The sequence below is a fragment of the Argopecten irradians genome, chromosome 13 (assembly GCF_041381155.1).
Source record: "Argopecten irradians isolate NY chromosome 13, Ai_NY, whole genome shotgun sequence".
Taxonomy (NCBI): domain Eukaryota; kingdom Metazoa; phylum Mollusca; class Bivalvia; order Pectinida; family Pectinidae; genus Argopecten; species Argopecten irradians.
In genome coordinates, this window is record NC_091146.1 from 28367167 (window position 1) to 28439255 (window position 72089).

Here is a 72089-nt window from a genome sequence, read left to right on the forward strand (position 1 = left end):
ACTACTAGTCATAGAGTTCTGAATGGAATGTAACCAAATTTGGCCACAAACATCCCTTGGGGAAGGGGAACAGAACTTGTATAAATTTTGGCTATGGTCCCCCGGGGCAGGAGGGGCGGGGCCCAATAGGGGAAATAGAGGTAAATCCTTTAAATCGCTACTTGTCATAGAGTTCTACATGAAATGTAACCAAATTTGGCCACAAACATCCTTGGGGGAAGGGGAACAGAACTTGTATAAATTTTGGCTCTGGTCCCCCGGGGGCAGGAGGGGCGGGGCCCAATAGGGGAAATAGAGGTAAATCCTTTAAATCGCTACTAGTCATAGAGTTCTGCATGGATTGTAACCAAATTTGGCCACAAACATCCTTGGGGGAGGGGGAACAGAACTTGTATAAATTTTGGCACTGACCCCCCGTATATAAATTTTGGGGCAGGAGGGGGCGGGGCCCAATAGGGGAAATTAGAGGTAAATCCTTTAAATCGCTACTTGTCCTAGAGTTCTGCATGGATTGTAACCAAATTTGGCCACAAACATCCTTGGGGGAAGGGGAACAGAACTTGTATAAATTTTGGCTCTGACCCCCCGGGGGCAGGAGGGGCGGGGCCCAATAGGGGAAATAGAGGTAAATCCTATAAATCGCTACTTGTCCTAGAGTTCTGCATGGATTGTAACCAAATTTGGCCACAAACATCCATGGGGGAAGGGGAACAGAACTTGTATAAATTTTGGCTCTGATCCCCCGGGGGCAGGAGGGGCGGGGCCCAATAGGGGAAATAGAGGTAAATCCTTTAAATCGCTACTAGTCATAGAGTTCTGAATGGAATGTAACCAAATTTGGCCACAAACATCCTTGGGGGAAGGGGAACAGAACTTGTATAAATTTTGGCTCTGTCCCTCCGGGGGCAGGAGGGGCGGGGCCCAATAGGGGAAATAGAGGTAAATCCTTTAAATCGCTACTAGTCATAGAGTTCTGAATGGAATGTAACCAAATTTGCCCACAAACATCCTTGGGGGAAGGGGAACAGAACTTGTATAAATTTTGGCTCTGGTCCCCCGGGGCAGGAGGGGCGGGGCCCAATAGGGGAAATAGAGGTAAATCCTTTAAATCGCTACTAGTCATAGAGTTCTGAATGGAATGTAACCAAATTTGGCCACAAACATCCCTTGGGGAAGGGGAACAGAACTTGTATAAATTTTGGCTCTGGTCCCCCCGGGGCAGGAGGGGCGGGGCCCAATAGGGGAAATAGAGGTAAATCCTTTAAATCGCTACTTGTCATAGAGTTCTACATGAAATGTAACCAAATTTGGCCACAAACATCCTTGGGGGAAGGGGAACAGAACTTGTATAAATTTTGGCTCTGGTCCCCCGGGGGCAGGAGGGGCGGGGCCCAATAGGGGAAATAGAGGTAAATCCTTTAAATCGCTACTAGTCATAGAGTTCTACATGGATTGTAACCAAATTTGGCCACAAACATCCTTGGGGGAAGGGGAACAGAACTTGTATAAATTTTGGCTCTGACCCCCCGGGGGCTGGAGGGGCGGGGCCCAATAGGGGAAATAGAGGTAAATCCTTTAAATCGCTACTAGTCATAGAGTTCTGCATGGAATGTAACCAAATTTGGCCACAAACATCCTTGGGGGAAGGGGAACAGAACTTGTATAAATTTTGGCTCTGGTCCCCCAGGGGCAGGAGGGGCGGGGCCCAATAGGGGAAATAGAGGTAAATCCTTTAAATCGCTACTAGTCATAGAGTTCTGAATGGAATGTAACCAAATTTGGCCACAAACATCCCTGGGGGAAGGGGAACAGAACTTGTATAAATTTTGGCTCTGACCCCCCGGGGGCAGGAGGGGCGGGGCCCAATAGGGGAAATAGAGGTAAATCCTTTAAATCGCTACTTGTCATAGAGTTCTGAATGGAATGTAACCAAATTTGGCCACAAACATCCTTGGGGGAAGGGGAACAGAACTTGTATAAATTTTGGCTCTGGTCCCCCGGGGGCAGGAGGGGCGGGGCCCAATAGGGGAAATAGAGGTAAATCCTTTAAATCGCTACTAGTCATAGAGTTCTGAATGGAATGTAACCAAATTTGGCCACAAACATCCTTTGGGGAAGGGGAACAGAACTTGTATAAATTTTGGCTCTGGTCCCCCGGGGGGCAGGAGGGGCGGGGCCCAATAGGGGAAATAGAGGTAAATCCTTTAAATCGCATAGAGTTCTGAACGGAATGTCAAAGTCAAACATCTGAATGGAATGGCTACTGTAACAATAGGGCACAAATTTGGCCACAAACATCTCTTGGGGGAAGGGAACAGAACTTGTATAAATTTTGGCTCTGGTCCCCCGGGGCAGGAGGGGCGGGGCCCAATAGGGGAAATAGAGGTAAATCCTTTAAATCGCTACTAGTCATAGAGTTCTACATGAAATGTAACCAAATTTGGCCACAAACATCCTTGGGGGAAGGGGAACAGAACTTGTATAAATTTTGGCTCTGACCCCCCGGGGGCAGGAGGGGCGGGGCCCAATAGGGGAAATAGAGGTAAATCCTTTAAATCGCTACTAGTCATAGAGTTCTATATGAAATGTAACCAAATTTGGCCACAAACATCCTTGGGGGAAGGGGAACAGAACTTGTATAAATTTTGGCTCTGGTCCCCCGGGGGCTGGAGGGGTGGGGCCCAATAGGGGAAATAGAGGTAAATCCTTTTAATCGCTACTAGTCATAGAGTTTTGCATGGAATGTAACCAAATTTGGCCAGTATCCTTGGGAGAATAAGAACTGAGTTTGTATAAATTTTGGCTCTGGTCCTAGGGGGCAGGAGGGGCGGGGCCCAATAGGGGAAATAGAGGTAAATCCTTTAAATCGCTACTAGTCATAGAGTTCTGCATGGATTGTAACCAAATTTGGCCACAAACATCCTTGGGGGAGGGGGAACAGAAATTGTATAAATTTTGGCTCTGGTCCCCCGGGGGCAGGAGGGGCGGGGCCCAATAGGGGAAATAGAGGTAAATCCTTTAAATCGCTACTAGTCATAGAGTTCTACATGAAATGTAACCAAATTTGGCCACAAACATCCTTGGAGGAAGGGGAACAGAACTTGTATAAATTTTGGCTCTGGTCCCCCGGGGGCAGGACGGTTGGGGCCCAATAGGGGAAATAGAGGTAAATCCTATAAATCGCTACTTGTCCTAGAGTTCTGCTTGGATTGTGACCAAAGTTTTTGCCATAAACATCCTTGGGGGAAGGGGAACAGAACTTGTATAAATTTTTGGCTCTGACCCCCTGGGGGCAGGAGGGGTGGGGCCCAATAGGGGATTTGATAGGTTAATATAAAAATTCCTTCAGAAAAGAAACAATGAACCTGTATTCAAACATTACTTGGCATTTCAAACCAGGTGAGCGATACAGGCCCTCTGGGCCTTTTATTAGGAACCTGTACATCAACGTTTATGTGGATTTTTGTATACACTTACCCCTGCAGGGCATTCTACGATGCAGCATAGGCAATGTCGCTGTCATTCTACTAACACTGTAATGACACGGTATGTCTCGTGCTTCATAGATGCTATCACTTTAGCTATAACCCATGTGTTTTTCAATTTTTTTGCAATTTCATATTGACGAATATGTCCCTCTTGAAAAAACTGATAGGGTCGCATCTTCTTGTAACACACGTCCTTCATTTCGCCTTCTCCAAGTTTTCTCGTCCTGGTCACTAGATATTCAAACAACTGATGAACATTACACGGAGGTAACTGCCGTAAATCGGTTTTGCCACTGTCTGTCATTTGCGGTTGCATTTAAGTCCGTATATTGTTAAATCCTTTGACATGTCCAGTAAGGAAAATGGGTTGACGATCGTTGCGTTAGTAGTATGAAGATATATTATTCAATATACATACTATATCTATTCTAATTGCAGTGCAGGTGGCAGTGGTGATTTCTGACCAAATTGAAGTAACTTTTGCTGCTTTTGACAAGGAGTATGATTTAATACACTGGGTTTCTATTTTCTTATAGTATAAGCACATATTTTTGACGCCTTCAATAGTAGGTACAGAATACTTTGCTCTACACGAGTAGATGTATTTTTTGGTAATTAAGATACAAATATTTATACAATCACTCAGGGTTGTCTCATCTACACCAAAAAGTATAGCTACAGCTGTTACTGGAAAGTTTAGATTGCAATTTGAAGTAAACTTATTACTAATAAAATTCCACAGGGAGCGTACATGTGGACAATCCCAAAGGAGATGCAAAATGGTTTCTTTGTGTACACCGCAAAAATTACATGATTCTGTTTCAACGATTCTCATTTTTAGTAATCTCGAGTTAGTGTATAGAATTCTATGTAAGATTTTAAACTGTAGAATCTGCAGACTAATATCATCGGTGATGGAGAAGACTAATATCATCGGTGATGGAGAAGGCTAGATTAAAAATGATTTTCCAATTTTCTTCAGATATATTTTGACCAATCTGTTCTTGCCACTTAACAATATTATTAAGTGGTAATGTTTGCTGTTTTTTAATTAACATTTGATAGAAATCTTTTGTTACCTTCTCTTTTGTTTTCAAGATTTTTATATATCTATTTTCTACCTCAGTCAATTTACATCCTTTTTGTATAATACTAGTTTTCCAATGTTTGGGGATAGCAGTTTTTAATCCATAGTAGTCTAAAAATGGTATTTCAATATTGTATTTACCTTGAATATCCTGAAGGTCTAATAATTCACCTCTTTCATTAAATAAGTCATTTATAAAGAAAATATTATTATTGATCCAATTATAGTATATAACATCTTTACCTGCTATTTTAATGTTGTCATTTAACCATATTGGTTCAGAAAGGAATTGATCTGGGGTTGTGGGGGAAACGTCTACCATGTCTGCCCAAATACAGATAACATTGCACCAAAATGTATTGAATTTTTTAGCCACCTTCTTTAATCCGTTTTTATTCAAGTGCCATAATTTATCTCCACCGTATTTTTGTATTTTATCACTACATAACAATTTCCAAGGCGAATGATTACTGGGATTTAGTAATTTTTGTATCCAAGTGAATTTTAAAGCTTGGCAGTACGTTTTAACGTGTGGCATCTTGAGACCTCCGTCTTCGTATGAGTTATACATGATGCTTCTTTTTATCTTATCATTCTTTCCATCCCATACAAAATTGAAAAATAGTTTTTGTAACTTTTGAAAGAATTCATCTGGTGGGTCAGGTAAAACAGAAAACAGATGAGTGAAAATTGGTAACACTAAAGATTTTATGACCGTTATTTTACCTATATAACTAAGATTTCTAAAAGACCAATCCAGTAGTAGCCTTTTGGCTGAATTATATTTTTCTTCGTAATTATTGCGAGTTATATCAGTTTCGGACAAATCATATGAAATGCCTAATAGTTTAAATTTTCCCCTGTGATTCCAGAACAAGTTACGTTCCTGAAGATATTCCTCCCCACAACCCCGTTTTACCCCAATCCATATAACATGAGTTTTTTCTAAGTTGGCCTTCAGACCTGAGCATTCACAGAAAAGATCAAGAATTTGAAAAGTTTTATTTAAAGACTGCTCATCATCAGCAAGACACAAAGAGGAATCATCGGCATATTGGCTAATTAGATATTGTGAGTTATCAATGGTTATTCCTTTAATATTTGGATTAAATTTTAGAGAGGAACTCAACAATTCGACACACAAAATAAAGATGTACGGCGAAAGAGGGTCACCTTGTCTAACTCCTCTTTTAATGTCAAAGAAAGATGATCCGTGACCATTATTGTATATACAACTAGATATATTGGTATAAAAAGTTTGTATCCATTTTAGCAGATCAGTACCAAAACCTTGAAACAATAGACACTTTTGAATAAACTGCCATTCTAGAGAATCAAAGGCCTTTTCAAAATCAAGAAGAACTAACAAACCTGGAATTTCACATTCATCCATTTTTTCTATGAGGTCAAGTATGAGTCTAGTACACTCCCCTATGTATCGTCCTTTCATAAACCCTTTTTGAGTATCGCTTATAAGGTCATTTAAACAGGGTTTTATACGGTTTGCTATACTTGCTGAGGCAAGTTTATAGTCGACGTTTAATAATGAGATGGGTCGCCAATTTTTTAAAAATAATTTTGATTTACCTTCTTTTGGAATACAGTTTATAACCCCTTGTCTTTGTGAAATAGATAATTGTCCCGAGTCAAATGCGAAATTTAAAGAATTCAGTAAATATATATTAATATCGCTCCAGAAAAATTTATAGAACTCTGAGGTGAAACCGTCTAAACCAGGAGATTTTGAGTTTTTCATATTTTTTAAGGCATTAAGACATTCAGCTTTAGTTAGTTTACCCTCCATTTTAGATATCTGGTCATTGTTTAGTTTATTATTAAACGGGTTTTCTTCATCAAAGAAATTATCAACATGAATATTTTCGATTTTTGAATTTCTGGAAGAATACAGATTCTCATAGTATTTAACTTGTTCTTTTAATATATTCTCAATTTCGGTAATTTCTTCATTTTCATCTGTTAAAAGTTTCGGTATAAGTTTTTCTGTAAAATGCCTTTTTTCTAAGTTACAAAAATATTTCGTGCTTCTTTCGCCTTCAACTTTCCATTTGGCTTTTGATCGTATAATCAAACCTTTTATTTTTTCATCCCTCAGTTTTTTCAGTTCATTTTCTAATCTTTCAACTTCTTGTGTATTTGGATCTTCTTCATGATATAATTTTGTTAGTTTGTCCTCGACGTCTTTTTCTTTATTAATATTTAGTGTTTTCTTATAAGAACTGTATTTTATAGTTTGGCCTCTTATCATAAGTTTTAGAACTTCCCATAATAATTGATCGTCTATAGAAAATTTCGGAGTGTCGGAATCGTCTGGAAGTTTATATAAATTTAAAGTATCAGCTATACATTCTTTTATTTGATAGACGTAAGTTGGGTCATAAAGAAGGGAATTATTAAATTTCCACGTTCCCGCACCGCGTTTTTGATTAATAAATTGTAATGGATAAAGTTACCGGAGAATGGTCAGATTTATAAGCAATTCCTAAATCAAATTTCGTCCGTCCGTCCGTCCGTCAACATTTCCTTTAAATCGCTACTAGTCATAGAGTTCTGCATGGATTGTAACCAAATTTGGCCACAAACATCCTTGGGGGAGGGGGAACAGAACTTGTATAAATTTTGGCTCTGTCCCCCCCCCCCGGGGCAGGAGGGGCGGGGCCCAATAGGGGAAATAGAGGTAAATCCTATAAATCGCTACTTGTCCTAGAGTTCTGCATGGATTGTAACCAAATTTGACCACAAACATCCTTGGGGGAGGGGAAACAGAACTTGTATAAATTTTGGCTCTGGTCCCCCAGGGGCAGGAGGGGCGGGGCCCAATAGGGGTAATAGAGGTAAATCCTTTAAATCGCTACTTGTCCTAGAGTTCTGCATGGATTGTAACCAAAATTAGCCACAAACATCCTTGGGGGAAGGGGAACAGAACTTGTATAAATTTTGGCTCTGACCCCCCGGGGGCAGGAGGGGCGGGGCCCAATAGGGGAAATAGAGGTAAATCCTTTAAATCGCTACTTGTCATAGAGTTGCTGAATGAATGTAATTAAATTTGGCCACAAACATGCCTTGCGGGGGAAGGGGATCAGAACTTGTATAAATTTTGGCTCTGACCCCTTTTAAGTGGGGCAGGAGGGGCGGGCCCCCAATAGGGGAAATAGAGGTAAATCCTTTAAATCGCTACTTGTCATAGAGCTCTGAATGGAATGTAACTAAATTAGGCCACAAACATCCTTTGGGGAAGGGGAACAGAACTTGTATAAATTTTGGCTCTGGTCCCCCGGGGGCAAGAGGGGCGGGGCCCAATAGGGGAAATAGAGGTAAATCCTTTAAATCGCTACTAGTCATAGAGTTCTGAATGGAATGTAACCAAATTTGGCCACAAACATCCTTGGGGGAAGGGGAACAGAACTTGTATAAATTTTGGCTCTGGTCCCCCGGGGGCAGGAGGGGCGGGGCCCAATAGGGGAAATAGAGGTAAATCCTTTAAATCGCTACTTGTCATAGAGTTTTACATGGATTGTAACCAAATTTGGCCACAAACATCCTTGGGGGAAGGGGAACAGAACTTGTATAAATTTTTGCTCTGACCCCCCTGGGGCAGGAGGGGCGGGGCCCAATAGGGGAAATAGAGGTAAATCCTTTAAATCGCTACTTGTCATAGAGTTCTGAATGGAATGTAACTAAATTTGGCCACAAACATCCTTGGGGGAAGGGGAACAGAACTTGTATAAATTTTGGCTCTGATCCCCCGGGGGCAGGAGGGGCGGGGCCCAATAGGGGAAATAGAGGTAAATCCTTTAAATCGCTACTTGTCGTAGAGTTCTGAATGGAATGTAACCAAATTTGGCCACAAACATCCTTGGGGGAAGGGGAACAGAACTTGTATAAATTTTGGCTCTGACCCCCCCGGGGGCAGGAGGGGCGGGGCCCAATAGGGGTAATAAAGGTAAATCCTTTAAATCGCTACTTGTCATAGAGTTCTGAATGGAATGTAACCAAATTTGGCCACAAACATCCTTTGGGGAAGGGGAACAGAACTTGTATAAATTTTGGCTCTGGTCCCCCGGGGGCAGGAGGGGCGGGGCCCAATAGGGGAAATAGGTAAATCCTTTAAATCTCTACTTGTCCTAGAGCTCTACATGAATTGTAACCAAATTTGGCCACAAACATCCTTGGGGGAAGGGGAACAGAACTTGTATAAATTTTGGCTCTGATCCCCCCGGGGCAGGAGGGGCGGGGCCCAATAGGGGAAATAGAGGTAAATCCTTTAAATCGCTACTTGTCATAGAGTTCTGAATGGAATGTAACCAAATTTGGCCACAAACATCCTTTGGGGAAGGGGAACAGAACTTGTATAAATTTTGGCTCTGACCCCCCCGGGGGCAGGAGGGGCGGGGCCCAATAGGGGAAATAGAGGTAAATCCTTTAAATCGCTACTTCTTGTCATAGAGTTCTACATGGATTGTAACCAAATTTGGCCACAAAACATCCTTGGGGGAAGGGGAACAGAACTTGTATAAATTTTGGCTCTGACCCCCTGACAATAGGGGATTTAGAGGTTAAATCCTTTAAATTCCTTCAGAAAAGAAACCCCGACAGGGCAGGATCTGATCCCCCTGGGGTCAGGAATTGGGGCCCAATAGGGGGATCCTTTAAAATAGAGGTAACCCCTCCTGCCCCCCGGGGGGGTCCTAAATTTTGGCCTAAAGGGGGGCGGGTCACAATAGGGGAAAAACTTCTAAAGATAAATTAGCGATTTATAGGATTTACCTCTATTTTCACCATATTGGGCCCCAACCGTCCTGCCCCCAGGGGGCCAACAAAATTTATACAAGTTCTGTTCCCCTGGACCCCCCAAGAATGTTTGTGGCCAAATTTGGTTAAATACATTCCTTCAGAGAAACTATATGAACTAGTAGCGATTTAAAGGATTTACCTTTATTTACTGGGCAGGATTGGGCCCCGCTCTCCTGCCCCCGGAAGATCAAGCCCAAAATTTATACAAGTTCTGTTCCCCTTCCCCCAAGGATGTTTGTGCCAAATTCAAATTTATAATCCATTCAGAACTCTAGGATGTAGCGATTTAATAGAAATTTACCTAAATTTCCCCTATTGGGCCCCGCCCCCTCCTGCCCAATCCGGGGTCTGAGCCAAAAATTCTACAACACAATCTGTTCCGCTATCAACAATGCGCTGTTTGGGCCCCAGTAGACCTCGTATGACTATACCCTATTTCCTGCCCCTGGGGGGCCAAAATTATACAAGATTACTATCAGAGCAAACAATTTATACAGTAGATTTAAAAGGATTCTGTTCCCCTTCCGCCCCCAAGGAGTTCTGTTTGTGGCCAAATTTTGGTTACAATCCCCATGCAGAACTCTAGGACAAGTAGCGATTTATAGAATTTACCTCTATTTCCCCTATTGGGCCCCCGCCATCCTGCCCCCTGAGGACCAGAGCCAAAATTTATACAAGTTCTGTTCCTCTTCCCCCAAGGATGTTTGTGGCCAAATTTGGTTACATTCCATTCAGAACTCTATGACTAGTAGCGATTTAAATGATTTACCTCTATATTCCCCTATTGGGCCCCGCCCCTCCTGCCCCCTGGGGGGTCAGAGCCAAAATTTATACAAGTTCTGTTCCCCTTTCCCCAAGGATGTTTGTGGCCAAATTTGGTTACAATCCATGTAGAACTCGAGGACAAGTAGCGATTTATAGAATATACCTCTATTTCCCACTATTGGGCACCCGCCCCTCCTGCCCCCGAGGGACCAGAGCCAAAATTTATACAAGTTCTGTTCCCATCCCCCCAAGGATGTTTGTGGCCAAATTTGGTTACATTCCATTCAAACTCTACGACAAGTAGCGATTTAAAGGATTTACCTCTATTGCCCCCTATTGGGCCCCGCCCCTCCTGACCCGGGGGGATCAGAGCCAAAATTTATACAAGTTCTGTTCCCCCTTCCCCCAAGGATGTTTGTGGCCAAATTTAGTTACATTCCATTCAGAACTCTATGACTAGTAGCGATTTAAAGGATTTACCTCTATTTCCCCTTTTGGGCCCCGCCCCTCCTGCCCCCGAGGGACCAGAGCCAAAATTTATACAAGTTCTGTTCCATCCCCCCAAGGATGTTTGTGGCCAAATTTGGTTACATTCCCATTCAGAACTCTATGACTAGTAGCGATTTAAAGGATTTACCTCTATTTCCCCTATTGGGCCCCGCCCCTCCTGCCCTCCGAGGGACCAGAAAGCAAAAACTTTATACAAGTTCTGTTCCCCTTCCTCCAAGGATGTTTGTGGCCAAATTTGGTTACAATCCATGTAGAACTCTATGACTAGTAGCGATTTAAAGGATTTACCTCTATATCCCCATTGGGCCCCGCCCCTCCTGCCGCCCTGGGGGGTCAGAGCCAAAATTTATACAAGTTCTGTTCCCCCTCCCCCAAGGATGTTTCTGGCCAAATTTGGTTAATAATCCATTCAGAACTCTATGAGCTAGTAGCGATTTTAAAGGAAATGTTGACGGACAGACGGACGCCGGACGACGATACGACGACTGTGGACGGCCGACGACCATGGACATAAGCTTCACCGGCCCTTCGGGCAGGTGAGGCTATTAATTGTCCAAAATGTTATTCCAACTTTTGCAACCGTGGGTTGAAAATTACTCACTTATAATATGGTATAATTATCAATCTGATTGAAATACAGATCCCAATAACAATCGTTCAATAGAGATCTGAGAATAATCCAATTAGGGTCATGTTCGAGATGACCTCGCCTTACCACGTGTAATACAGATCAAATGCATTTTCTGCACGTTGTTCTGTCAATTGACAACGCCATTTCGCCCCCAACTACAAATACAATTAGCTTTATGTGCTCTATGGGGGCGAGATGACTACGTACCACGGAAGATGATTCTGACATTATACCATAGAGAGACTTGTATCGACATTTGAGATTTCACTGCCAAATTTTGCCAGCGGCAATTTGATTGGTCATTTACAAAGGTCACCTGGACATGACCCCTAATGGGGGTTTTTCTCAGATCCTCTTATCTAACGTAATGATAATAAGGATCTGTATTTTAATCAGATTGTATAATTATGTACATTTATGTACACCTATGTCGCTTGACTAAAAAGACCCACAAAAAAAAAAAAAAAAAAACTCCTCGATACAGGTAAGATATTTCCAATATCTGACGAGTTCATAAAATTAACACGCATATAATATTTATATAGAAACATGTAACAGCAAAAATGTATTATGAATCTTTGCACGTATGTCGCTGATTAATAACAAGAGGCCCAGAGGGCCTGTATCGCTCACCTGGTTTGTAATGCCTAGGAATGTTCTGAATTCAAGTTCATTGTTTCTTTTCTGAATTCCCCTATTAGGCCCCACTCCTTCTGCTCCAGGGGGTCAAAGCCAAAATTTATACAAAATTCTGTTAACCCCAAGGATGTTTCTGGGCCAAATTTGGTTAAAATCCAAGCAGAACTATATGACTATTAGCGATTTACAGGATTTATCTCTATTTCCCCTATTTAGCCCCGCCCCTCCTGCCCCCAGGGGGTCAGAGCCAAAATTTATACAAGGTCTGTTCCCCTTCCCCCAAGGATGTTTCTGGTCAAAATTTGGTTACAATCCATGCAGAACTCTAGGACAAGTAGCAATTTATAAGATTACCTTCCCCTATTGGGCCCCACCCCCCAGGGGGTCAGAGCCAACATTTATACAAGTTCTGTTCCCCTTTCGCCAAGGATGTTTTGTGGCCAAATTTGGTTACAATCCATGCAGAACTCTTAGGACAAGTAGCGGATTTATAGGATTTACCTCTATTTCCACTATTGGGCCCTACCCCTCTTGCCCCCATGGGGTCAGAGCCAAAATTTTATACAAGTTCTGTTTCCCTTTGGCCAAGGATGTTTGTGGCCAAATTTGGTTACAATCCATGCAGAACTCTAGGACAAGTAGCTATTTATAGAATTGACCTCTATTTCCCCTATTGTACCCCGCCCCTCCTGCCCCCGGGGGGTCAGAGCCAAAATTTTTCCAGGTTCTGTTCCCCTTCCCCAAGGATGTTTGTGGCAAAATTTGGTTACAATCCATGCAGAACTCTAGGACAAGTAGCGTTTTATAGGATTTACCTCTATTTCCCTTGTTGGGCCATGCCCCTCCTGCCCCCAGGGGGTCAGAGCCAAAATTTATACAAGTTCTGTTCCCCTTCTCACCAAGGATGTTTGTGGCCAAATTTGGTTACAATCCATGCAGAACTCTAGGACACGTAGTGTTTTATAGGATTTACCTTTATTTTCCCTATTGGGCCCCGCCCCTCCTGCCCCCGGGGGTACCAGAGCCAAAATTTATACAAGTTCTGTTCCCTTCCCCCAAGGATGTTTCTGGTCAAATTTGGTTACAATCCATGCAGAACTCTAGGACAAGTAGCAATTTATAAGATTATCTCTATTTCCCCTATTAGGGCCCCGCCCCTCCTGCCCCCAGGGGGTCAGAGCCAAAATTTATACAAGTTCTATTTCCCTTTGGCCAAGGATGTTTGTGGCCAAATTTGGTTACAATCCATGCAGAACTACTAGGACAAGTAGCGATTTATAGGATTTACCTCTATTTCCCTATTGGGCCCCACCCCTCTTGCCCCCATGGGGTCAGAGCCAAAATTTATACAAGTTCTGTTCCCCTTCCCCCAAGGATGTTTGTGGCAAAATTTGGTTACAATCCATACAGAACTCTAGGACAAGTAGCGTTTTATAGGATTTACCTCTATTTCCCCTATTGTGCCCCCCTCCTGCCCCCGGGGGGTCAGAGCCAAATTTTTTCCAAGTTCTGTTCCCCTTCCCCCAAGGATGTTTGTGGCAAAATTTGGTTACAATCCATGCAGAACTCTAGGACAAGTAGCATGTTATTTTATAGGATTTACTAGCGGTCTACTTCGATTTTTCCCCTATTGGGCCCATTGCCCCTCCTGCTGGAGTCCCAAGGGGGACAGACCAAAATGTTTATGACAAGTTCTGTTCAACAGGCCTTTCCCGCGGATCTGAGCATTTGGCCACATTTGGTTACAACGCGCTTAGACAGCCATACTCTAGCCTCGGGGAAAGTAGACGTATATTCGACCGATTCCCTATCTCCCCGAGTCCCAGGCGGGACAGGTGTCGAGCAAAACGCAGCATGGTCACCGCATTCCTCGCAAAATTGACGCAGTGACGGTTGAACGAATTTGGTTCACATTGCAGTCCTCTTTTCGAGTCTTGACCCTTCACGGCCACAGTACTGACATAAACATTTTCCGTCTACAATTGTTCTCATGATGGCCGTACCTCTGGCAGTTACGGCACCTCAATGGATTAGGGATGTAGACAGTGACATTGTAACGTTGGTATCCAACAGTTACGCTCTGTGGTAATGTTGGTGTAGCGAATGTTAAGATAAAAGTGTGTGTTGGGACCAAGCTTCCACTTTTTCTCGTCATGATGCGTTTAACATGAGAGACCGGAATGTTCTCCTCTTGAATCGTGAACCTTCGGGCCTTTCTGTAAACGAGAAAAAAAAAAGATGAGAATGCCCGACAAGTTCCGAATGGCGACACATGTGTGCACTAACATATATAAATAGTCGACTTATTCATGGTATATTCGTGATTTTTTTTATCATAAGACGAAATAATATCATACATTTCAAACTTGCGTTCATCAAGATGTACAGTGACATTTATGAGTAATGATGCTGTTCTAATAACCTCCTTGTAATAACATATGTAAGGTATATATACGCTCCGAGATCTAAATAATAGCGACCACTCACCAAACGTGTTACTATATAAAACATGTTAGAGACCAGGTACAGTTGCATATCGCACATCTACCCTGTACTCACTCAGGAAATCCATGCAAAAGCTCTAAAACATTTTATTTAGCACCCACGTTTGTGTTATGGAATTTAATAAACTTCATTTTCTTTAAGAGTATGATCAATTTGCATTTTTACATTGAATGGTGTAAGAACACTTCGCCAATATTTGTAAAAAAAAATAAATATTTGCTATGGGTTTCCGTGTGAGCGATAGGGACACAGGATTTTTATAAACTCAAAATAAAAGGTCATCGTTTTCATTTAATACCTCACAGCAGCGATATTTAATCCTAAATTAGAATTTCTTGATCACAGCTATACAGATTGAGGAGAAATACCGATCTTCCCACCGTGTTAGTTAATTATAGGGCTATTTGTTGGAAACAAAACTCAGATATTTTTTATAATAATTTTAAAATTATTATGTCATATGGCCAGAGTGAAAAGTACAATTACGTCATAATTAGACCAAAAAAACTAGGTAAGTTGGAAGATGCGGTCGATCATCACAATCTCTGTATCTACCTGGTACTGTATGTTCTTAATTTCTAAAAATATAGCAAAATATTCGTTCTAAATTTAGAAGTGAACGCTTCAAATAATTATCCGATGGAACAGATCTCATTTTCACACATATGTAGATTTGACAAATTATTAAAATATATCTCATTTTCACAAATATATAGATTTGATATAACCTTAAAATAGAAAAGACGGGATGTTTTTCAATACTGGATTCAGAGATTAGGTTATTATTTAATATAATATTTAAAGTATCCTTTCTTAACATAAGAAATCATGGTCAAAAAAAAAAAAAAAAAAACATCTCGTGTATCTACATGTATGACCATCATTACATTTATTGGCTCAGTATTAAATGTCACAGTACTTGTGAGATATAAACAAAGTCAAGGAAAAGAAATCTAACTACAGGTTCCTTCTATGGGTTTGAAATTTTAACTAAAGTTTTCAACGTATTTGACGACCCAAAAACATATATATACAGCTTGAAATAATCAACACTAATACATATTTTTACACACATTGGAATTGTTTTTGTAAATTTTGTCCATTTTCAAAGACCTATGTACGCAAATACCTGTTTTTGTACAAACTAGTGTCATTTCGTTTTTGTCACGAGTTTGGTGAAAGGAGCTTCCTTCAGATATACCAGGCGGGTGTTTTTTTCTCTTCCTCGGGCATGTCCTTTCGTTTTTTCAATAGAGTACTTCGAAGTTTAGCTACCTCCGGAGCGAGATCCGTGACCACGGCCTTACCACATCCACGTCTGAGTTCTCTGAAAGCTTGTTGGAGTACGGTGTCACGATCCACCAGAGACATAAAACGAACTATGATGTTTTTGTTATTCTCGTCATCTGTGGGGGTGGGGAGTCTATGAATCGCCTCGAAGAGAATGGAGCCGGCATAATCTCGGTCTAACTTTAGTTCGTTGACGAGAAATTTACGAAACACTACATTAGTGTCCTTTGGTAGTTCATTAATCTTACCGGGGATCCCCCTCACGATGAGATTCCATTTACGCCCCCACGATTCTAATTGGATACGTTTATTGTCTATTGTGGCCATTTCCTCTCTTATCGTTGGAAAGTGAAGATTGTGGATCTCGTTGATCGCATCATTAGCCCAGGTCGCGGATGCTTCTAACGTTACAACACGTTGCTCCACTTCTTTTATCTTTTCATTTGTTTTTGCAAATTCTGCCGAGATACTCATGTGTAAGTTTTTGAAACACGCGGAAATATCCGCAAAATTGGAGCAAGCATAATCAGGAATTCCAGTAGAATTTGCTGGCCCGGACATATTGTAGGTAAAGTGACCCTGATAAACTGGTTTAAACTGGATAACACAGGTGCGACAGTCACCGTCACAGCGACACAGGTGTGTATGTATACGCGCTCACACGGGCTATAAATAGCACACAAAGCCAGATAGTGAGTCGAAAGAGAAAGAAAAACGTTTATATTTCCTTTTTACGTGGACAATTTTCGTCAGAAACGTATACAGTTTGATTAATGGACAGGTTACTCACATTATTAATTGTTCCACAGTGTTTTTTCTTCAGTGTAGCTTCTAAAAATCACAAATTATCGCTGAGCGAACTTTCACGTGTCTTCCTTAGCTGAACATACCGGAAATCTCCTGGTTTCAAGAATTGAGACGAAATAACTTCAACTAAAACAAAACGATAATAATATAAAAGTAGTCATGATGTAATAAAAATTGAAAAGCTGACTATATAGAAACAACATTTTCTTGTATTTGTTTCATTAATGTTTAGATATGCCTTTCAATAAAGGTCCCCTGAACTATCCTTGAATCTTCAGATTTCTGCTTTCGCATGGTACAAATTTAACAACGTAACTCAAAGTCAGCTATCATTAGACCAGTTTACGACAAAGTAAAAACTTTTGTCAACTGAGTGCTCGTTCGGAGAACAGAATATATGTGATGAACTTACTAGTGACAGAATAGATCAGAATATATTGTGATGAACTTATTGGTGACAAAATAGTTTTTGGAGGTAATTCTCCAAAAGTGAGAGAAGATGTCATGAAATTGGGCGATTTATCAAAAGCTATTGAGATTGGTCAAAACTTAGGAGTATGCTCAAGAGCAGCTAAAACAATGTCTGAATCATCAAGCAGCACAGTCCACGGTGTACATTCATCCTCACATACAGATAAACGTGAAACAACACAAGCATCAACAAACAGCCCTAGAAGGGACCAACGTAAACAGAACAGAAAGAAGAAGCAACATTGGATTAGACCGAAAACACAGTGAACAACAACGTAAGAACTGTGAGAGAGTGCACACATATACAGAGACCTGTCCTGCTTAAGGGAGACAATGCCAGAAATGTAAAAAATATCCAATCACTTTGCCAATAAATCTAGGTCTGTAAATGAAATCAATGTAGCTGGTAATGAGTCTGCTGAATCTTCAGATTTCTATGTTGACACTATTACCTCTGATACTAAATCTACCAAGCATTTGTAGTAGTCAAGGTCGGCCCCAACCATTGTCCCATGAAGTTTAAACTAGACACAGGTGCTCAGGTAAACGCCTTGCCTACGAGTGTATTTGACAAAATTTCCCCTACCCCAACATTTGCGAAACCTATAAAGCGTTTGTCCGCATATGGTGGAAGTTCGTTACAGAGTTTCGGGCAATATGTATTAAAATGTCAGTACAGAGATCGTTCAATCTTATCATGTTTTTAAGTTGTTGATGTTCAATCTAGACTACCCCAATTTTTGGTTTTAACTCATGTTTAGGCCTTAAACTCATTAAAAGAGAATAAAGGTTAACCTGTCCAGCCTAATACATTCAAGTCGATGATGGACTGACAGGACAGTTGATCTTCTTTATAATTTTCATTACAATTAATATTAATTTTGTTTGAACTTGAGTGTTGAGTTGAACTGATTGATATATATTGAATTGAATGTCATAGTATTCAGTAATGTTGTTTTTATGTATATAGAATGTTTATTTCTATCAAATACTATTCACAATTTCACTATAAGATATAAATTGTTAGTAAAGAATATTTATTGGTGATAGCTTCAATTTAGATTATGAATTGCATCAATTTCCCACAATATCAATTCATCTAGGAATAAGGATAGTTATTGGACCTTCCTGGACAATGAACTTTAGTGATGATACCGATGATTTTGACCTCTTGGACATCGAGTGAAATGGAAGGGAGATGTAGTAATAGTTGTGTTATACATTTGACTATGTTTTATGTTAGAGTTGTCTATCGTCGTTGATGTGCTGTCCGCTTGATCAGCTTGACCAGTCTACACCACAACAATGTGCTGAAGATCCACATTTCTGCTATTTGAATCAGAATTGTGAATTAACTCTGTAAGAAAACCATGCTTACTTTTACCAAATTCAAGGGCAGATGGCATTCACTGGACGGAAATGGTGCGATTTTGTAGTGTGGACTTGTTCGGCAGTACAATAAAGACTAGTGGTCAGAAATGGCTTACAAATTTAACCAATTCTACAAGGAATCTTTTCTGTCTGAACTTTTCAGTAGACAGGTTTCTCGTGGTCTGAAGCAACATATTGGTACAAAGTTGGTTTGTCTGTTTGATTAATTAACGTCCTATTAACAGCTATGGTCATGTAAGGACGGCCTCACATGTTTGTAGTGCGTAGCGTGCGTGTTTTGGGAGACTGCGGTATATTCATGTTGTGTCTTCTTGTATAGTGGAACTGTTGTCCTTTTTATAGTGCTATATCACTGAAGCATGCCGCCGAAGACACCAAGCAACACACCCCATCCGGTCACATCATACTGACAACGGGCGAACCAGTCGTCCCACTCCCTGTATGCTGAGCGCTAAGCAGGAGCAGAAACTACCACTTTTATAGACTTTGGTGTGTCTCGGCCAGGGGACGGAACCCAGAGCCTTCATGTGACCTCGTCATGATATATAGGAAGGGTCTCGAGAAGGGTCTTGTGACCTTAATGTGACCTCGTCATGATATATAAGAAGGGTCTCGAGAAGGGTCTTGTGACCTTAATGTGACCTCGTCATGATATATAAGAAGGGTCTCGGGGAAAGGTCCCGGAAGGGCCCCAGTGCCCCTAATTTACTACTACTTATACCGTGTTTTTCATTTAAAAAAATAAATCCGTACAAAACGGTGCTTGTATTTTAATTTGCATCGAAATCCATCACCCCAGCCCGGTATTACCCTCTCCGAAATCTCTTATTTATTTCAAACACTTTTTTTTATTTTTAGGAAAAGAAAGATATCTGGTATTTAACACGTACTATTTTTTTTTTCACGTTCGGTGCTTGTATTTTAATTTACATCGCTCCGGTCGGGTCTTACCCTATCCGATCAATTCGTATTTTCTAATTTATTTCAAACACTTTTTTTTATTTTTAGGAAAAGAAAGATATCTGGTATTTAACACGTACTATTTTTTTTGTGTGCGTTCGTGTATTATGCAGTTATCGTTACATATGTAGGGATATATATATATATATATTTATCTTGATGTTGAGAGAAGAGTTACTTACCGTTAATCTAACATCTTAATTGAACACTTACTATATTAGCCCCATACACTTTATTTTTTCCTTAATGAACCGTTTATTCGAGAATTATGTTTAATATAACAGTCAGTCAGGTCGAGTCCGTATTCCGGACTTTAGTCGTTTTCAAATTTAGAATGTCCGAAATGGCGGCGCTCGGCGCACTTTTATTGCCACTAACGTGGTATTGTTTACAGATATCCGAGGAGACCAATTCATACTCGTACTATTTTGTAGAATGAACGATGTGTCTACAGAAGGGAGATTCACCCTCTGTCATGACCATAGCCGTTAATAGGACGTTAATTAATCAAACAAACAAACAAAAAACTGTGAGGGTTTACAGATTGACCAGCCTGTGATCGTTATCAAAGACTGGAGGAATCGTTTAACAGTTTTTGAAGATAAGGAGATCATTATCTACCCCACCGACAGTATTAACTGCCATAACTTACCATCCAGCGTGACGGCATGTGTAAGTTTTATATTAACACCGCTTAAGGTTCAAGAAGTCTGGTATTTATGTGTAAATTTTCGACATGTACCTTATATTGAAGTGACAGAAGCAATATTATCTCTCACATGAAACTCCCACTATTTAAACTATTGTTGTTTTCATATAGTAGACTGGTATGGTTTATATAAGGTTTAGATAAGACTGTCTATGGTGTTTTTTCGGTCTGTAAACTCTATACAGTTAATTCTTGTTATTAAAATTTCCTGTAAAACTTTTGCTCTCAAAAATAGATTGACGCCACAACGGATATGAGGATGTCACAACGAAACATGGATGGATTGGATGGATTGCCTTTGCCGGTAAATATTATATACACTAGTATCATTTAATTCTGACAACAGCTAAAAATGAACTATTTAATATATTAATGTATGAAATGTATTTAATCTTAAACTGTTTATGTCACAGGATCAGAAGGCGTGTTCCTTTGCATCGTTGACATCTGTATGGTATGTGACCATTAACAGGAAGAGTCAACAACATCCGTTGGTGGACTCAACCCTCGGTAAGTGTGTGACATGGTATTTTGTAATTACATGTATATTAACGAAAGTTTTCAGTCATAAATTGATTGATTATATATGAGCCGCCGGCTGGGATTTAGGTCCTTAACTTCTAGCCAATGAAAAGGGAGAAAAATGGGAATTCCGTCAGACGTAATATTTTTGTACTATTTCCATTTCGCGCGAAAATGGAAATCTCACTTGCGTCATAAAAACGAAAAATACTCTTGATATGTCTATTTATGCATATACCTCAAATAGTTATTCCGAAACCTTGTATATGTCAGTTAATTTCTCAAACAATAACATTGGCCGTTAATGTTAATAAAAGTATTTAATCAACAGAAAATATCGAAGCGAATGGGGTTTTCCCGTTTTCTGCAGAACACACTTCCGGTAGTTTGTTTACATTCGCTACGAAGATGTGACAGAACGAAAGTGTTGATTGTAAGGCATGGGGAAGTTTACCATATCTGTTCCACCAAATTTTAATGTTGTTGGATGCGATAGTGAGCTGGCGGCAGAGATAGATACCGATTTTAGCCATTTTTTTCCCATCTACGAGCCGGGGAAATAGTACTGATGAAGCACATGTATCGAGTCAGGTTAGCGGTGATCATCAGTTCCAGGAAGATGAGTGTGATTTCGACATTGGAAGTGATGAGGAGGACAGCGAACAGTACTACGGTAAATCAGTAACACACTCACCTATTTTAAATACCAGAATGAGAATTTTCGTCAGAAATGGTAGTGAAAGGGATATTGAATCTGATCAAGAAACATGTATTAGTGGTGACGATAATTTTGAGGATGATACGGAACAAGAGTGTGACATAACTCGTATGTGTAGCAAGGGTTGCCAAGCAAAGTTTCGAAATAGTGACTTTGTGGAGAATAGACTTAACATACAGGGAATGGACAGAGATGTCAGAGACATGTTATATAATAGGCCAGCTTCAGGCGTGTGGTACAACACAGTATGGATGGTGTATCTAGGCCTAACGTGAAACGACATCGGTTTGACTACCAGTTCCAGAACACAAATATTTGTAAGTCATGTTTCCTCTACATCAACAACATCAATGGACATTATCTAAAAAATATCAGAGCCCATTTTATTAAGCATGGTGCGGTTCCTAGGATACATGGAAACACAGGGAAAAAGCCCAAGAATGCTGTAACATATGACCATGTACAACAAGTAGTACAGTTTATTTCAAGGTATGTACAGTGTATTTATGCACATGATGTAATGTATAGTTATAACGCAATGTCCTCCTATAAACTACAGTATTCGTAGATGAAAAGCAGAATATTCAAATACAAATGTACTCTGTACATGCAGAATTAATGAAATGCTCTGAATTATTAATTTCAATTTTTATTTGATTAAAGCAAAAGTAATATTACAAATCATAGACTATTACATTATAAATCACTTGTCATTAAACTTCAAAATTTGACATAGTTTTTTTTTCATCCGTTAGGTATGCAGATGAAATGGGATTGCCTCAGCCTGCTGCCCCACGTGGACGAGATAGCTTTCCGCCAATTTATTTACCTGGCAGTGATACTTATATATCTGTTCATAAGAAGTACACTCAAGTTTGTCTGTGAGTATTAGATGAACCTCATATCTGGTATTTATTAATACTAAAACTCTTAATGAATAAATGTCACCATATACCCATCCTCGATACCCCAGAGGTTCCGATCACTTACAATCTCTATACCCCTGAACTATCTCATAGTAAAATTGAGAAAAAAATCTGAACCAATCACAGGCCTGCAAAATTTCCTTTGAAGACTACAGAGAGAGTGATGCCCAACTTCAAAGCCACACAGTCAACAACAGTGTATCATTGGACAGCTCTTTTGATGTACAGCAAAGGACTAAATTGTATAACCTGTTCTGTTATGTTGCCTACAGTTTTACCATGAGATAGTCCATAGGTGTAGATATTGTAAGTGATTTGAACCCCTGGAGTATCGAGGATGCCCTATACCATATATAATAAAAAATTATATTACTGTATCATCCTTAGTGTGCTTTTGTTTACTCAATGGCTAGAACACAATATCTTTTAAAATTTTTGTTAAATTGTTTAGGCATAAGAATAATAATTCAAATTTACTACTCTATATCGTTTCGCACAAACATGACTCTTAAAGATAAAATGATGGAATCTCTTTTATCTTCAACAGTGAAACAGATGTCTTTCCGAGACAACATTCAGGAGAATTTGGCATCAGTGTCTCCCTCATATTCAATTTATGTCCTGTAAGACTGATGTTTGTCACAAGTGTGAATCCTTCAGGAATCGCATACAGAAGGTATGATAATTATTGCTATGCATATATGCAAAGTTATTTATAATATCATAATACATGTACTTCCTTGTGATACAGGTACCATGTTTTAACTAAAACAAGAGGCCCATGGGCCTTAACGGTCATCTGACTCATTGCACAAAACAACAAAGTCACAGTATAAAGTATTGGTTAACGATTAATATAAACAATACAAGGAACTCCTTAGTTGAATATGTAAGTTTCTGAAATAGGTAAATGTCATTCGTTGAACAAACTTGGTAGCCCTTCATCCACATATGGTTGTAACCCATTTACGGATTTTAAAGCCAAATTTCAGCAAAGCTTCCATTTTGGACATCCGCCATACTATCCCCATGGGTCTTAGCTCGGTCCTTTATAAAATATGATTGTCCTCACCTAAAGTTCCCCTTCTGAATCAATTAAAACCCCCTATAGACCAATTTTCCTTGAGATCGGAGACTGAAACCTGAAAACAGGAAGTGGGCCAGCGGCCATCTTGGAAAACCAAAGACTTAATGAAAATGTTTGCATGTTGTTCGGCATTAATTTAAACCCCTATAGACCAATTTTCATTGAGATTGGAGACCAAAATCTGAAAACAGGAAGTGGGCCAGCTAACATTAAGAAAATTTGCCCTTTTGGGGCCCCACACCTCAGCCCCTAGGGGTCGGACCAGACTCATATATAAAATGCGATTGTCCTTCCCCAATGATGTTTCACACCAAATATGGATGAAATCCATCCAAGGATGAAGGACTAGTAGGATTTTTAAGCTTAAATTAAGAAAATTTCCCCTTTTTAGGCCCCGTCCCTCTGTCCCTAGGGGTCGGACCAGGCTCATTTATATAAAATATGATTGTCCTTCCCCAATGATGTTTTACACTAAATATGGATAAAATCCATCCAAGGATGAAGGAGGAGTAGGATCTAGCTTAAATTAAGAAAATTTGACCTTTTGGAGCCCCGCCCCTCTGCCCATAGTGATCGGATATATTTCATTTATATAAAATATGATTGTCCTTCCCCAATGATGTTTCACACCAAATATGGATGAAATCCATTCAAGGATGAAGGAGGAGTAGGATTTTAAAGCTTAAATTAAGAAAATTTCCCCTTTTGGAGCCCCGCCCCTCTGCCCCTAGGGGTCGGACCAGGCTCATTTATACAAAATATGATTGTCCTTCTTCCCCAACGATGTTTCACACCAAATATGGATGAAATCCATCCAAGGATGAAGGAGAAGTAGGATTTTAAAGCTAAAATTAAGAAAATTTGCCCTTTCGGGGCCCCACCCCTCAGCCCCTAGGGTTCGGACCAGGCTCATTTATATAAAATATGATTGTCCTTCCCCAATGATATTTTACACCAAATATAGATGGAATCCATTCAAGGATGAAGGAGAGAGTAGGATTTTAAAGCTAAAATTAAGAAAATTTGCCCTTTTTTGGGCCCAATCCCTCAGCCCCTAGGGGTCGGACCAGGCTCATTTATATAAAATATGAATGTCCTTCCCCAATGATGTTTCACACCAAATATGGATGAAATCCATCCAAGGATGAAAGAGGAGTAGGATTTTAAAGCTTAAATTAAGAAAATTTGCCCTTTTGGGGCCCCGCCCCTCTGCCCATAGTGGTCGGATCGATTTCATTATATATAAAATATGATTGTCCTTCCCAAATGATGTTTCACACCAAATATGGATGAAATCCATCCAAGGATGAAGGAGGAGTAGGATTTTTAAAGCTTAAATTAAGAAAATTTCCCCTTTTGAAGCCCCGCCCCTCTGCCCCTAGGGGTCGGACCAGGCTCATTTATATAATATATGATTGTCCTTCCCCAATGATGTTTCACACCAAATATGGATGAAATCCATTCAAGGATGAATGAGGAGTAGGATTTTAAAGCTTAAATTAAGAAAATTTCCTCTTTTGGAGCCCCGCCCCTCTGCCCCTAGGGGTCGGACCAGGCTCATTTATATAAAATATGATTGTCCTTCTTCCCCAACGATGTTTCACACCAAATATGGATGAAATCCATCCAAGGATGAAGGAGAAGTAGGATTTTAAAGCTAAAGTTAAGAAAATTTGTCCTTTCAGGGCCCCACCCCTCAGCCCCTAGGGTTCGGACCAGGCTCAATTATAGAAAATATGATTGTCCTTCCCCAAAGATATTTTACACCAAATATAGATGAAATCCATTCAAGGATGAAAGAGGAGTAGGATTTTAAAGCTAAAAATTAAGAAAAATTTGCCCTTTTTTGGGCCCCATCCCTCAGCCCCTAGGGGTCGGACCAGGCTCATTTATAAAAAATATGAATGTCCTTCCCCAATGATGTTTCTCACCAAATATGGATGAAATACATCCAAGGATGAAAGAGGAATAGGATTTTAAAGCTTAAATTAAGAAAATTTGCCCTTTTGGGGCCCCATCCCTCAGCCCCTAGGGGTCGGACAAGGCTCATTTATATAAAATATGATTGTCCATCCCCAATGATGTTTCACACCAAATATGGATGAAATCCATCCAAGGATGAAGGAGGAGTAGGATTTTAAAGCTAAAACTAAGAAAATTTGCCCTTTTGGGGCCCCACCCCTCAGCCCCAAGGGGTCGGACCAGGCTCATTTATATAAAATATGATTGTCCTTCCCCAATGATGTTTCACACCAAATATGGATGAAATCCATTCAAGGATGAAGGAGGAGTAGGATTTTAAAGCTTAAATTAAGAAAATTTCCTCTTTTGGAGCCCCGCCCCTCTGCCCCTAGGGGTCGGACCAGGCTCATTTATATAAAATATGATTGTCTTTCCCCAACGATGTTTTACACCAAATATAGATGAAATCCATCCAAGGATGAAGGAGGAGTAAGATTTTTAAAGCTAAAATTAAGAAAATTTGCCCTTTTTTGGGCCCCATCCCTCAGCCCCTAGGGGTCGGACCAGGCTCATTTATATAAAATATGATTGTCCTTCCCCAATGATGTTTCACACCAAATATGGATGAAATCCATCCAAGGATGAAAGAGAAGTAGGATTTTAAAGCTTAAATTAAGAAAATTTGCCCTTTTGGGGCCCCACCCCTCAGCCCCTAGGGGTCGGACAAGGCTCATTTATATAAAATATGATTGTCCATCCCCAATGATGTTTCACACCAAATATGGATGAAATCCATCCAAGGATGAAGGAGGAGTAGGATTTTAAAGCTAAAATTAAGAAAATTTGCCCTTTTGGGGCCCCCACCCCTCAGCCCCAAGGGGTCGGACCAGGCTCATTTATATAAAATATGATTGTCCTTCCCCAATGATGTTTCACACCAAATATGGATGTAATCCGCTCAAGGGTTAAGGAGGAGTAGGCTTTTTGTATAAATAGTCTTACGCACGACGCACGGCGGACGGCGCACGGCGGACGGCGGACGGCGCACGACGACGGACGAAACACGATGACAATAGGTCATCCTGACCTTCGGTCAGATGACCTAAAAATTCTTATAAAATGAAATAAGAAATGAAAATCAAAAGAAGGTTTTGTGAACAAAAGAAATTATTTAATTGTTTGAAATATCTTTTAAGCAGTGATATTTTGTTGTGTCTAAATTAGTCAACTTGCTAAAAATGAAATATTGTAAAATATAAAATATGTTTTGACAAGATTTTGGTACATTAAAGGCTATCACAGAGACGGACAAAATGGAGGCCACTACAGACTTTGCTAACCACATATCATCAGCTCAAATGGAGAGAGATTATTATCGAGAAAGATGTCAGGCTGCTATTGCAGGTCTCCGAAATCACCCCAAGTCACATGTTGCTATTCCTCCAGCGTCCCTAGACCTCGATGATGTCCACTACACCTTTGATTTTGCCCAGAGTGTACTTCTACCCACCCATTGTAGACAGGAAGGTGCTTTGTACTTCAGGTAATTTTGTTTTATTAAATGCAAACTGTACACCTATATTTGAGTTGAATGAGAGGAAATCATTCAGTGACTGTGTTTTTACATTTTGAAGTAGTGATAGAAACAATTTAAATTCCTTGCAGATGTTTAATATATTTTCATGGTAGATCAACCCACATAGGCAGTTATAAAGTACTGTCCGTAGGTCAGAGATTTTTTTTCTTGGTATTCTAATTTTTCTATATCTCTTAAAGCTGGCATATCCTGTAATAGTCCTGTCCATTTACAAGATGTAAAATAAACCAAAGTAAACCTATGTCATAATTTGTTTTGTAAGAACTTATTTAATTAGTATCACTTTCAATATTTCTGTCCTATAAAATTCACCATCATCAATCTGATATATTTAACACTGGATCATGCTTTCTCTCCTGAATTAATTAAGTTTTATGATAATATACTATATTTCTTAATTTTCAGATCTCCATATAAAGCCAATCTGTTTGGTATTTGTAATGATGGCCGCACATTACAGACAAACTACTTGTTTGGTGAGGATCAGTGCATAGGTCTAGATGGATCACAGAGCCACTCAGCCAACTCTGTGATATCAATGCTTCACCATTATTTTGAGCATCATGGGGAAGGGGAAAAGACGGTTTATCTTAACGCAGATAATTGTGGTGGACAGAACAAGAATCAGGTATGAAACACATTCAACTGAGGTATTGTGATAAAACATGTGCAACCCTGGTCAATATAAGCCACAATATACTGCTTGGTTAGAACTTCTCTATAGAACCCAGAGGTCCCGAGTTCGAACCCTTGAAGAGGCAGTGATTATGTTTATAAAAAAAATCATGTGCTCTGTTTGTAATTATTATGTAAATTAACATACTCAATTTATATTGTATTAATTTCAGAACTTATTTTGTAGTACTACATATTCTTTTTTACAATACATTGAAAAGTACTTGTGATGTGACAGCAGTGTTAGACTGTCAGTGCACACTGCATACAGTGGTATATTCATGCAGATTTTTGACATGGCTTTCCAGTGATGTGATTAATACAATCATCACAATATTACCGGTATTAAACTGTAACCTATAAGTCTCTGCCTCCAAATGACTTTTTCTTGTAAGCATTGTGATTATGTGCAATACTATTTTAACAAATATCCACATGTGACGTGTCCCACCCCATTTTATGATAACAGATCAATAAGAGTGTTGGTTCTGCTTTGTACCATGTAGTTCTATTTGTATGTTTTAATTATTCAGGTTGTCACAAGCTATCTCGCATGGAGGGTCGCAAATGGTTACCACAAAGACATCCATCTTCACTTCATGAAACCATACCATGCTCGATGTCTTGTAGATGGAATGTTTGGTATTGCCAGAAGGAAAATTCGGAGGAATGATGTTGATAGTTTGTCTGACCTCAAAATGACCATTGATGCGTCATCCACACATAACCAGGCAGATGTTTATAGCGAGCTGTCTCCAAACTCATGGATATGGAGGGACTGGAAGCAGTTCTTTAAACCTGTTTTCAGAGCTGTACCTGGGATTACCAAATATCACCACTTCCACTTTTCTTCAACCAATACAGGTACATTGTACTATTGTTTTTTGTTTTTTTGTTTTTTTACATAAACACAAAATTACAATATAAACCTTAACTTATTGTTTACCTAGAATAGCAAGGTGTTTTTCTTGGTTGTCAATTTTAAGATAGTTATCAGGCCGGAGTGGCCGAGTGGTTACATAATGTAAAATGTCCTGATATATATATACCACACGTCTTCAGGTACTAAATGATGGTTGGTGTTTTTACTCTGGATACTCCGGCTTTCCACCAGGAATTAATGTTAAAAGGATGTTTAAATAATCAAACAAAACCAAATAAGGTTGTTATTACTCTACTGAAAGTATTTTAATGTGTATTTTGTTTTCAGTCAGAGATTGTTGTGAAAGTCGGAAGACAAGGCGTTGGTGGAGATCACACAGTTGTGAGACTTACTGCACGCAGAGAGGATAAAGGAACAATACCTAAATGGCATTGCCAGTCTAAGCTCCTAGCATCAGATATAACAAGGTCGTTCTACTCAGACACGGAATCGGGCACTATTCTATATATAATAACAAATACCATAGAAGCTTCTTGTAAAGGATCACTTCTCAAACAGACCTTCTTTGCCTCCTCCTTCTCCAAACGTGTCCAGAGCCTACCAAATTCTTACACCAAACCTACCTATACACAGAAGAATAAATCATTATTGGTTTTGAGTTTAATTCTACTTCTGTTGTGTTTTGGCCCGTTGTACATAAATGTTAGTGTGAAAAATTTGTTTTAAAAAAATTGATATGATCTAATGTGTCCTTGTGAGTTTTTTTTGTGTCTAACAGATAATTTTGCAGTAGTACTTATGCATCGATGTGAGTAATGTACATTGTATTTAGCTAATGAATGATCCTTTAACTATACATTTTTTGTTTGTTTGTTTGAGTTTTACGGCCCATCGACAACTAAGGTCATTTAGGGCCAAACTACAAGTCAGGCATTAATGTCAGGATAAAAGGTCAGGGTAAGAAAAGGCAAGTGAAGATTAAAACACAGATTGTAAACGTTTATTTGATAAAAAAGGTTTGCATGGGGATAAAAGTTTCGGCTTAACTTTTATCCCATGCAAACCTTTTTTATCAAATAAACTCAACTATACATACAGCTGTACATTGTACATGTAGTCACTGTAAGGGTACTCAGTAAGTCAAACATCTGGAATCTGAACACATCTTACTCTTTGATTTACTCAATAGTACTTATTCAAAAGGGAGATATCCTGCAGTTGTTGATTTCTAACAGTAATAAGCTATATGTATGTAAATTATTGTACTTTTCACTCTTTGCATTGATTTCGTAGGTATTTAATGATCGTGGAAGTGAAAATCCCCACGTGATTAAAAGCAACTATATACAGTAAAATGATCTTGTCATCAGTAAAACTGGTTCCTTTTGGTTTCTGATGATTGTTTCAAAATGTCAAATGTTTTAAGTCATTACTTTTTTAACAATATACATTTGTGCCTGCAACAAAACAAAGATTGTCTGTCCATCTCTCTTCTGCCTCTCCTTAATCTGAATGTCTTTGTGCATCATGCAATGATTATAATCATAATTCTGCTTGATTCTGTAGTCTACTGTATTATGATTAATATCACATAATACACATATAGCATACCAATATTCTTTTCTATCAAACAACATGTTTATGTTTATAATTCAGCAGTTTCTTTCGAAATAGTTCGGAAATTTATTTCTGTAATTTCTTTCAAAGTATTTTGGAAATTTATTTCTACAATTTCTTTCGAAGTATTTTGGAAATTTATTTCTGCAATTTCTTTCAAAGTATTTTTGAAATTTATTTCTGCATACCTGTAATGTGTTTTATCTTTCAGTTGATTATATGATTCACAGTATGTTAAGTCAATTAAGAAATTAATGTGAGACATCATGTTGAGATAATATGAGAGGGCACAAAGAGGTACAAGTTGGGTGCGAGATTGTAATAATTTGTGAAAGAGATGTGGTTGAGAGGTAGTGTGAGAACATGAAATGTAAATGTAGAAGTTATGAGTAATTGGATCTTTATTGTTATAATTATATAAATATATATGTTGTTAATAATCATTGTACTAAATAAATGAATCTAAACAACAGATATATATATGTTGCTTTGTTTGTTATAACTATCCATTCATTTAACAGCTAGTTGCACTTTCTAGACTGGATAACCACCGGAAACGTGTACATCATGCATTACTATAGTTCTGTTGGGTATAAGTTTTTGATGGCATGCTACTTATACATAGTCTCTCATTAAATGCAAAAAGTAAATTAAGTCCATGCAATATATATAAAGCATGTAACATACATCTGTATTATTCATCAATTAAAAAATAAAGTGTTGTATGTATTATTCATCAATTAAAAAATAAAGTGTTATACAACTAACCTCAATGATGACGTCGTCAAAAATGACGTTAAACAGCGGAGGTAAAACAACGTCATGAAAAACGTCAACGTCATTTTACAAACCAAATGTTACATACATTCAATTATGTGTAATATTGTCAAATGTTGACGCACTGAAAATATTTTTACACCATTTTAATCCTTAGAACCTCTAGATTGTGAATCAACAAAAAACTCAAAATCGATTTTTTATGACTTAAGGACCTAAATCCCAGCCGGCGGCTCATTTATAATAACGCGAAAATAGTTTCAAGATAATACAGAAAATAAGTAAGGTTAGAAAGTAGAAGGAAGAGGAAAAAGTCCTTCAATTGTCCTTGTTACTTAAGAGCAAGGCTGAACAGTGGCTATTTTCCCAACCTACTGAGGTACATGAAACTTCGAACATCGGATTGGGAAGTTTTCTTTGTTTGTTTGTTTGTTTGAGTTTTACGGCCCATCGACAACTAAGGTCATTTAGGGCCAAACTACAAGGCATGCATTATTATCAGGATAAAAGATCAGGTTAAGAAAAGGCAGGTCAGGACTAAAACTCAGATTGTAAACGTTTATTTGATAAAAAAGGTTTGCATGGGATAAAATAGTTTTGGCTAAAACACATGAGAAAACTCATGCACAAAGTTGATGAAACGATGAAATGTTGAGATGATACGATGATATGATATGATGAGAAAACGTTCATATTTTGTTTAAAATACCGATTTCTTTGAGATAATTAAAAATACGATTATGTCTCACGGCATGAAACAAAGTGTACATGTCGGAGACATTGTAGTACTTATCTCGTATGTGCTTAAAATCAATACAGTGCACTAAAATATGTTCCACTGTGAGAGGAGAATCACATGCATGGCATGTGGGAGGATCCCCCCCTCTCAATAGATAGTAATGTGTAAAAATATGTGTGTCCAGTTCGGAGCCGAGAGAGAACAACTTCCTCTCTGCGGTCTCTCTCCGACTGGACAGTTTTAGGATTAAGTGTAGGTTGAATTTTAAACAGTTTATTGTTTGTTTCGGTAGACCACCTTTGTTGCCAATGGTGTTTGATGGCCGACTGAATTGAAGGTTTGATGTCGGTGTATGGTAGTTTCAAATCTGTTTGTGCTAGGCGAAGAGCAGTCTTAGCTGCTTTATCAGCCTGTTCATTCCCTTTATTATACCCACATGACTGGGAATCCAGAGATAAGTAATTTGAGTTTTAGAAGATAATCGAAAGGTTCGGATTAAAAGATTTTGAATAAGAGTGTTTCGAGGGTTTCTTGATTTCAAAGCCTGGTGTACTCGTCAATGGTGTCGAAATTTATATTTAGTTCCTGCAAAAACTTTGAAATTCTGATGCCAAATGTTGGTATGAGCTTTTGATTTTGTCTGAATATGTCTTGGTGTTGTGGATTAAATGCAAGATCGAATGCGGGGGTTTTTGGGATGGATTTCAGTTGAGCAGCATACTGTAAGGATAATTTTTTTCGTCGATCGTCTAGAGATGGCTCATTAGCTTCCACATGGAGACTCTTCACAGGTGTTGTTCGAAAAGCTCCAAGTGCCAGACGCAGTCCCTGATTCTGGATAGGGTCAAGCATCTGTAGATAGGAGCTGCGAGCCGATCCATAGACAATCGAGCCGTAGTCAAGTTTTGATCTAATAAGTGCACGGTAGATACGCAGAAGCATTTCACGGTCTGCACCCCAATCAGAATGGGACAGAACACGTAGAATGTTCAGCGCCTTCGAGCAATTATCCTTAAGGTGTTTTATGTGTGGAACAAAGGACAGTTTCGAATCAAATATTAATCCAAGAAATTAAGTTTGTTCAACTACTGGAATTTTAATTCCATTGAGTGTGAGGTCTGGATCGTTGTGTGGTTTTCGTTTTTGACAGAAATGCATGCAGACAGTTTTTGATCTTGAAAATCTAAAGCCATTTTCGTCAGCCCAATTTTGTAATTTGCCTAAACATTGTTGTAGTTGTCGTTCTATAGTGTGCATGTTCTTTGATCTGTAACAGATCAAACAAATCATCCACAAATAGAGACCCTTTTGTAGATTGGCCAAGACATTTAGTTATGCTGTTAATTTTTAATCCAAAAAGTGTGACGGATAGGATACCACCCTGGGGGACGCCCATCTCCTGTGTTTCTGTTTCTGAATAAGTTGGGACCCGTTCGAACTTTGAAATGCCTGTCAGATATGAAATTTGAAATAAATTTTGGCAAATTACCACGTATACCGATATCATGGAGATCGTTCATGATTCCATATTGCCAAGTTTGTGTCGTATGCATTTTCAAGATCAAAGAAAACGGCCACAAGATGTTCTTTCTTGGCAAATGCTTCTCGTATAAATGTTTCTAGTCTAACTAAGTGATCTACCGTTCCCCTGCAGTTTCTAAAGCCGCTTTGCAAAGGACTTAAAAATATTGTTTGATTCCAGGAACCAAACTAATCTAGTATTTATCATACGTTCTAGAGATTTACAAATACAACTCGTCAATGAAATAGGACGATAGTTATTGGCATCAGTAGCATCTTTCCCGCGCTTCGGAAGGGGTATAATAGTAGATTCCTTCCAAGACTCGGGAATTTTGCCAGAAGAGTAAACTTTGTTAAATATAGTTAAAAGACATTTTAGTGAAGAGTCTGGTAATTGTTTTAAAAACATGTATGGGATTTCGTCTGGTCCAGCTGCCGAGTCCTTTGATTTCTCAAGGGACTCGAGCAATTCTGGTATCTCGAAAGGCCTATTGTAACTTTCACTATTGGAGGATTTAAAATTAAGACGTCTCTTTTCCTTTTCCTTTTTAAATTTTTGAATTTTTTTTTTTGAATGATTTTGACGGATGAATTGTTAGCAAAATTTTTGGCAAAGGCGTCAGCTATTTCGGATTTTGAAGAAAATACTTTATTTTTGTTAATAAGGTGGGATGATGGTGTTGCTTTTCTTTCCCGCTGATTTTACCAATCATTTCCCAAACTTTCTTCGAAGATGTATTGGAGTTAATTTTTTGAGACGTACTCTTTCCAAGTACTTTTCATGTCGGATTTGATAGACCTTCGAGCTTTTGCTCTCCAAATTTTAAAAATTGTTATAGTTTGAGACGGTTGGCGAAGCCAAGTACCGCCTCAGAGCTGAATTTCTACCAGATCTATTGATAAATGAATCATTTGAGAGAAGAAACTTTGGGAAGTTTTCAAACAGATTTTCCCAAATGTATTGGACAGGCAAAGCAGGGTTTGAGAATTCCTTCAGTCTAAGCAAGGGGGGAGAGACATTAAGGACTATGTGGAGAGTCTTAAAATAAAGAGACTGGAATTAGGAAGAACTGAGGATGAGTTTTTGATGTGCTTATTAACGGACTTGATTAACATGTTAAGTCTTTCGTCCTTCGGAAGGAATGAACAAAGTTGAAGATGAAAACTCAAGAAGCAAGTCCCGATTCGGTGTTGTGTACACCACTGCCCAAAAATCGAGAGGAAAACGGTTGCATTTTGACGAAAATGATAACTTTGTTGTAGAAAAGTCAACAATTAGCGTTACACATACTGACGAAGATTTTGACCACTCGGTCTCAAAGCCCTACAATTTCCTCTTTCGCAAAATTAGAAGATTAAAGAACTACCTTCAACATATTACTCATTCAAAAAAAAAAGTTTTGTTTGAAGCATAAAACACTATTTGGGTTCAGAAAATGAATTCTTACTTATTAGGTATTAGTTAAGTTTTTGTGAACATAACAAAATCTGTGATCTCAATGTGATTATTCGCTTCCCTTCCAATCCCTCACTTAGGCCTACAATACATGTACACATATAAACAAGAAGCACATGATATACATATGTACTGTAATGTAACCAAGTTAGACTAAAAGTTGTTTACATAATTTGCAATTTGTTTTTTTAAACAAAAGGCCCATGGGCCTGAACGGTCACCTGAGTTTGAATATAGAATGCAACAGACATATAAACACTACATACTGGTCTTTGAAGTCAGTCAGTGATTTTATAGATTTTACTTTTTAATCTATGAAGAGTATTTCCTTCCATCAAACGTGAGAATTCAAAAGATTTTTAGAAAATTTAGTCATTTTGACCCTATTTGACCCAGGTTTGACTATACATACGCATTTTAGAATGTCCCGGAGATGTTTTAGTTTTTTTTTTGCAGCACTTAATCATTGCAACTGATAAAGTGTCAGTTGATCACGAGCAGGGTCGTGAACCCATATCTATTGAAAACAAGTTTTAATTACAATATGGTATTTGGCCAATAAAGATTCACACAAGGAAATTGCTGATTCAATATCACTGGCAGTAGTGTTACAAGGACGAAGGCTCCTGTTGTGAACACCATCATTAGTTTGATGAATGAATTCATCACATCGCTCAATAATTTTTCCTCTAAAACTTACCTTATTGATGAGTTAAACAGTCTGCACTTATCTCACTTTGCTTGTTTGTGTAATAGGACGGAGAGTTATCTCGTCACGTTAAGTAGTTTCCGGATCTGAGGTTCCGTGTTGGTTTACATACCTTGCAAATACGACAAAAACGCTAAGATATAAACGTAATATAATTTATTCAAGATACAAACAATATCGACACAGTTAACAAATAACAGCTTTTAAATGCCGGCGAACGTTAATTTACAATATATTTATTCTAAATTCCACCCTCCATTCCCGCTAGTTATAATTTATACCTTTCCCATAGATATTTATCTTTCTAACTTAACATATATGATGATATGGCTACGAGGCCCGATGTCCTAAAAAATAAAGAGTTACCTACTCCATTCAGGAGGTGACCCGGCTGACAATATGTTGTCTAGATGCCAAAGTGACAGATATGGCCAGCGCACGCCCTTATATACCCGTAATAGTAACAAAAGATTAACGGCATCAAATCAGGTAACATCTCCAGTCGTAACTGCTTCAACGGAAGTAGTATTGACTTGATACCCGTATCTAACAACATAAATACACATGTATAGCAATAACAATGACCCCAAAATTATGTAAGTATAACCATATAAATTCACTCCTATCACATTAGATTGTTTTAACGTCCTATTAAAGGGAGGGTCATGCAAGGATGGTCTCCCATGTATGCTTGTTTGTTTGTTCATTTAGTCTACTGCTAATATTTGCATTTCTCAATTTATCCACTGAAAATTAATTAAAACATTCCATTTATAAAGAATAATCATTCTGTATTGTAAATCTCAGGTTTACACTGTTACTGGGTTAATTTTATTAACGCTACTTCTACTTGAGTAGACGGACTCTGACGAACCAGGATTCATCTCCTACACCTAATACAAACGAAAAAAAAGCTCGAGGCGAACGCTTAGGGAATCAAACTATTACAGCCCATTCTACTACAAAGATTACTACAGGCCGGTATTACATAACCTTTAAAATATGGCTGCACCAAGCATTGAAGCAGTTTTAGAGGCCTTTTCTCTCAAATAGGGACTCTCAGACTCAGTGCAGGGGAAGGAACTATACAAGGTAGCAACATCAAACCCTTCGGAATCTATAAATTTTAAATGTATTTTGTTAGTAGAGGATGGTCGTAATGATAGTCCTGATCATTCAGCCATGTATTGCACATATTCATTTATGGAGTACGAAAGCAAGGATATCATCAGCAGTGCCACCATAGCCAGTGGAATGACGCAAATCAACGTTACAGCAATGGAGAAGGAATGTGTCATAAAGGCAGTACATCAGTAGTATATTCCAGAGACCGTTATGTGTACAGATATAAGAGTTGTACCTTTGAGCGCCCGGATGTACCTTTGTGTGACGTCATCGCCATCTTTTCTGAAATCTCCTATTCCAGAGGACACATTGGTTGTAAGGAGGAGAGACGTGGCGCAGTCTGGGGAGGGGTCATGTAATCGGAGCTACAATAGCGCTAGGGGATGGGGTCATGTGATTGGAGATGTTTATGTCGTGAAATTTTGAATTATCTAAGATTCAAGTAACTTAACTTCTTTTTCATATAATGATGTATATTGATATTTTTTGAACACTTATGTCTGTTTGTTTGATTAATTCAGTAATTGTACATGCAAAATATCAAGAATCCTTACATTTTAAAGACCAATACATGTATACATGTACAACATATTCATTTACGCAACAATAATGCACTTTGCACATTGTTATTACGATAATACATCATGATTAACACACATTTACAACTTATTAAGGTAAAATTTATATGTACTTACAATATATATTTACATCTTTGTATCAGTACACATTCTTTCAAAAGCTTACAATACTTTTTTATTTTTATTTTTTATTGTAGACTGAGAGAGATTTTTCTTAACACACAATCGGTTATGCATAAAGCCAAACATTGAGCAGAAATTACATGTAGATGTTGTGTCTAACACAATTGCAAAGAAACACACAACAGAGCCATCATTTAAACCAGCAAAAACATCCACCGATGGGGATTGCCTATTCAATGCCGATTCCATTTCACTTATTGGAAATGAGTATCTCTCAACACAACTTAGATATCGAACTTGTTTAGAAAAGATTACCAACAGAGAGGCCCTGCTGAGTCATCCTCAGTGTAGCAGTTTTTCGCCGATATCTCCAGACTACCAATCTGATTTTTCTTGATTTTTCAACTGTGTAACATTGATGCATTATTCCGTGTTTTGTGGTATACTTTAATTTACGTAAGTTCTACAAGTGGATGGCGCAAACATGGTGCCGAGGAAAGGAAGTAACAGATCGAGAACTAGGCCTAGGTGGTATGACCCGGATATGTTGGAGAATTGGGCATTAGCTCGATTGAAAACAGTGTGCCGTGATAAAGGTCTGCAGATTACGTCTAATATAAGACGTTTTGGACTTGTGCGCAATCATGAACGTGCCAACGAGGTTGAATCGAGGTTATTTTGAGGGCCACTGGTTTCAAGCTTTTTTCCCCACCTGAAATATTAAAGGAATGTACATCATTGGCATTGTTTGAACTTTTCCAAATTGTGATGGCATCTGCATGTTTTATGGGGACATTTGTGGTCGCGCAAGAGAATTTTATTCCATTGTGATAATATGGCTACTGTGGAAATTATAGTATTATGAAACTAATGAGACACCTCACTTTACCTGCTGTGAAAAAAAACAATTTTTTATTCTTGCCCAACACAATGCTGGTAAACAGAACTGTATCTTTCTCGTTGGCAGACTAGGTCACCCTGTCGGATCTTATCTTTTCTCTTCTTCCTAACTGATCATGACTTTATCATTCCTAATGCCTTCCTTGGCACCGCCTCACTTTTGGCCTTGAGTTGAGTGTTCGCCCCTGTGAGGAAGGCTCTGGGTTCTGTCCCCTGGCCGAGACACACCAAAGTCTATAAAAGTGGTAGTTTCTGCTCCTGCTTAGCACTCAGCAAACAGGGAGTGGGACGATTGGTTCGTCCGTTGTCAGTATAATGTGACCGAAAAATTACTTAAGTGTTTGGACTCGCCAATGACTGACCAGCGGTAACCCCCCCCCCTTGCCAAGATGACAAGGACTGGACGAGCCGTAGTAAAACCAGCGCGCTATCGCTAGTTTGTCACTTTTTGAACCATTAACGGATTACAACACTCAACTTCGCAACACCCTACTGGCATTGGCAAAAATGAGAATAGAGGATGCTATCGATGTTCCGGACCTGGCTTCCTATACATTTAGGGATTATGACACCACGGATGAAAAGTTTGTTTGGGAATGAAGGCGAGGAAGAGTTAACTCCACGGCATCCACATGGAATTATGGCATTTCCTCAGGATACCCTAGTCCCGAATCTGTCGTCATGTATTCCGAGCATAAGGAAACCCTGTCGTCACCGGCATCTCCAGCTGAGTCCGTAGCTGGAGATGTTACGGTCAACAAAGTGATCACAATTAGGTTGATTACCACCACCACCGGACTGGACGGCTCCTCGAGGATAACGCGGGTCTCGGAGGTACGAGGACAACGCAGGTCTCAGAGGTACTATTTAACAACAGCAACGAGAGCCCGGACGTCAGCCAGTTATGCAGATACGTGCTGCAAGAAGTACAAGATCATGCACAACGGTAAAAATAAATTAAATATATTATTCAGAAACTTTTGGACACTATATATTTGGATTATTATTTGTTAAATCAGAGGTCACAGATAAAAAAAGAAAAAAAAGAAAATCAACGACTAATTGCCCTATATGGACGCAGGCCCCTTGGGGGATGATTTTTTTTGTTTTGTTTGTTTGTTTGATTAATTAACGTCCTATTAACAGCTATGGTCATGTAAGGACGGCCTCCCATGTATGCGGTGTGTTGCGTGTATGTTGTGCGAGGTGCGTGTTTTGGGAGACTGCGGTATATTCATGTTGTGTCTTGTATAGTGGAACTGTTGCCCTTTTTATAGTGCTATATCACTGAAGCATGCCGCCGAAGACACCAAGCAACACACCCCACCCGGTCACATTATACTGACAACGGGCGAACCAGTCGTCCCACTCCCTGTGTGCTGAGCGCTAAGCAGGAGCAGTAACTACCACTTTTATAGACTTTGGTGTATCTCAGCCAGGGAATAGAACACAGAGCCTTCCTCACAGGGGCGAACACTCAACTCAAAAGTGAGGCGGTGCCTCATTAGGAAAGATAAAGTCAGTTAGGAAGAAGAGAAAAGATGAGATCCTAAATTTAGTCGCCAAATAGGGAGATGAGTGAAATTAATTATAATTTCCGCAGATTATTTAAAACAACCACCCTGTCTTGACATTTCATATATTTGGATTATATAACTGACATTTGTGGTATATTTCCAACTGATTTATAACATGTGACATTTAAATTTTGTGAACATTTATAAGGGCACACAGGTATTAATACCCTTTGTACAGTTAGTATGTTACAAGTGAGAATATTTCTCTTTTAATTTCTTGTATGTTTAACGATTTTTTTTACAGAATGGTGCAGGCACATCACAGTACAGGGAGCAATTTGTTGTTCTGTACTCTAAACATAGACTTGTCACTACTGTACCTAATACTGATTTCAGAACCCATTACACATGTATTGGAATAGCCTGTCCATTTCTGTGCCGTACAATGTACATATGATAAATATATATATTTATATATTATCTTTAAAAATATAACAACAACAAAAAATTTCTTGCTGGCACTTTTGTTGTGTCAGATGTATTATAATGAATTGGATACTCATGTAAAAATTGTTATGCATTTACACCATTTTCTTTTTTGGAAAACAATAAAAATGTTATATTATATATATGCGGCATGTTGCATGTATTTTGTGCGAGGTGCACTTTTTGGGAGGCTGCGGTATATTCATGTTGTATACTCTACTTTTAATCGCAGAAGACGTTCTAATAGAAATTTGTAACATTTTGCCAGGAATCATTACACTTTCGTTTTGAAACTATTAGACTGTATTTAGCAGGAATAAGGTTTCATTCTGTTAAATATGGTATGGGTGACCCATTGGCTAATCGTTTACGTTTACCATATATCTTGCCTGCTATTAAGACATATCTGTGACTGAAGTTGTCCTTACAGCTTTACAGCTTTACAAGCGCAAGACCAATCTGATTAAAATACAGATCCTTATTATCATTCTATTGAACGGAGTGGTTATAAGGATCTGTATTTCATTCAAATTGCCAGACTACAAGGATGCATGCATGAGTTGTGCAGGTGACGGCAATTCTTACTCCAGTATGTGGACTTTAATAGCATTAACAAACATCATTTGTAATAATCGCCAATTGGTTTCAAACTACACATTTTCAGCAATATTCTGCGTGTTGTAAACAAAACTTCAACAATTAATAAGTGTTTTAAGGTATATTTGGGTATATCGTCGCACCCGCCTACCATGTATGTGGTGTGCAGTTAGCATGTAGTGCACAGTGCATGTTTCGTGAGACTGCGGTATGTTTGTGTTGTGTCTTCTTATATAGTGGACTGGCTAACCAGTCCTATACCCTATGTCCTATACCCTAATTGTGAGCGCCATGTGGGGTCCAGTGGCCTAGTGGTTAAGATGTCTCAACATAACCACAGGCCCGACACCTCAGGGCTGCGAGTTCGAATCCCATGTGGGGCAGTTGCAATACTGACTGATGTTCGGTGGTTTTTCTCTGGTACTTTATTCTGTTTCAATAAATTATTTTTCTCTGGTACTGTTGTAAAACCTCGTGCAATGCCACACATGAAACTACACGGTCACTGATAATAAAAGTATACTCACCAGGAACTGTAGCTCTTGGCGAGTACAGGCATATAAACATAGTTAGCAATGTCAATACTAAATAGGTTCTAATATACGTGTTGACTGGCTGATGCTGGATACCTATCGGAAGAGACAAACACAGGGTGTTCAGGGAGGCGTTAGGAAAAGGAAAGAAAGAAGGATCGTAAATTTAGTCGCCTTTTAAGATCACATACAAAAGAGGTACCAGGTACCATTCATACGCCCACCGACAGGACTAACATGTAGAGGAATACTAATTTAAGCAAATTATTGTAGATTAAGTGTTAAAACGTTTGATAAACACTTATCCTCTGTGAATGGTCAGGTGAGGTCAAGTGGGAACGCAAACCTGGTCCGAGTTGACCTAAAACATATCAGTTGTCCATATATTACAATTCGGTCATTACAGTTTTTATGTTTATAAAGATCTTGAGTCTTAGAATATGTTTTTAACACAAAAAGCACACCGATACTTCAAGCGAAAAGGAAATTTAATAGAAAATATCTATGAACTATTCAGGCATAGTGGACCGAATTGTGGACGAAATGGTATCCAAAAATAAATCCTAGCTTAAGTGTTGCGAAATAGACGTTTCGACCATGTAGGTATTTTCTTCTTTACGAATGCCGCATCGGCTGACGTGGTTACATATTGAAAACTGATATCAATAAATGTTCGAAGGGATTGTAACAATGTAAACCAGGTTATTGACGCATTTTTGACTAGTGATAAGAAAGAGTGACTGATGTTACAAGTAGGGTAGGTCCAAATAACTATAAATTGTAAAGAGAAAAAATAATCTGACATGCAAATGTCTATATTGTTTGCATTATAACTAATTTCAAATATTGAATCCCTAGTTATTTAATCATACCCTTACCATAACCCTAAACGTAACGAACACATTCATAATTATCACTAAATGGGAAAGCCACAGAACAAGAAGTGTCTGACAAAGTTGAAGAACTACGTCCGTTTCCTGTTCTTCCATACGATTTTGTGGACACGTGGTGTTTTAAAGGACGGACAGTTCGCTGGTCTAGAGTATGCTTTAACAAGTTTGTCTCGTTCCTCTTTTGGATTATTGTGAAAACGCTATTCTAGGTTTCAGCTGCCAACTCACCTTGTCTGCGGCGCGGGGTCGTGGCCAGATCGGCAACTTATGTAGATCTAGTATAGCACCACTGGGGGGAAAGGCTCCAGAACTCTGGCGTATATGGGTGTTGGCTGTAAGCACGTCCACGGGACACCGCAGGATAGCCTAACCCTCCTTTGATCATCTACCGGGGGTGATGCTGCCTGCACATCGTGCGCCGACGTGGCCCATCCGTTTACGGGTCCGATCCAGATGGAAGTTGCAGTCGAAGGCTGGGGGAAAACATGTAACATCTGGTTCGACCGGAACTTGATCCTCCCCTCCCTCGACAAGTAGCACCTCATATGGGGTAGACATGTCATCGTGTCTGGTGATCGGAATCAAAGAATGGGGAACTCCCTGAGCAAATGTCTCCCGTAGCTCTGCCATGGTCGATTCGGTGATGGCTGATGCAAGGATCGTTAAACTCCTCCAGTGCAGCAACCCTGTAGGGCTGTTCATGGGGTCAAGGGAGAAGTTGGGGGGTATTGACCATCCCATAGCCCTGCACATTTCTTCCATGATTTCACTCTGTACTGGGGTGATCTGCCTTCTGCCATCAGCCGATACTATTGTGAATGTGCTGGTCCAGGTCGTGAAGGGTGTTGGCCAGGTCCTGATCCTAGGAATCCGCCTCCCGGAAGATGGCGGGCACATGAACTTCAACTAGATGTAGTTTCGAGAAGGTGACCATTCCACAGTCCCTGATGGCACATTTCTTTATTCTGCGACCCCCGGAATACCATAGCTTAGGGGTTTCAGGCTCCTCGGGGCTATGCGACCTTTTTCGGGATCCATTCGAGTACGAGCACTATCAAGCACTTCCACTATTGTCGGGGCTGTCTCTGGAACTGAGGCTCCAGTGAGAGCCCTGAGGTCACTTCGGTAGTCCGGAGTCATAGGTATCGGAGACGCTTGTCATCCCTGGGTAATTTCACTACAGAACTTTGGCTCTGAAATTGATGACTCTAGCCAGCGCATCGTTTACGTTTTTCAAACATTTATCTTCTTTAGCGAAATGGTCCAACAGTTCATTAAACAAATCCGTATTAACACTGTCCTCAATGTCATGAGACGAAGAATCCTCTGCAGAAGATAGTGAATCATCATTTTTATAAAATTATGTTCGTTTGTAGACCTAGCGCAGACTGAGAGCATTATATGTATAAAGAAACGATTGTAAGTCCACATTGGGTGAGGAAGGCTCTGGGTTCTGTCCCCTGGCCGAGACACACCAAAGTCTATAAAAGTGGTAGTTTCTGCTCCTGCTTAGCGCTCAGCAAAAAGGGAGTGGGACGACTGGTTCGCCCGTTGTCAGTATATGTGACGGGTGGGGGTGTGTTTCTTGGTGTCTTCGGCGGCATGCTCCAGTGATATAGCACTATAAAAAGGGCAAAAGTTCCACTATACAAGAAGACACAACATGAATATACCGCAGTCTCCCGAAACACGCACCTCGCACAACATACACACAACACACCGCATACATCGGAGGCCGTCCTTACATGACCATAGCTGTTAATAGGACGTTAATTAATCAAACAAACAAACAAGGAAGTAAACCTGCACTGTTTTGAGACAGACCCGCACTCGGCCGCCTTCGTACTAGGTATGGAAAGCTGTGACATCAGCAGCAGAGATGACGATGCCGGAAATTTAGTTTCAACATAGCTTATACCCGCGTTTTTCACTGTGGCTTTGACGCACAAAACGTCCTTTACATTGTTGCTACAGGGTGAAACTTAATTGAAATATCGTCACAATCACGAGCAAAGAAAGCCTAGGTTTAGGTTTGACCCTTGGCAAGCCACAAAATAGTAGAAAACAACCCCTGGGAAATATGAAAGTTCAATGTGCAAATTGATGTATAAGGTAATCTGAAAACAGGTGGTTCTAAGTCATAAAATTCCATGTGGACTTTTGTTGGGAAGCCTGCAGGAAGTATCTCGTCCGCTCCAGTTATAAATGCGAGTAGTTCTCCATATGTCATGTTGACTACCTTTTATGAAATCGGGGGGAAAAGATCACACAAATATGGATGTATTGGAAAATAATCTGGAGCTCAATATCAACTAACAAAACATACTAGGTTTTCGAGATGATGGGAGTAAAGTACAATTTACCGTTGATTGCAGGTAGGGTGTAAGAATTGTACCTGCTGCCCCTATTGCATGATCGTAAGAGGCGACTTAATTTAGGATCTTATCTTTTCTCTTCTTCCTAACTGCCTTTATCATTCCTAAAGCCTCCCTTGGCACCGCCCCACTTTTGGCCTTGAGTTGAGCGTTCGCCCCTGTGAAGAAGGCTTTGGGTTCTGTCCCCTGGCCGAGACACACCAAAGTCTATAAAAGTGGTAGTTTCTGCTCCTGCTTAGCGCTCAGCATACAGAGAGTGGGACGACTGGTTCGCCCGTTGTCAGTATAATGTGACCGGGTGGGGTGTGTTGCTTGGTGTCTTCGGCGGCATGCTTCAGTGATATAGCACTATAAAAAGGGCAACAGTTCCACTTTACAAGAAGACACAACACGAACATACCGCAGTCTCCCAGTACACTCACCTCGCACAACATACACGCAACACACCGCATACATGGGAGGCCGTCCTTACATGACCATAGCTGTTAATAGGACGTTAATAAATCAAACAAACAAACAAACAAAATCCACTATACAAGAAGACACAACATGAATATACCGCAGTCTCCCAAAACATGCACCTCGCACAACATACACGCAACAGACCGCATACATGGGAGGCCGTTCTTAATGACCATAGCTGTTAATAGGACGTTAATCAATCAAACAAACAAACAAAAGCGCTCAGCATATAGGGAGCAGGGCGACTAGTTTGTCCATTGTCGGGTTTGGTGTCTTCGGTGGCAGGCTTTATTTACCTATCACTATAAAAGGGAAAGTGTTCCACTAAACAAAAACACAACACAGATATACTTCAGTCTCCCAAAACACCGAAAGTACCGCACACTTCATACACGTTACACACTGCATACATGGGAGGCCGTCTTTGTCCTGTCATATGATAATGTTCGAAGTAATGGGTTCCTTCTTTTGAACTTCCTGACACTTTTCTTCAGTGAAACGTAATTTTGGAGTGATTTTAGCTAGCTGCAGAACGATCTGTGACAGGAGAACCACCTAGAAAACAAACATAAGATTATTAGATTCATAACATTTCAGTACATGAACATGTTTTGTATGTAGACCAGTAACATGATGATGTCCGAAGTAATGCGTTCCTTCTTTTGATCTTTTTGACACTTTTCACCTGTAAAACACTTTTCATCTGTGAAACTTTGGGAGTGACTTGAGCTAGCTGCAGAATGATCTGTGACAGGAGAACCACCTAGAAAACAAGAAACATATGATTATCAGATTCATAACATTTCAGTACATGAACATGTTTTGTAGGTAGACCAACCAATTATATTATACCTTGCTTCTTCATTAACATTATGATTAACTTATCCTCGTAAGTTTAGATATCTAATGCACGGCATGATATATCTTAATAGACATTTCTACCAACTGAGCGAATGAACTGAGAATATGAGAATGAGCTGTGAATGTGAACTCTGACGGGGATCGTCTCAAAAGTTAATCGCGTGATGTAAAGTTTGATATATGTGTGCTATCACAACCTCAGTGATTTTACTATATATTAGAACCTGAACTAATTGTGTGCCACTACTATATTTGTTTGTTTGTTTGATTAATTAACGCCCTAATAACAGCTATATTATTTAAAGTGTTGTTTTGTGCCAAGAGTCAGATGGCCGTTAAGGCCAATGGGCCTCTTGTTATAACTAAAATTAATTGGAACAGCAAGCAAACGTCACAGCCTCATGAATGTTATTTAGCTGCAATTTTGAGTTTTCAGAATAATCTGCAACTTCTTTAAAATCTAAATGTTCTAAGTGATCTTCTGGAGAAACCTCCATTCTGTCCGTTGACTAATCATGTACATATACATACTCTTGCCAGTTTAGTGTCAATTTTGGAGATGATTTTGGTTGGTTCATACCTTATATTTGCACTTCTTTCAGAGCCAGCATATTCATCTAATTATAATGGTATCGCTAAATCGACTGGTGGAGCCACTCTGTGATGTTGCTGTACTTTCCACTCTACGAAACTTGTTGTAGACGGCCTTGGGTTTGGTTGGTTTCCTGACGGGGGCGCACTCAAGTTCTGCCACCACGTCCTCTTTAGCCTTCCTCTTCAAAGTAAGCTCAGTCGGCTTTCCTCTACTAGGTTTTGACTGGACCGGAGCAGTGACTCGGCAGCTGGACCAGAGGAAATTCCAAATATGTTTTTAAAACAATTACCAGACTCTTCACTAAAATGTCTTTTAACTGTATTTAACCAAGTTTACTCCTGGCAAAATTCTCGAGTCCTGGAAGGAATCTACTATTATACCCCTTCCGAAGCCCGGGAAGGATGCCACTGATGCCAATAACTATCGTCCTATTTCATTGAGGAGCTGCACATATATCAACAATGGGGGATATCTCAATTAGGTATAATTTTCGTGATTTTACTTACTGCAAAAGGCGATATATTTCTGTGTTTTTTTTTATTCACAAATCAAAGTCATTAAACAAGAAACAGATGAAAGTTTTCTCAGAAATTCCTGGAGGAGATTACTCTCGAGGAACTTAACCCTTTCCTCTAATTCTGCAATTCTCGCATTGCAATGGCTGTGGTCTGTTACAGCAGGTACGGGATCAATGTATTGAAAGTTACCAGGTATGTTTGATGGCGCTGTCTGCATCTGGAACTGGAAATCATCCTGACCCATTTCATGTAAAGTACCGTTCGCCATTTGAATGCAACCAAACAGATTCTGGCTTTGGTCTGATCTGGTCATTGGTGTCTGCAGATGTTGTTGTGGTACCTGTAGGTTACATTTAAGGGTGGCATAGTAGATACAGTGTTCATGGTTGTTGAACTTGGAGGTACAGCAGATTTTTTCATGGCTGGCGATGGTAAAGTACAGGACACTCTAGAGCTCATGTCTGGAGGTTGCATTGTACATGGAAACATGTATGTACAGTCTTTTATAACTGGAGCACATGGTTGACTTGCTTGACTGGCACTATGGGTAGGGATATGCACCAATTGTCCCAGTTGCATCGTTGATTCGGAGACATTTGGCTGCTGTACTATGTCTTCGAATTCTTGCAAAGACAATTGAAAGGATGGCTCGACAATTCTTTCAGCCATTTCTCTTGCTGCTGCTAGAGTGGCTGCCTGATTTTTTTGTCTTTTCCTACTTCAGTGAATTTTGTTGGTTCTTCCCTTCATCTTTTTTGGACTTCTTGGCTGCTGAATTGTTCCGTCCACTCTCTGCATCTCTCTTTTTTTCCAGTGTTTACAATGAATTCAGTCCCATCTGAAACAAAATGAATTTTTATTTAGCTATTTTGGCTACTTTGAATTTTTTTTATTAAATACATTCTTTTAACAGTTGTAAAATGAAATGTAAATCTAATATATTCGGGTTATGGGCTTGTATTGTAAAAATTTAGTTTAGTTTAACAATGAAAAGTAGCCAAAAAATCTTAACATTCTAACCGTTGTTTTATTGCTTTTTATTGCAGTCCGAAATGAGATAAGTCAGAGTTGTCGATAATTCCTGCAGTTGTAGATTTGATTTTCGACAACAATGTCATCATTTTTTTTTTGTTTGTTTGATTTATTAACGTCCTATTAACAACTATGGTCATGTAAGGACGGCCTCCCATGTATGCGTAGTGTTGCGTGTATGTTGTGCGAGGTGCCTGTTTTGGAGACTGCGGTATATCCGGTTGTGTCTTCTTGTATAGTGGAACTATTGCCCTTTTTATAGTGCTATATCACTGAAGCATGCCGCCGAAGACACCAAGCAACACACCCCACCGGTCACATTATACTGACAACGGGCCAACCAGTCGTCCCACTCCCTGTATGCTGAGCGCTAAACAATGTCATCAGATACTTAATATGAGATATCATTTTTCAGTGCAACACTTGTTTGTTTGTTTGATTGATTAATTAACGTCCTATTAACAGCTTTGGTCATGTAAGGACGGCCTCCCATGTATGCAGTGCTTGCGTGTATGTTGTGCAGTGCAACACGATTAGATCAGTTTTGACTAAATAGTGTGGTTCATGTAATGCTTACGATTTATGATTTACACTTTGGCATACGAATGCATTTGTACTTGACAAAAACGCAATAATATAGCATTACTTTTTTCAAAATAATTGTCTATTTTTGTGTATTTGATAAAAGCGTGTTGTACTCAATAATGATAATAAGAAAAAAATAATAAACGCGTCATTTTAAGATTCACCAATCAATATTTTTTGATCATTTACATTTATTTCATTTTTCGCTGTTTTCGCTTTTCAAAGCGAATTCTATCGCTTATCTTTTTATTTGTCCCTTTGCCAAACCTATCAAATAGGACTGAATACAGTTTTGTCCCCTCATCGGTTGACTTCAGTTCACTCACGATATCCTTTCCAGTGAAGGACTCCATATCCATGAATTTGGAACAAAGATGGATCAACATGGCGGACTCTGATGGTTCAAATGCCCGACGAGCATGACTTTAGATGGTCTTAGGCAATGTCGCATCGCTTTCCTCAACCTCCTCCTCGTCCTCATATCTTCGTCGTTAAGCCCTGGCGGTGCTCCAATAGCAGCTGATAACAGCTCCCTCCTCCGACGTTCGCGCTGTCCTCACCAAATCGTCTGTGATGCGGAGTATGGCTCCCGATCGCTGTTCGCTTGCAAGTAGAATTCTCAAAATGAGACAGTCCCTCATAGACGAAACCGTTCCCTTGTCAAGAGGGACGACTGGCCTATCTTCAAAACGAGCGTTCGCCCCTGTGAGGAAGGTTCTCGGTTCTGTCCCCTGGCAGAGACACACCAAAGTCTATAAAAGTGGTAGTTTCGGCTCCTGCTTAGCGCTCGGCATACAGGGAGTGGGACGACTGGTTCGCCCGTTGTCAGTATAATGTGACCGGGTGGGGTGTGTTGCTTGGTGTCTTCGGCGGTATGCTTCAGTGATATAGCACTATAAAAAGGGCAACAGTTCCACTATACAAGAAGACACAACATGAATATATCACAGTCTCCCAAGATACGCACCTCACACAACATACACGCAACACATGGCATTCATGTGAGGCCGTCCGTACATGACCATTGCTGTTAGGACGTTAATTAATCAAACATCCAAACATAACGACAGTTGCCAGGTCATAGCCACGTGCGCTTACCTGAACACCTTTCACACGGGTACATGCAGTCATGTAACGGTTCATTGGTTTTCTATAGGAGATCAAACTTCAGTGTTGTATTTGAGATAAGCAATATATTTTTAGCCACATGCACTCTTTTAAACATGCAGTTTGAGCTTGGGTACAGGTATGTATGCTGTAACCCGTACCCAATTAATTTATACTATCTTAGTCTCTGGCTGTAGATACTGTAACGAAACTGGGGTTGTGTGTATATGTATAATTCAGGCTCTTGCCCTCCTTTACACTCTCTTTACAATCCTGTTTCCTTGTGGGTCAAGTCTGACCAGGACAAGTAGTGTGGTCACAGACCACTTTCCTCAGTCTATTATTCTTCAGGTCCTCTTGGACCACTAGTAGAAGTATCTTCGAGTTCTATAACCGTACGAGTTGTCAAATACTTATTTATCACTTCCAAAATACTTAACTTAAAAGAAAACTAGAAGTCCAAAGATAAATTACTGATTCTTTGTATTATTAAACATTTTCAAATTCAACAATGACAATTAACATTTACAAGATATTGGTAATGGAAAATGATATTACAGTATTATAAATATAAATACATGGACAATAATAGTAATTATCCAATTATGTTTTCTCGATGAACAACTCCCTCTCTGTACTTCTGAATTCGTAAGTTTTTACAATTAAATTAGAGAATTGTCCATAGAAACTCTTGTCACAATAATTTAAGCAAGTCAATAATAAATTAAGCCATCAAGTATCAATAATAGGTCTAAAATATCATATTACAATAACCTTAAGTGAATATCTGATAATGAATTAAATACAACCTATCTTAGGAGACAACAGTATAATTATTATAGTTACATAAAATCTAAATATAGATGAACATATTATTTCATAGAAACAGGTATAAACCTCTTCCACAGAGAGTTATTACTCTTGTAGGTACTATTTTCCCTAATCCATACCAATAATATTCAAATTACTATACAAGAAATTAATTTCTCTATAATATACCACTCCTCTTCCACAAAGTAAATAAATACTATGTAGGCAATTATCTTTAACCTCTACGGTTATAGGATCTGGAATATTATCTTAAATTCCGTAGAATTTACCAAAAGTTAAGAGTGTTTACATTATTTCATAATGAAATAATATCTTATAAAAGCCTAAATGACTGTAAAAATAATACAAAAGTCTTATAAGACCGTACGAGTTGTCTCCCTTATTTGTATACTAACTTTGCTATATACTTTAAGCTATCTATCCAATGGTTATGAAAAGGCGCATGTATACGCCAATGCCGACGGGCTAGAACTGTCGAAACAGCGATGCACGCCGCCTTTTATAACCTTCCGTCCTCACCATGTGAGGACGTCCTCACCAGATGAGGCAAATTCCTCATCTGATGAGGAAAATATCCATATAAGGAAAACGTGACCTCACGTGCGGGGTCAACAGTAGCATTACTACTACCATGCAGCCGTGTCTAGACGATTCCTTCCGCAATATAGTGCGGGAATCTATCGATTAAAATACATATTTTACAATAAAAATGTACTTCTGTATTATAAGTAAAACCTTTCTTATTACATTTATAGACTATTATAATCTATAGAATGCTGAAAGCGAACTATTACAACCGTACGCTTCCGAAGTAGTTCTCTCAAGACGTAACATTGCTCGCCATGTTGAGAGTGGGAACGGGATGAACCAAGATAAACAAACCATGAGTTCAGACGTTTATAACCCGTAAGTAATAAAACTATCATTGCGAAAATGATCTATGAACTCATAAGTTTTACACAATACGCAACAATTATCGATATGAGTACAATTTTACCTTGCATAAGTGGGCTGTAACGAATCCCGTACACCAGTAGCAGTGTTGTAATGGCGATTGGGCAAAACTAATTTTAAGACCCAGTAGACAAATAAAATAATTAAAAATCTAAAAGTGAATAGATTTACACAATTCCGTGTTCTACAGTTAGAACAATAATTTTACTAACATCCTAATTAATATTGGCGTGTAATTGTCGCTATTTATCATAAAAATAGTCGAGTAAACCCAACCGAATACAGAGGTAAACAAAAATCAGCTGTTTACAAGGTCTCTCGATCTTGTAATAATAAGATCACACTCACACAGTTTTCCATACCAATTTACCATGCTCAAGACATAAGTTACACAAATTTATCTACACCAGAGATGTATAGCCTACATTCTCTATTCATACCCATCCGAAACTAGAATTATAATAAATATCCAAAACTGGAATTATAATTATCACTGATGCCTTGGCACAGGCCCATGCAAATCCAGATTCGCCACATTACTCCCTGCTTTTAAAATATTGACGTCCGCGTCAATGCTTAAATTTACACACCATCACTATCACAAATTCAAAACAGTAATAAAAAAAATCTTAATATGTTACATTATGATTGTTACATGCACTTGAATTATGGTAGCTGGCACTTCAAAATATAACACCATATCTACTCTTAACTTTTCATTACTGTAATTCAAAACAACAACTTTGTACATATTTACCACAGACCATATGTTCCAACTTGTCATCCGTTACATGCAGTTATACAAAATGTAATTTCAGTATTTCGACAAGTGTTAACAAAAACAAATATACAGTTTTCATAACTGTCATAATCAAGAGTTTAACTCCACAGAATATGTATTGATGTATTATTATATGAACAGATTATTATATAATGATAATGATAATACTGATAAAAATTATGGCTGGCAGATGTACCCTACTCAATAATTCTACTCTCAGTCAAAACTTTTGTTCCCAACTTGTATAATAATCTAAGTTTTCCCTGAAATGAACATTACAATACTTTTATACTCCATCTAAAAAAAATACAAACAGAAGTTCTAAAATATTCTGGTATGTACAATTTACGCTTGATATCCACCCTATCCCAATTAATTATAAATATCGTATTACTAAATAAACAATTGTTGTCGACTTGTTCCATATATAAAGTGATGTTACAATTACTGGTTTTACAATGAATGATTTTGCTCCAAGGGAGGTAATTCAAACCCAAAAATAAAAACATTATTTCATAAAGTGAAATGATTATTCCATGTTTTTTTTTTTTTTTTTTTTTTTTTAAACATGGACTACGAATCTAAATTCAAGAAAAAGATAAAATTGCACATCCATTCATCTTCTGATATCTCTTGCAGTGTGCAGTACTGGGTAATAATTAAATTGCCAAAAATTTAAAATTAAATGTGGACTTTATGATATAATTATAAGTTACATGATACAGGTACATAACTTCTTACTGATTTTTTTTTTTACTGTTTACATAAAAAATACCTACCCATGGAGCATTACAATAATGATTATATTTAATTTATTTTAACAGCAATGCAACTCTCTATCTTATCTAAAATATGATCTAAAATTGTTTTCCGTCCCGCGGTCTTCAGATGTAACACGATGTCTCCCTCATCGTTTCCACTCAACACTACTTCCCTCAGGGATTGGTACATCCTGGTTTATAATGTTTTATATGGACGACCTCCCTCGTTTCCTCGCAACATCAAGAAGTTGGTACTGTCCAGCAGCACTGTGCGAGGAAGGTTACTTCCGAGAAGCTGGCCAGCAGCACTGTGCGAGGAAGGTTACTTCCGAGAAGCTGGCCAGCAGCTGTCTCCCATACAAGCAGGAGGTGATCACCATCCATATATCTCCAACCCTTAGGAAGCCATCTCAGTCCTGGAGCCAGCTCCACCTCTTCCTCCTGGACTGTGGTCCAGTCCCGCAGTGCAGGAGGAAACAAAGGCATTCCTCCTCTGCGTAGCATGGCTTCTGCCTGCACTGTGAGACTCTCCTTCACCGTCACATCGCCTTCTCCCAAGCAAGTTGGGAGGGATGGTTCCAGGGCCTGCTGCTTCCTGCTCCGTACTTCCATCTCTACTCCCAACTAACTTGGAAGGGTGGCCTCTTTAATCTCGTCTGTCTTCTCCTCTGGAGGAGGGTTGCTGATTGTAACTGTTTCCTCTTCTTCTTCTGCCATCTCCTCAGGAGGAGGAGGTAAGGGTAGAAGATTCAAACTGTCATAGCCTCCTGAGGAGATGGAGGAGGGGGAAGGTCCACAAAAACATCCAAATCAGCATCAGCCTCCTGAGGAGATGGAGGAAGGGGAAAGTCCACCAAAACATCTAAACTCCTCGGTGGCTCAAAAAGTTGGACTTCATGAGCAGGCGTGTGGAGAGGGGTATAACTTCCCATCGGTGGAAAGTCATACAGTTCCTGCCCCTTCTCCGGCACGACCTGCTCTGGAACCACAGTGTTACTCTTGTTTGGAACCGCTGTAACCACTGAACGTGGATATGGCCGAAATCTGTTTAACTTCCAGCTGGCTGTCTGTGGAGTGTTCTCTGCTGTACCGAGAACATTATGATTTTTCCTTGTATGATTGTCGAGGAGATATCCTCTATTATTAGAGTACAGAAAGTCACAATTTGGATAAGGACACTTCTTTTTCTCCTCATGTCAATCCTTACGATGTTGGTTTAGGCCTTTAGTGGTCTTAAAATCTTTCTTACAGATGTAGCATGGGAACATTCTGAAACGATATAATTAATTACATGTATCACTATACAGCTTTATATTTAGCATATGACTTATGCGAGAGTTTCAAACCACCCCCATTCCCATTATTATTATTGTTTAGAGAGAGAGAGGGAATTGTTGTTTATTACATGTATTCTATTTATATATAACTAAACAATAATCTTCTTCAGCAGATCTGTATGGCTTTCTACTCCAGTGTTGAAGATCTGTGTACAGGTCATCCCTGCCAGAACTGAGTAGTGGACTCCATACAATAGACATCTCGAGAGATCCTGGCTTGGTCTCTTCCATCTTCACAAGGGTATCCCCTTGGTATACATCTCAATAATTTAAAGTATACATATCATTATACATAAAATATATAAATTTCTGGTAACTAAAGTAACATTTGAAAATGAAATTTATTCCAGTGCCATTTTATATCATATTAAAAATAAATAAATCTGTCTTTCTCTTCCTATACAGTATTTCTCCCACCCATTCAAGATTTTCAAGATCAAAAACTTTCTGCATGCATTTCTGTCAAAAACGAAAACCACACAACGATCCAGACCTCACACTCAATGGAATTGAAATTCCAGTAGTTGAACAAACTAAATTTCTTGGATTAATATTTGATTCGAAACTGTCCTTTGTTCCACACATAAAACACCTTAGGGATAAGTGCTCGAAGGCGCTGAACATTCTACGTGTTCTGTCCCATTCTGATTGGGGTGAAGACCGTGAAATGCTTCTGCGTATCTACCGTGCACTTATTAGATCAAAACTTGACTACGGCTCGATTGTCTATGGATCGGCTCGCAGCTCCTATCTACAGATGCTTGACCCTATCCAGAATCAGGGACTGCGTCTGGCACTTGGAGCTTTTCGAACAACACCTGTGAAGAGTCTCCATGTGGAAGCTAATGAGCCATCTCTAGACGATCGACGAAAGACATTATCCTTACAGTATGCTGCTCAACTGAAATCCAATCCCAAAAACCCCGCATTCGATCTTGTATTTAATCCACAACACCAAGACATATTCAGACAATATCAAAAGCTCATACCAACATTTGGCATCAGAATTTCAAAGTTTTTGCAGGAACTAAATATAAATTTCGACACCATTGACGAGTACACCATATCGGATGTACCACCATGGCTCATTCAAACACCTGATATCAATTTATCTTTGCATGAGAGGACAAAGTCCAGTGCATTACCCGAAGAACATAAATCCTCCTTTCGGGAGTGCATCAGGACTTTCCCTGATCATGTCAAGATCTACACTGACGGCTCAAAAGATGGTGATAAAGTTGCGTCAGCATGCTGTACATCTAATCACTGTTCCTCTATCCGACTTCCAGATGCTGCCTCCATTTTCTCTGCGGAAGCTTGTGCTATCGGTCTGGCTCTTGACCACATCGAAGATGTTTGTTTGTTTGATTTATTAACGTCCTATTAACAGCTATGGTCATGTAAGGACGGCCTCCCATGTATGCGTTGTGTTGCGTGTATGTTGTGCGAGGTGCGTGTTTTAGGAGACTGCGGTATATTCATGTTGTGTCTTCTTGTATAGTGGAACTGTTGCCCTTTTTTATAGTGCTATATCACTGAAGCATGCCGCATCGAAGAACACCGCATTGAAAAGGCAATTATCTGTTCCGACTCTCTTTCGGTTCTTCAGGCTTTGAAATCAAGAAACCCTAGAAATACTCTAATTCAAAATCTTTTAATCCGAACCTTTCGATTATCTTCTAAAACTCAAATTACTTATCTCTGGATTCCCAGTCATGTGGGTATAAAGGGGAATGAACAGGCTGATAAAGCAGCTAAGACTGCTCTTCGCCTAGCACAAACAGATTTGAAACTACCATACACCGACATCAAACCTTCAATTCAGTCAGCCAGCCATCAAACACCATTGGCAACAAAGGTGGTCTATCGAAACAAACAATAAAATGTTTAAAATTCAACCTACACTTAATCCTAAACTGTCCAGTCGAAGAGACCACAGAGAGGAAGTTGTTCTCTCTCGGTTCCGAACTGGACACACATATTTTACACATTCCTATCTATTGAGAGGGGAGTATCCTCCCACATGCAATGCATGTGATTCTCCTCTCACAGTGGAGCATATTTTAGTGCACTTTATTGTTTTTAAGCACATACGAGATAAGTACTACGATATCTCTGACATGTACACTTTGTTCAATGTCGTGAGACATAACCGTATTTTTAATTATCCCAAAGAAATCAGTATTTTAGATAAAATATGAACGTTTTCTCATCATATCATCGTATCAACTTAACATTTCATCGTTTCATCATCATTGTGCATGAGTTTTCTCATGTGTTTTAGCCAAAACTATTTTATCCTTCACAAACCTTTTATTTTTTATCAAATAAACGTTTACAATCTGTGTTTTACTCCTTACCTGCCTTTTCTTACCCTCATATTTTATCCTGATATTAATGCCTGACTTGTAGTTTGGCCCTAAATGACTTTAGTTGTCGATGGGCCGTAAACCTCAAACAAACAAACAACAAGCGCAACAGCGTTAGGATGCAAACAAGTGGTTGTCAGAAGATGGCGAGAGCTAGTCTACATGTTACTGTGGCAAGCCGGCTTATCTGATACCACGGCGCGAGGCATAGCTTAAACCGTTACTGGTTATAACATTTTTAGTTCTACAATATCAGTTTTGTTGTTGTGTGACTATATGTTACTTGAGAGAAATCATTTTGAAACGATGATGATGGAATTTACACCTACTTTAAAAACTTTAAATTCTGTTTAACTTTTTTTAATGTTGCGAATGCATCAAACATGTTTAATAATACCCCATACATGACCCTGGCTGTTAAAAGGACGTAAATTAATCAAGCAAACAAACAATACCCAAACAATGAACTCTCAGTTCACATCTTCCCTTCCCAATACAACCACAAGTAAATCCGCTGCTCCTCCTGCAGCGGATAAAAAGTCTCTTGACTAGAGATGGAGTGTCTCTACTTCCCTTCTGAGTCCTACACATATCTGACTAGAATATTGTCTCATCAGCTACTATATGCCAATCATTAGGCTTATCAGAACTTTTCCTAGTCCGTCATTCCTTGTGGTTCTTGTACCACACGACCACTTGGTGTAATAGTCTGTGAACACGGAGTTACAGTTTCTCTATTTCCACACACCCTAACGGATGATTCACGAATAGCAGTCTCTCTCGCGACTGGTGAACTTTCCGGAACAAGATCATGCGGATTTATGTCAATCTCTGTAAATGTTTCTTTTGTACCACGAGGTTGTCGACTGTTCCTCCGATTTTGTTCGCTCTGACAATGGCAAAACAAGGAGTTTGATGAATATCGATGACACTACCGGGCTGCCGTACATTTCCAGATTGAACTCCCAACATTTTGTCCTGGTGTCAAGGGGTTACTCTCGTGAACCACTAATAAAAACTGGCCCTGCAGGTTGGGCGTTAGAATTGTACCTGCTGCCCCTATTGCATGATCGTAAAAGGCGACTAAATTTAGGATCTTATCTTTTCTCTTCTTCCTGACTGACTTTATCTTTCCTAATGATTACTTTGCAGGCCTTAGCATCAGCCATATCTGGGACATCATTGTCCCAGTTAGGCTTGTCAACCAAGGCCTGGACCGACGCATGTTTGACGATGACACTGTCAACAGGCGTCTTTGCGCGGGTGATCTGAGCATAGGTTGCCACATTCAGGTCTGAACGCTCGACTATCCTCCGAGCCTCGGGGAAAGAGACACCTTGGGTATATTTGACCCGTTATATCTCCCTCTCCCGAGTCCAGGCAGGACAGGTGCGAGCAGACGCAGCATGGTCACCCCCGCAATTGACGCAGTGACGGTTGACAATGTCACATTCGTCTTTTTCATCGTGACCTTCACGGCCACAGAACTGACATACCGTTTTCCGTCTACAATTGCTCTCATGATGGACGTACCTCTGGCAGTTACGGCACCTCAATGGATTTGGAATGTAGACGGTAACAGCATAACGCTGGTAACCAACAGTTACGCTCTGCGGTAACGTTGGTGTTGCGAACGTCAATATAAAAGTGTGTGTTGGGACCAAGTTCCCACTCTTTCTGGTCATGATTCTCTTCACGTAAGTGACCGGAATGCACTCCTCTTGGAAGTATGACAGTATGTCGGCCTCATTGTCATTGCGCAAGGCTGGGCACCTGATTACCCCCTTGCTGCAATTCAATGATGAGTGATGGTTTTACACACACAGTGAGGCCGGCAAAAGAAATCGGTATTTTAAACAAAATAGGATTTTTTTCTCATCATATCATATCATATCATCGTATCATCTCAACATTTCATTGATTCATCAACTTTGTGCATGAATTTTCTCATGTGTTTTAGCCAAAACTATTTTATCCCATTGCAAAACTCTTTTATCAAATAAACGTTTACAATCTGTGTTTTAGTCCTTACTTGCTTTTTCTTACCCTGAACTTTTATACTGATATTAATGCATGACTTGTAGTTTGGCCCTAAATGACCTTAGTTGTCGATGGGCCGTAAAACTCAAACAAACAAAACAATTGATAAAATATAACTCAGGATAATTGCTAAACATTTAACAGCTGTCTTCACGTTTGTTGTAGATTGAAACAGCTTTTTAAGTGCCGTTCTACGGTAGAATTATGAAAAAGAAATCGGCATTTTCATCGATCTACAAATGTAGTAGTCCAAAATAACCTCACTTCGAACATTTAACTTATCTTTTCCTCTTCATCCTAAACTGACTTTTATCTTTCCTAATGCCTCCCTTGGCACCAGCCTCACTTTTGGCCTTGAGTTGAGCGTTCGCCCCTGTGAGGAAGGGCTCTGGGTTCTGTCCCCTGGCCGAGACACACCAAAGTCTATAAAAGTGGTAGTTTCTGCTCCTGCTTAGCGTTCAGCATACAGGGAGTGGGACGACTGGTTCGCCCGTTGTCAGTATAATGTGACCGGTGGGGTGTGTTGCTTGGTGTCTTCGGCAGCATGTTTCAGTGTTATAGCACTATAAAAAGGGCAATAGTTCCACTATACAAGAAGACACAACACGAACATACCGCAGTCTCCCAGTACACTCACCTCGCACAGCATACACGCAACACACTGCATACATGGGGAGGCCGCCGTCCTTACATGACCATAGCTGTTAATTAGGACGTTAATTAATCAAACAAAACAAACATCTGTAAATAATTTGTCAATAGTTGTCGGACAATTAACATTCTTTTCCGCCAGATCCGCCAGATAGATCCAAGGTAGATTGAAAATAGGAAAGGAGATATAAATAAGGTACCATACTGTGCATGTATATGTTCTAATGTAAATAGACAATGTAAGCTGATCTTGCAGAATTGCCTTACAGCGTTATAAATAAAATAAGTATGTCTCATTGCATTGGATGTAAATCGATTTAAGGGCAGTTCAAGTAGTGACCGGAAAAAGGTAAAAATCACCACTTACAGTAGTGATCAGAGAAGATTGATAGTCAAGGAGGGAAAACATAAGACAACCTGTGTTATGCAAATTAATATTTAATTTATTTTGAATAAATTGTGTCGAAATGATGATTAGTGTATTATTTAACCATATCTAAATATGTTTTCTAAAAATATTAACAACTAATGTCATATTTGTGTTATAAATTTAATGTTTTAATTTATTCTTTTAATTTCAAGACATGTACATGTCATAAAAAATAAACAAAATACCAAGTATATGCTTAAATCATATTAAAGTAAAATTCACAAATCACAACACTAATGTGTATTATATATATGGAATTTGAATATGATGATAGTAATTATTTTCAGATCAAAAACTATTACAGTATTAAGCTACCACAGTTAAATTATTCTTTCATTTTGTTCACAACAATTTTTCTCCTGGACTGGTTCCAATTGAAATTGATACTTGCATTGTAGACATTCTGTAAAACATAAGGAAGCAATAAATGTATTAACAGAGTAATTACTGAAAAGGCTAATAATCATATAATTAAACTTTTTTTTTATAAATAAAACAATTACCAGTATAGAGTAAATCATTATTGAAATTTATTTCCTGTTCAACATTCTGAAACAAAATGGTAAATAAATGATCACTAAAAGACAAATTTGTGGCAATTTATAAATACTTATTTGATAAATGTTACTTGATACGAGACTGAATGGACTTTGTAAATGACAACATGACACATCTGCATTGACAAATATATGGTTGATATTCTTGCAAAGACTTTAGAATCAGCAAGCTTCGGAACAAATTTTTGAACTACAAACTTTGAGGCATCCTGTTAATCCAAATAAAAAATAAAGTCGAATTATTATCAAAAGAGTCATCATTTTCTTTCTTGTGTGGAGAATTCATTTCACTACACTTTAAAGTCATACTTGATGCCAAAATATAATATTATAATCATTGATTTTCAGTTACAATAATCATATTTGATTATACAAATTTCAATTAGCTGTATGTTGATATAAAATGCCCTAATTAGTTTTTGTCGCGTTAAAAAATGCCCCTTTTTTTTGCCCACGCCCTGTTTTAAATCCTAGAAGTTGTTGTTCTTTTAGTCCTTAATTCTGATTTTAGAGTTTTTTATCCTTCATATTTGAAATTGATTGTAATACAGCAGTTGTCATATAATGGGGTATCTGATAATGTGCACTAAAGAAGTATACAGTATACGCATAAGTTTATTTTTGCCGAGTAAAAAGTTCAAGAACTAGTATTGTTCATCACCCAAAGATGTAATCGCACTAAAAAACAGTGATCGTTGTAGGCTATTGTGTGATTGCATTTGTAAGATTGTGAGCCAGGTGGTAGAGATTAGTTCGTGCTCGAAGTGATCACACAATGCAAGTGAGAAATCGGATGTATGTTTATGTAAGTTTTAATTGCTAATCTCCGATGATTTATTGATAAAATAGTAAACTCAGGATAATTGCTAAACATTTAACAGCTGTCTTCACGTTTGTTGTTAGATTGAAACAGCTTTTTTAAGTGCCGTTCTAACGGTAGAATTATGAAAAAGAAATCGGCATTTTCATCGATCTACAAATGTAGTTAGTCCAAAATAAACCTCAGCTTCGAACATTTTATGTATGATTTTTTGTCATTCGGACCAAAACATTTTACTTCGTTAATTACGTAGTTTACTGAATATGTTATATACATTAATCAGAACGTCAAGTTCCTGTAGGCCTACATGATTGACATTCTCATCCATCAGAGTTTACTTCCCTTCCTTTCACTCTGTCAGTGTTAGTTGGTAGGTATAGCGATAGCTTGACAGCCGATGGGGGCCGAGAATGACATGTGATGAAAGAGGCTAAAATGTTTTTAGTGGCAACCTCTAAAACGTGCTTTAATATGTAAATGTGTATCTGATAATGTATAAATGTTATATATAAAATTATCGATAATTATATTAATGGATTGTGATTACGCCCCCCCCCCCCCCTTACGCACCTTGGACATAATAGAAAATGTTCATCGTCTGTCATGCGCTATTTGATCAGTTGACACAAGTCAAAGGATATATACCACTGGTAGCCTGCTGTTCTGGTTTAATTTTTCGTTCTAAACTGTTGTTTTAACCCATATTCGTGATTGATTTTAATTATTTATGTTGGTTATATCTGTTTTACTGTATTATCATCAAAATTTTAGTTATCTTTAAACTAAAAGCATGTTATTATTTTCTAGCACACGTTATATTTTTGCTGCTGTGTTTTATCTCTATCTTTGCATGCGTTGTCTTTTTAAAAGAATGTTAGATTTAGTGGCTGATGTTATTATTTTTATTTTGCATTGTTATTCATTTTCATTTCACGTTGTTAGTGTCAGCAATGATGTGTTAATGATTTTATGTTTCCCATGTTATTGCCAGAAATTTGTTTAACGTGATGTTTTTATGTGATACTTTTGTAGCATTCAACAAAGACATGTGATTAGATACGTGTACCGACACGTTACGAAGTAATTCGTCGGAAACGATAAATTGTATTTGAAAGCGTTATTGTTTTTCGTGGAAATACCACAGCCTAATCTTGTTCCTCCTTTGTACTCCCAACGGGCCGCACACACGTCGTACCAGAGTGTGTGCCCAGAGCAGCGCGAAGTCGCCGCTTCGCTAGTGTTGTTGACCACTTCACCCATAAGAGAGCACGCACCCAATATATAGGTCGACTGGCGTATCGCTGTCACTGATATCCGCTACCAGTATCGCATTTGCTGTGCAACTGAGCATGGAATATATATAGGTTTTCATTTACTATAGTTACAGTTCTTTTTTCTCCAACTTTTGCATTCACTGAAGAAACATTTTGAAAATTCCTGTACATATTAGGGTTGTGTTGGAATCGGCAAGGACGTATAAATCCTTGGAATCGGTCTTAGTTTTAACTACACTGTACAAAGATGTGATGTTTTTTTTAACATATTGTGTATTTCAAGTTTACTGATTATTACGTTATAAATATAATATATAGATATGTTTCTGATAACGTACGTAATCTGTTTTGAATTAACGAAATTGTGAACATTTTCTTGTATGGCTGATTAACAAAATTATTTGTCGAAGTTATGCATATTATGGAATCTGTTTTGATTTAAAGAAGTTGTGTACATTTCTTGAATGGCTGATTTTATATATATCACAACATTATTTGAGACATATTTTGGAACAAGTGCTATATATTCAAAATGAACATTACAAAATCTACTATAATTCTATATGATATGTCGTATCATACAGGGAAGACACAAATAAATATCAAATGCACGTGTCTTGAATACAGTTACAATACGCATGATGCAAACTGACATGCATTTATTTAATTAAATACACTGTATTGTACGTTTTGTCTACGTTATGAAAAGTGAAATATATATTCAAGTTCATGCTAAAATCACTGTCAAAACAAACTCCATTGTATCCGACTTAATTTGCTACCGCGCGGGGACATGTAACATGCGCAGCGACCCGTGAAAATCGCCCGCGGGTCAAGCAGTCGTGGATCTTTTAATTTTTTTTTTTAAGTATTATTATCTGCGCTAGAAGGCCGTTACCATTATTTTTTATGTACTGTTTGGAATCGGCTTGTTAACTTAAGCCGTTAACTTTTAACTTCAACAAAGATTATTGAAAAATGGTACCGCGACGTGAGTCGTCATCGCTAAAGGAAAACAATACTCTACTATCAAAGAATCCGTGTCATTAATTTTTTCACATTGTGTTCTCTTCTCAAGACACTCGGAGTCATTAGTTGCCGAAACACCTGAAATGATCCTGGTGGGTCCAGGACATGTAATTGTGGTAACGAGACTTATTTGGTGGGTCGTGACGTAATCGACCCTTTGCGAGGCAGCGCAGCTCATCACTATCCATGCTTGCATACTGGCGCTCGACACACCTATTTTGATTTTTCAAAACGTCTTTTCACCGATTGGGGATTTTGCTGAAACGTTTTCTCTGAAATGATCCTTTTATTACATGGTTGTCAAACTTTCGCGCTTATTTTTCGGGTATCCGAAATCCAAGCAATGCGGGCCACAAGCGTAATCTTGAAAAACACATTTGAACTTCTTCTCATAGTTCTACCGGATGCGGATTTGGCTGAAACTTGCATGAAATGATCCTGAGATGGTCCCGACAAAGTGTTGTTATTTTTCGGGTCGATCCCGAAATCCAAGATGGCCGCCACAGCCGCCATCTATGAAAACACAATTTTGAACTTCTTCTCAAGTTACTACCGGTGCGATTTGGCTGAAACTTGCATGAAATGATCCTGACATGTCCCGACAAAGTGTTGTTATTTTTCGGGTCGATCCGAAATCCAAGATGGCCGCCACAGCCGCCATCTTGAAAACACATTTTGAACTTCTTCTCAAGTTCTACCGGTGCGATTTGGCTGAAACTTGCATGAAATGTTCCTGACATGGTCCCGACAAAGTGTTGTTATTTTTCGGGTCGATCCGAAATCCAAGATGGCCTGCCACAGCCGCCATCTTGAAAACACATTTTAAAACTTTTTCTCAAGTTCTACTTCCTGGTGCGATTTGGCTGAAACTTGCATGAAATGATCCTGACATGGTCCCGACAAAGTGTTGTTATTTTTCGGGTCGATCCGAAAAATCCAAGATGCCGCCACAGGCGCCATCTTGAAAACACATTTTGAAACTTTCTCAAGTTCTACCAGTGCGATTTGGCTGTAAACTTGCATGAAATGATCCTGACATGGTCCCGACAAAGTGATGTTGTTATTTTTCGGGTCGATCCGAAATCCAAGATGGGCCGCCACAGGCGCCATCTTGAAAAACACATTTTGAACTTCTTTCTTTCAAGTTCTACCGGTCCAATTTGGCTGAAACTTGCATGAAATGATCCTGACATGGTTCCGACAAAGTGTTGTTATTTTTCGGGTCGATCCGAAATCCAAGATGGCCGCCACAGGGCGCCATCTTGAAAACGACATTTTGAATTTTCTTCTCAAGTTCTACCAGTGCGATTTGGCTGAAACTTACTTGCATGAAATTGAATCCTGACATGGTCCCGACAAAGTGTTGTTATTTTTCGGGTCGATCTGAAATCCAAGATGGCAGCCACAGTCTCCATCTTGAAAACACATTTTGAACTTCTTCTCAAGTTCTAACCGAGTGCAATTTCGCTGAAAACTTGCATGAAATGATCCTGACATTGGTCCAGACAAAGTGTTGTTATTTTTCGCGGGTCAATCCGAAATCCAAGATAGCCGTCACGAGCCTCCATCTATGAAAAAAACACATTTTGAACATTATTTCAAGTTCTACCGAAAGGATGACCTTGGCTGAAACTTGCATGAAAATGATCCTGACATGGTCCCCAGACAAAGTAATGTTACATCTCTGGTTGATCCCAAAATCGAAGATGACTACCATGACACTGTGTCTAATTAATTTCCTATATTAAAGGCCCTTGGGCCTCTTGTTTGAAATAAAATTGTTGAAAGAAATTGAAAAATGATCCTGTACATGATCCTTGACAAAGTGACACCATATATAATTAAGCTTTAAATTTTACTATTGTCAAGGTAGTCAGATGACCGTTAAAGGCCCTTTGGGCCTCTTGTTTTATGTACTGTTTGGAATCGGCTTGTTTAAACTTAAGCCGTTGATTTAGACTTTTAACTTCAACAAAGATTGATTGAAAAATGGTACCCCTCGATGCGCGACAGAGTCATCTAGCTAAAGGAAAACTTATACTCTACTATCAAAGAATTTGTGTCATCATGATAAAAATGAGGTGTGATCTCCTTTCAAGACACTCGGAGTCATTAGTTGCCGGACACCTAGATATCCGAATTTTGGTGTCAGGACATGTATTGTTGGTAACGAGACTTATTTGGTGCGTGACGTAAAAGTAATCGACCCTTTGCGAGGCAGCGCAGCTCATCACTTTCAATGCTCATTGCATACGCGCGCTCGACACACCTACCTGTGAATTTCAAAAACGTCATTTCAGGCGATTGGGGATAGTTGCTACGTTCTCTCTGATTTTTTTTTTTTTTATTAAATAGCATTGTCATGAACTTTCGATTTCTTATAAAATTGTTTTTTAAGCAATGCGGGACGAAAGCGTAATTGTGAGAACCGCGATGAAACAACGTAACCCTGTACAATTTCACCTGGATGCGGAGGTTTGTGGATAATTATGTATATTTAATGAGGGTAAAACTTTCGTGAGTAGATTTCTTACTTTTTTCTCTCAATGATTTATGCATTCTTCACTAGAGACTGTAGTAAAATGTAACACTTACTTGTACATCTAATAGCGATTAACATTTTTCTACATTATTTAATTCTCCTCTCTCAGAAACTTAAAATGTTTTCTTTCTCTGTCTGCCTCCCTCTCTGAGTGACAGCAATTATAGTTTTCTCGCCATGTCTGCTAGTGTGATTATCCTGTTTAGACAGGAATTCACACTAGACCTATACACGGTGGAGAAGGTTAACGGAATCGTGATGCGCCCTGACTTAGGAGGCTATGTTTACGGGGCGCTTATATTAAGGCGGCACTAGTAGGAGCACGAAGCGAGAAAATGGCCGACAATAATTGTAATACACTTTATAGACAAAGATATTGGAAGGGGAACGTTAACATTGAAAGTTGCTAGTAGACGTAAAAATTTCTCTTTATGAGTTGCAAATTGGTTGAAATCTTAGCGAAGTACGGGATTAGCTGGGGGCGGGTGGTTACGTTATTTGTTGTAAAGTAATCTTCAGAATATGCACAAAAGTCAAGTTACACAAGAAAACATACTCTGTATTTAAACCAGAGACTTAATAGTTTTACTGTAATTTAGTAGACATGTAATATTCTATCATAAATTTTGATTCATATATTGTATATGGGGGTGGGAGTTTATACGTATCGACATTAGATCTACATTGAAATCACGCAAAAAACTGCAGATAATTTATAACATTTAAATTTTGTGGAACTACACGTGTCAAAATTCATGTTTTCAGAAACATTTTAATTGTCAATCTGTTTTAGTGCATTACAAAATATAATTAATTACTTTTTTTTTTATTTTGAATTCCAGAACGGTTTAAGAATACAACTATGTACATGAATTATAGGAATGAATAAAAATCACGATTTTGATCAATATTATTAAATATTTCCATTCCAGGTTCTGCATCCCATTGAGAACATCTTGGGAAATTTCTGTAATCGTTCCTTAATCCATTTTAATCCATTTGTATGTGTATGCTTATAAGAAGTTTACTTGAGTAAAATGTTTTATTTATTTTAAACTAATAAATAAACAAGGCCGCGATATTTCCCGGGAGACATTGGGATGATCTTTCAGCGTCGTGAGCTTTGAATCGATCCAAACTTCAAAGTGGAACTTAAATACTAATTGCCATCATTTATAAGTATGACATCGAACAAGTATTTATTTTGACAAGCTGAACGGCGGAATTGAAGATAATGTGGTGTATACATACTTTGTAGGACGTAAACATTCGCTTCCTTTTGTTGATAAATACAGTTTTATACGGACCAACAGAGGGCACCTAAGACCAATTTTAGAGGTTTCTGATTTTTGATCTAAACCTCTTAAACGTCTATAAATGGTCTCTGGTGGGTCCATAAATAAAAGAAATCAAATGTAGCTAATTTTCGGATCCCTGTGATATTACCATATATACATGAAAACAAGTCGATGCTTTAAATTATGTATACAACAGAAACATGTACAAATGTATTGGTTTATGATAAATTGAAATCTAAAATTTATATCCGATTATTTTCAAAGAAAGATTGTTTTCCTGCACCAATATTCAGAAATTTGTTAAAAAATAACGGAAAACACTTAATATTTTAACAAGTTAACGTTTCAGGATTAGTATTTTTTATTGCTTTTTTATTCCGTGTTAACCCTTAATATTAGGACTTTTCCTTAGAATTCCAATTTTTTCAAAAATCAAAGTATTCTTAAAAATTAAGTATTTTTCTGTCCGCTGTCGCCGCCGTAACGGCTGACTAACAAATTCAGAGGCTATTCAGTTACAATTAACCCATCTTTTGTTTACATACACGGCTATCTAAGTGCTCTTTCTTTCTTTGTCTGCCTCCCTTTTCTGATGCGACAGTGAAATTAACACATTGGCGATAGAATTAAATGTTTCGTCGGTTATATTAATACTATACACGGTGCGCGAAGTTTAACAGATTATCGTGATGACGCCCGTTGGTAATTTCGAGCTCGACTTCGCGCCGACTTACGTGACGGCCGAGTACACACGCTTATATTAAGGCGGCACTAGTAGGAGCACGAAGCGAGAAAAAATGGCCGACAATAATTGTATACCACTTTATTAAAGATATTTTATTACTAAAAATTTAACATTGAAAGTTGCTAGTAGACGAAAAATTTTCAACCTTTTATCGGGAGAGTTGCGAAATTGGTTGAAATCTTAGCGTTTGTACGGGATTAATGGGCTGATGTGCTTATACGTTATTTATATTTGTATCTTCAGAATATGCACACAATATACGTATTTAAACCAGAGACTTAATAATTTTTACTGTAAAAGTAGACATGTAATATTCTATCATAAATTATTTGATATTCATATATATGTATATGGGGGAACGAAATTTTATTACGTATCGTGATTAGGATTAATGCTATTGAAATCAAATGCAGATAAAATACTGCAGATAATTATAACATTTAAATAATTGTGGAATTAACGTGTCAAAATTCATGTTAATAGAAATTTTAATTGTCAATATGAACGTTTTAGTGCATTACAAACACAATAATATACATCTTTTTATTTGTATTTATTTTGAATTCCAGAACGGTTTAAGAAACAAAATATGTAAGACAATTATAGGAATGAATAAAATAAAATCACGATTTTATCAATATTAAATTTCCATTCCAGGTTCTGCATCCCATTGAGAACATCTTTTGGGAAATTTCTAACGTTGAAATCCATTTGTATGTGTACACTTATAAGAATTTTACTTATTAATAAAAATATTATTTAAACTAATAAATAAACAGGCCGCGATATTATCCCGGGAGACATTGGATGATCTTTCCTCGTGAGCTTATGAAATCGATCCAAACTTCAATGGAATATGTACTAATTGCACATCATTTATAAGTATGACATCGAACAAGCATTTTAAATGTTGACAGCTGACGGCGGAATTTAAAAAAATGTAAATACAGTATATTACTTTGATAATTAGACAATAGAAATCGCTTCAATTTTTGTTGATAAATACAGTTTTATATTAAACGGAACACAGAGGGCCCTAAGACCAATTTTAGAGGTTTCGATTGAATTGATGATCGTAACCTCTTAATAAATTAGGTGTAAATATTCTGGTACATAAATAAAATCAAATATAATTGCACTAATTTTAATTTTCGGATATCCCTCTGCATATTTGACATTATACACTGAATATACAAAAACAAGTCGATGAATTTATTTATTATGTATGACAACAGAAATTACATGGTTTAAAAAAATGTATTGGTAATTATGATATATTGACATTTTTAATATTTTGATGTGTGTCAAAGAAAATTTGTTTTCCATCCAGCACCAATATTCAGAACAAATTTGTTTAAAAAGTAACGGCAAAATACTTAATTTTTAAAAGTTTTCGTCAGGATTATTTTAAAATTTAAATTTTCAGTATTCCGTGTTAACCCTTAAATTAGGAATTTTTCCTTCAACAATACATGAGAAACTATTTAGAAAAAAAAAAAGTTTCTGCCTAAAAAATTAAGTTTTTTATTTTCGCCGTTCGATAAATGACCTGACACTAACAAACCATTATACCTTTCTATCAGTTACAAGTACCCACCATATTTAACATGCGACAAGCAATAATATCTATTATATATACAAAGTCGGGGTCAATAACTTTTCGATTTTATTGAAATTAAGTATTTCGTTAGTAAACGCATGGCCACGATTGCTAATATTTCATGTTCGAACGCAATGTTCTTAATATTTCGTTCGCGCAATTAATTAACAATTTTTTCGCGGCGTAATTTCGTATTCGACGTCGATTGCGCGCCGAGCCGTGACGGCCGAGTATTCAACGGTTCACAGGTAAAGGGCAATTTTTATGTAAATATTAGGTTTATCGTTCCACGCAATAATATTTCGTCCCCCAGACGAATAATTATTGAACGTCACAATGCATGTTCACTAAAACTACTTTATTTTTTTCTAATTCTTGCTACTGGCGAAAATGCATTTTAAATTTTTTTCGGGGGACATTCCGCCACGAGCGGTAAAAAATATGAATTACTGTTTGTACTGATGTGAATTGTGTTGATACTAAATACTGTATCTAAACAAGAGGGCCCCAGAGGGCCTGTATCCGCTACACACCTGGTTTGGTAATTCCAAGTAATGTTCTGCATAAAGGTTCATTGTTTCTTTTCTGAATGAATTTTAAATATTAACCTCTAAATCCTATTGGGCCCAACCCCTTTCCTGCCCCCAGGGGGTCAGAGCCTAAATTTATTAAAAGGTTTCTGTTCCCCTTGCCCCCCAAGGATGTTTTATGGCCAAATTTTGGTCATAATCCAAGTAAAACTCGTTAGGACAAGTAGTGATTTAATAGGATTTATCTCTATTTCCTCTATTGGGCCCCACCCGTCCTGCCCCCAGGTGACCAGAGCCAAAATATATACAAGTTCTGTTCCCTTCCCCCAAGGGATGTTTGTGGACAAATTTGTTTAGCAAAATCCATGCTGAACTCTATGACTAGTAGCGAGTTAAAGGATTCACTCCTATTTCCCCTATGGGCCCCGCCACCTCATGCCCCCCAGGGACCAGAGTTAAAATTTACACAATTACTGTTCCCCCCACTCGACCAAGGATGTCTTAGTGGCCAAATTTGGTTTACAATTCAATGTAGCACTCTTTGGACTAGTAGCGATTTAAAGGATTTTACTTCTAGTTTCCCCTATTTGGCCACAAACCCTCCTGCCCCCGTGGGGTCAGAGACACAATTTTATACAAGTTTCTGTTCCCATTCCCCAAAGGATGTTTGTGGCCAAATTTGGTTACATTCATTCAGAACTCTATGAATAGTAGCGATTTTTAAAAGGATTTACCTTTATTACCCCTATTGGGCCCCCCGCCCCCTTTTCCTGCCCCCGGGGGGTCAGATGCCAAAATTAATAACCAGTAAGTTTCCCCTTCCCCAAAAGGATTGTTTGTGGCCAAAAATGGTTATATTTTATTAAATTTGCAGCAGCTGGCCCAACAGGTGAAAATATTAAGAAAGAATGGTAAAGGGCAAAACGTTGTTTGCCATTTGAGGAAGAAATGTAAGTATGAATTGTATTTAAAAATCAGAAGTTTGAGTTGATAAACACTGATGTATTTTTTTCATCACATTTTAATATAAATTATCCAGACATTCCTAGTGTGGAGATTTGAGATGTTTGAACATATATTGTATTTTATCACAATACAAGAATTCTAGAAAAAAAAAGCTGAAAGAAAAGATAAGAAATTAGTTTTATATGTAAAAATGTATCATTCAGATTTATAATATAGTTAGTTATGGTTGAAACAGAAAGACACTAGAATCTTGAAACAATATTGGTTTTACATTACATAATATTTTTTGTTTCTAGACCTCGAGCAACTACTCCAAGGGAGCTGACCCCCAACCAAGGAAGCTGAACCCCACCAAGGGAGCTGATCCCCCCACCAAGAGAGCCGAACCACCCTGCAAGGATGAAAACCCCCTCCAAAGGAGCATATCAACCCTACATCTAAATGTCAGCCACAGTAAGTTACGTTATAATGTTGATAACAACATCAATTTATCACAATCTGATTAAAATACAGATCCTTATTATCACTACGTTAGATAAGCGGACGGAGTGGTTATAAGGATCTGTATTTCAATCAGATTGAATTTATCACTGTTTATGTGTAATGGTCATTTTGCAATGCATCACTTGTTATTCAAATCAAATTCTGCTTGTAACTTCTCGTACATATAACAGAAAATGGAATGATGAACATATAACAGAATATGGAATGAAGTACATATAACAGAAAATAGCTGCAATACAATTTTATTTGTTGGTGAAAGTAAGTAATAAATATATTTAAATCGAGCTATCATTTGAAATTGCTTCTGTTATAGAATCATTTTGTTAGTTTGATTAATTAACAGCTATGGTCATGTAAGGACGGCTTCCCATGTATGCGATGTGTTGCATGTATGTTGTGCGAGGTGCGTGTTTTGGGAGACTGCGGTATATTCATGTTGTGTCTTCTTGTATAGGGGAACAAGTAGCCCTTTAATAGTGCTATATCACTGAAGCATGCCGCCGACGACACTCAGCAACACACCCCACC

At 38.5% G+C, this 72089-nt stretch overlaps 1 pseudogene; it reads left to right on the forward strand.

Annotated features, from left to right (window-relative positions):
* Positions 1 to 20553: 20553 nt before the first annotated feature.
* On the forward strand, positions 20554 to 28461 carry LOC138305781 (uncharacterized; annotated as a pseudogene).
* Positions 28462 to 72089: the final 43628 nt, after the last annotated feature.